Below are 52,980 nucleotides of genomic sequence, written 5' to 3'. Positions count from 1 at the left end.
GCGGAACTCCAGCACGATTCTTCATCTGATTCATCCGACGGTGTAGCTCAAGCGATCATGGAGGAGATAGAGTTGCAGAAACAATTGCTTGCTCAAATCTACACCCAATCGGCGCTGGAGCTGAGACGTGTTAAACATCCCCGGTCTTACGTCCACCGTGATCGTGAGGATGTCCATCTACGTCTCATGCAAGACTACTTCAACGATAATCCGACGTACGGTACGGACCTACATTTTTCCAACGTCGTTTTCAAATGCAGAAGGAGCTATTCTTGTGCATCGTCGAGGCTGTTAAAGGTGAAGATACTTACTTCCAAATGACCACTGATGCAATACGTCGGGACTCTATCTCCCCTTTGCAGAAATGCACGGCGATTATCCGCCAATTAGCCACCGACGTCAGTGCGGATACTTTTCGATGAGTATCTCAAAGTCATCGACTCGACCGAGCATGTATGCCTCAAGAAGTTCTGCAAGGCTGTCATACGGGCTTTCGGAGACCATTATCTGCGCCGTCCAACGCCAGAGGACATCACACGCCTTACTTAGATGCACGAGGTGCGACACGGATTTCCTGGGATGCTAGGGAGTCTTGATTGTATGCATTAGGGGTGGAAGAATTGCCCAAAGGCGTGGCACGACGCATATACACGCGGTGATCAAGGGGAGCCAACCTTGATCTTGGAAGCCGTTGCATCCCACGATCTGTGGATTTGGCATGCCTTCTTCGGTGTCGCTGGTTTGAACAATGACATCAACGTTCTCAACCAGTCGCTTCTCTTCACCGATGTGTTGGATGAAACGGCGGCGCCCGTGATCTTTGAGGTCAATCGGCACTACTACCAGATGAGCTACTACTTGTGCGACGACATATATTCGGAGTGGCGTTGCTTCATCAAGAGTCCACCGATGGCGACCAATCCGAAAGAGGCGAGGTTGAAGAAGACGCAAGAATCGACACGAAAGGATATCGAACGTGCCTTTGGAGTCCTTCAAGCTCGGTGGGGAATCATTCGAAGTCCGGCGCGTAATTGGTACGTGGAGCACCTTAAGGACATCATGTTGTGTTGCATCATTCTCCACAACATGATTGTGGAGCACGAAGGTGAAAGAGCTACCAATTGGAAAGATGACGACGCAGGACACGGGGCGTCTAGTAGTGACTCGACGGAGAGTGGTCGAGCAACCCTGGTTTTCTTCGAGGAATATGTGCAAAGAGATACTATTATCCGAGATAGGCAGATGCATGCTATTCTCCAACATGATTTGATGGAGCATGTTTGAGCACGTTTCGGACCTCTAGGGCCGGAATAGTTATTTTTAGGATTTGTTTTTATTTTATTAAGTTTTATGTGATTTTTAGGATTTCAAAATTAATGCAATTTAAATTTGAAGTAAATTGTGTTATTTATATTTATGCAATTAAATTTAAATGAAAAATAGAAAAATCAAAACTAAAAAAATCAAGTAGGCTATCAAGTAATTCCAATGTGACCTCCTTACTCATTGTGCAGATGCTCTTAAACAAAAGCTAAGCTGATGATAAGAAAAATGAAAATCTTCAATAAGTGCTCTTTACAAAAGAAGATGTGGAGAGTGCCTTGTTCTTATCTACTACTTTCTAGATATACATACATATATATATATATATATATATATAAAGATATAAAGTTACGAGGAAGTTATTATTTTTTTTTATCTATTTTCTTTTTCATATATCACATTTTATATTGTAAATACTTTACTATTTATTGTTAAAAAGGTATTTATTTTGAAGATTGATCTAGATATATTGATCAAAATAATAATATAATAATCTCTTATATTATTAAGATGGATTGAAATTTTACGATATCTTAAAATCTTTGATAATTTATATCATTTGAGTCAATTTTACTCTATTCATATTTCAATAAAAAGACAAAACCGAAACAATCATAAAAAATAAATGCCAGTTAAAGTTTTAGGATTGATAGGAGCTCAGCTTTCTAGCGAGTAACCAACGCAATTTCATTGACATGATATAATAACGTGAAATCTTTTTTTCAGTGTAATGTAATATTGTAAATATATTCTAAGTTTTAGCATTATGCAAAGATGCAGCATGATTTAAAAATGTTAGAAATACAGATTCATGCATGTGTATAGCTTAATTATAATGTATCATTCAACTTTGACAATACAACAAAGTTAATAAACTTTTACTTGAACTAATATTATTTATGTATATCTTATTGACTTGCATCTCATTTCTTTTTTCATACCATCAATTTTTATTATTTACTTTTTGTATCTTTTAGGAGTAACGCCTAAATGAGCTAGTCATTAAATAAACAGTTCATAATTGATTTTCGAGTGAACTTTACATTATGTTGTTACTAGAGTAACATTCATATGATGCACAAATAGAGACACTACATACATTCAAAGGATTGTGGTTCTAGCATGGTGATCTCGTCGACCAATTATATAACATTCATATATATATTTTTTAAATTGGGTTTAATATAAAAGAAAAAGAAAAAACTCCCTTGAAAACACAAAGACGCAGACTAAGGGCACGAAACTTGAAAGGAGATCGTAAAACTAGAAAAGACTAAACAAAAAATAACAAAATCAATAACGATAATCAAGATAGTCGTCCATTTCATCCGACCAACGTCCATGAACAATATTATTCATTGCACGCATACTTGGACTATTGCTAAGATCAACCTCAAAGTCTCTCGGCTTATAACCCATTTCACCCGCATTTCTGAGACGACTTTTAATGCTACCTTCCGGAGCTGCATACACAGGCTCCCTGCTCGTGCCATTTCCTGATCTCTTTGGACGACCATGTCCTCGTTTTGGCTCCGAGAGCATTTGCATCCCTTGATTAACTTGTTCCTCTAACCGACTAATACGACTATCAATATCCTCCGGAACAGGAGTGGGCTGCCTATCAAGACCAACCCCCTAGCGATCCACCGACTACTGAGTAATCGGTGAAATAACCTTCTGACTTGCTAAAGCCGTAGACTGCTGCTCCCTCCAAACACGGAGAATTTTCATGCTCGCTCCTGCCAGCCAACTTAGATTCCACAGATTGTCCTCCAACCTGCTGTCGTTCCACAGTCTGCTTCCCAGCCATATGTATCTCATCAACAACTCCTCCACCCTCTTCCGGAGCATCAACTTCCTCATCATTCGATTCATGAAAAACCTCTTCAACCTGTCCCTCCTCTAAAATAGCCGAGCCATCCTTATCAATTGGAACCGTATTGGCATCAAGCAAATCAGGCCCTCGAATGCCCTCGTCTTGTTTTTCTAGAACCGCATACCGATTTTGTTTCCCAACGTCAACCATCTCACGATGAGGCTTAGGCTTCCAATTATTGCGTGGTTTAACATTCTGAAATTCATCACGAGCTTTAGCATTCGTATGTTTTTCCATACCATTCACCATAACTACGGGAGACACCTCTAATTTCTGAGTTTTCTTACACTTGTCCACTGCATGCCTTGTGATCTTGCATTTGGAACAAAACAACAGAAGTTGCTCGAATCCAAACTCGACGTTAAAGGATTTGTCGGGACAATCAAAGAGAGCAAATTCCGGCAAAGGAAGGGCCAAATCAACCTCTATCAAAACCCGGGCATAATGCCTAAAGACTCTAGCAACCGTATCCCCATCCACCTTAATCGTCGTTCCAACAGCTTTCCCAATGATCGTGATAATCTCAGTCGTCCAGTACTCCATAGGCAAACAATAAATGTGCGTCCACACTTGGCAAAGAGAAGAGATTTCTTTGTATGGATCAAAATGTCGAACCCATTCTCAAATTCTCAAGACACCATACGACAAATCCCAAATCGCACGTTGTTTTACTTTATCTTTATCCTCAGCAGACGCAAAACAAAAAATATAGAAACCCTTGCTCATAGGAATTATTTTCCACTCAGAAGCAACGCTCCATAAAACTTGGAGCTCCAACCGAATCTCCTCAGTCAATTTAGGCTTATCGCCTTTGCGAAGATAAGCCCACCCTATGACGGCATACTCAAATTATTTAGCACGATGTTGATACATAGAAGCAGGAATAGAAATAGTAATAACCTCGCCATCAACTATCAGGTCAGGAGTATTGAGACGATGTACCAGAACATCAGGCCTTCGAGTTCGAGACCTCGAACGAGAGATGTCCGCATAAGAATGACCATCATTGCCTGCAATATGACCGGCATTAGCATCGGGCACCCCCTACGACGTCATGAAGACGGTAGTATGAGTCCTGTTCGAAGACACCCTAGGCAACAATTGATAGTCATGGTTGGGCGAGGACGGAGGCGAAGCATTGTGGCCATGGCTGGGCGGGGCTGGGCGAAATTAGAAGACACCGGTGGGGGTTTGAGGCCAGATTTGTCCTGAGTCGTCAGAATATCTTTGCGCTCAGCCGCGGATGGAGAGGCGCCGAACTTGTCCGAAGGCATCATGCCATTGCGCGTAGAAACCGCGCCGCCGCTGGGAAGAGGAGGAAAGTTCTCCATCGGACTAGAAGGAGAGATGCGACCGGCCATCGAGCGACCGGCGCCGTCGAGGTTGGCGGCGGCGCTAAGAAAAAAAGGTCGCTAGGGTAGAGCGCCGTATATATTCCCATATAACATTCATATATTATTATAACATTCATATATATTTTTATAAATTTATACTTCCTCCTTCTACAAAGAGTAGTCTATTTTTGTCATTTTGGGATGTCCACAAAAATTAGTCCATTTCTATTTTGAAAACTATTTATCACATGATGGGCCCTATTCTCCACCCACAATACAATTAATTATCATTATAAATAGAGTTGTAAACGAGCCAAGCCGAGTCGAATATTAGCAGGCTCGAGCTCGACTCGTTTAAATATTCGGGTGTTCGAGCTTTAATATTGTTGTTCGAGCTCGGCTCGTTACCCACTTACTGAGCTCGAGCTCGGTTCAAGTTCGGCTCGTGTGAACTCGATAATGTCAAATTCGAGCTTGAGCTTGAGCTCGACTCGTTAGATGTTCGTATATATGATGTTCGAGCTCGAAATAGTTTTAAAAAAAATTGAAAAAAACTTCTTAAGCCGTTGATAGCTAATCATCGGCCTGGCTTTAATCAATACCCAATTCATTTAATACGTTCGATGATCCTCGTACCTTGGGTGATTCTATTCGTAAGAAAAGTACTACTCTTCCAACCGCTTATGGATTCGGTACTTGGGCTCAAGCTCGAGCTCGTCTCGTTTAAGGCTCGTATACTAACTCGATTGAGGGCTCGATTACAGGTTCGTGAACAGACTCACAAACATGTTCGTGAACAATCGAATTTGAACATGTTCGCGAGCTTAGCGAGCCGAGTGCTGTCAGGCTCGAGCTCAACTCGAAAAAATTATCGAGCTCAAAATCAGGCTCGAGCTCGACTCGTTTACTAGTGAATCGAGCTCCGAACGAGCTTTTTTCGAGCCAAATTTCGAATAGCGTGCGAATAGCTATGTTCATTTACAGGCCTAATTATAAACACTTTTTTTAAAGTGAGATATTTTCTCCACTTACAATACAATAACTATTTTTATTAAAACTCGTGCCATCCACCTTTAGGACTATTTTTGGTGGACAAAGTGAGTATATATAGTGTAAATTTAATATATTTAAAAAAGAAAAAAAATCACCTTTCATCGTATTCGATCTCACTGGATGCATTTCATAATACAATTATGTATCAATCGTAAATTTTCGTGATCAAATGAATGAAAATGGTTATTCAGCCTTTCGATAATTAAGGATTTCATTTGAACCAGTTCATATATATAGATCCTTTTTTCTCTCTCTCTATATATAGATTGTTAATAATACATGGTATATATTGCAATTATGTCAAATAATATTTCAACTGATAATTTTACAAAGGGTAAATATCATATTAAACTTCGAACTATACCCGTTTTATAAAAAATATCATAAACTATAAGAAATATCATCTAAAACCCCAAACTATTAAGTTTGTATAAAAAATATCCCGCATCCATTTTTCGATCCCTGAAATTGTGGCGTGACTTGCCGAATGTCAACTTGTAATTTGTATATGAATATTTTTAAATGACATGACACAAAATAACGTCGTTTCGTACCGTGTCATTTAAAAGAATAAAATCCATGCCATAGTTATTAATCGCGCATCGCGCACGATCGCGCAAACCTGTCCTAGGGTGATCGCGCATCGCGAATCGCGCGCTATTTGAATATATCGCGCAGAAATAGATAAAAACATAATATATATCATAATCATAGTAAAACCATGCACAATATGTCTAGTTAATAAAAAATAAAGTCATAAGTTCAAATAAAAATAAGTATATAATTGTATTAAAGCCTCTAATCATCATCCTCATCCTCATCCTCCGAACCAATGAGCGAATTAGCTCCTTCATCATCTTTGTAGAGCTCAGCATCAACCTTTTCATGATCGCCACTCTCTTCATCATCTTCGTCCACTAAACTTGGAGTGAGTGCCTTGGACGTGGATGTAGGAGCAGTTCCCTTGTTTTTCACCACTTTCTTCCTAGAATATGTAGACTTAACTTCTCCACCTCGAGATCCACCTTGAGATTGAGAAGATTCACCTCGAGATCCCCTTAGTTGATATGGTTCTTCATTCACTCCCATGGCAGTTTCTACATCACCCCAATTGAGATCATCATCATCAAAAACAGGAACATCTTCTTCATTCTCCATTCTTCCTACCATCCACTCATTCTCATCATCAACTCCATTCTCCAAGATGATAGGGTCAATTGTGTCGCGCTTATCGTACCTACGATGAAGTGCCCTATTGTACTTGATAAAAACCAAATCATTCAAACGTTGTTGCTCTAGTCGGTTTCTTTTCTTCGAATGAAGCTATATGAATTAAGAAAAATACATTAGATATATATAATACTCGTAGAGTTAAAATAATGTACTATAATTTAAAATTTAAAAGTAACTTACGTGTTCAAACACACTCCAGTAGCGTTCACAACCCGATGAGCTACAAGTTAGACTTAGAATCTTGATGGCCAATTTTTGTAGGTTAGGTGTTGATGCCCCATACAACCCCCACCATTCAGCCGGCAAGATTGATTTCTTTGCCTTTTCGCAGCCAGTTTAGCAAATAATCCATCCACATTTTTGTAAACCACCAACTCCTTGATTATTTCATCTTCTAGGCCATCAGACTTGGTCAATTTTGTAATTGAATCATACAACCCATTCATGACTTCCTCATCTTGAGACATCTCATCAGGATTGTTGTAGAAAAACTCGGGATTCAAAAAATACCCGACTGCATGTAAAGGTCGATGAAGCTGAACATCACATCCCTTATCTATCATATCAAAGACATCTTTGTCTCTATCCTCAACATGGGAAAATGCAGCTGCTATTTGCTCATTTGCCCGATTCATCGCCTATAAATATATCCTATAGGAGGTTTTTTCTCACCATCCACCAGACGAAGGACATGCAAAAGTGGGGCGCCTACTTTCAGTGCATAACTTACAGTGTTCCAAAAGGAGGTCATGAAGATAACATTTGACACGAGTTTACCTTGCTTCTCATTTGCAAACTTGCTCTTATTCCATTTTTCAGAACTGAACATAGTCTTCAGGTTTTGCTTTTGCAATTGGAAGCTCTTCAATGTCAAAAACGCAGTCGCAAAGCGAGTTTTTGCAGGCCTAATCATGTCTCTTTTCTCAGTAAATTCCCTCATCATGTTCAACACTTGAGTGCGGTTGTAAATATAGCCATTAACCATGATAGCACGTTCAAGTGTTCTCTTCAAATCAGGCATTTTGAAGATGTCTTCAAACATTAAATCTAAGGAATGTGCAGCACAAGGAGACCAAAATATGTGCTTGTACTTCTCTTCCAACAATTTTCCTAATAAGTATAAAAAGAAAAATATATCAAAGTTAAATATATGAAAACTTATATGTTGTCCTCTTAAACTTCAACAGTATATATATATATATATATATATATATATATATATATATATATATAATGATCTAAGTTAATAAACTAAAATATATACTATTAATAATTTAAAAATACGTACCCGCATAAACATTATTAGAAGCACTATCCGTAACAACTTGCACCACATGATTTTCTCCCACCTCCTGAACGAATTTATCTAGCAGCTCAAACATCTTCATCCCAGTGTGAGAATATTCAGAAGCATCAACAGACTTCGCGAACATGCTTCTCTTAAGCGTATTCACTAAAAAGTTGATGAGTCCTTTTTTATCCCTCCATCCATCACTCATCAGTGTGCATCCATACTTCACCTTCTGTTCTTCATGCTCTTTCAAGATTAACTTTGTGTGTTCAATCTCCTTTTCAAGTACGGAACTCGCACTTCATGAAAACTTGGAGGTTTCATGCCGGGTCTGTATTGCCCTATGGCTTCAATCATCGGCTTGAAACTATCGTATTGAACTGCATTGAATGAGATACCTGCATCATACATCCACCTTGTAAACTTTTCAACGGCAGCCTCCCTTAACTTCTTTTGAGCTTCTTCAAATTATGATTGTGAAGTTTTGGAACTCTTCGCATTTGGTAGCTTTTGGTAGATCAAATCCAAACGACCAATATTCCGTGGTTTCTTCAAGGCCACAGAATTTGTAGATGCCTCGACTGATGGCCGTTTTCCATGAGCTTTTGCCTGTGAAACGTCTACTTCATCATCTACTGCTTTCTCCATGTTGTCTACCTCATCAAAGTGAGGAATCGAATCCATCAGTGTTGCTGCGTTCTTTTTTGCTTCAAAGTAATCTTTCATCTCTTGTCGGATTGTAGCAAAAACAGTCTTACACGTTGCTAGGTTTCTATAGCCTCTGGCTAAATGCTCTTTCAGCCTTGTGATCCCTCATTTAAAGACTTTAGAGCAATAATTGCATGGAACAATTCTTGTATTATTTGGTTCCACCATAGTTCCATGCAGCCATCCTATATCTTTTTTCTTTTTCAGTAGTTCAATTTGAACTTGCCATAGAATATGACAAAAGGAGATGAAGAACTATGAGAGGAAGAAGGTTGATGAACCGTGAGAGAGAGAGACGGAGACTGCCGTGAGAGAAATAAAAGAAATCTTCTGCGTTGGAAATTCTAAAGACTCTAAGTAATTAAGTATATAAAATAAAACTTAAAACCCTAATTAAATATTACTTATTGCCTTATTGGAGAGTCTCTTCATGAAGTTGGAGTGTTAGAGGCGTTAGTATAGTCTCTCCATGCCTCTTTGACGATCAAAATTCAGCACCCTAATAAGTAATAACCCTAATTAAGCCTAATTAAGAAAAGCCCATGCAATATTAGTCAAGCCCATGCATGCAATTGAGAGATTTCACGGCATCAGTTCAATCGCGTGCGCTACCGGCGCGATGCGCGACCTGCGAGACCTGCGCGATGCGCGAATAGCGCGCGCTATCATGAAACAACCATGTTATAGCGGTGCGGCGCGATGGAGTGCACGACGCAACGCGGCGCGCAATCGTGCGCGCTACCAGCGCTATTAATAACTATGATCCACGCTGCAATCCAAATCTCTCCTTTAAGTCGTGATTTGTCCTTAATTTTTTCTTTAAGAATAATATCGCAAACTCAAAAATATTGCTTCAATAATATCCTGCCTTTCCGCTTCTTGTCCGCCGGCGGAGCTGCCGGCCTTCGACTACCACCCAATATTGTACCAATGGCAGAAGATGATCGCTGGGATACTTTTGGCCGACAGAAGAGTTTTAGGAGTTCTCTTCAATTATGGTTCTTTAAGAATTAAAAGAATTTATTCTTAAAGAAAAAAATTAAGCAAAAATCATGGCTGATAGGAGAGTTTTGGATTCTAGCGTGGATTTTATTTTTTAAAATGACATGGTATGAAACGGCGTCGTTTTGTGTCATGCCATTTAAAAAAATATATACAAATTACACGTTGGCATCCACCGAGCCACATCATGATTCTGGGAATCGAAAAATTGATGCAAAATATTTTTTATACGAACTTAATAGTTTGGGATTTTAGATGATATATACTCCCTCCGTCCCATTACAAATGTCTCACTTTTCATAATGGGATATCCCATTACAAATGTCTCGTTCCTTTTTTTGGCAATGTTCTCTCTTTATACCTAATATTTAAATAATTTTCATTAACCCACTTTATCTAGCTACTAATTACACATTTCTTAATCTATGTGCCCAAAAGTAATGAGACATTTCCGAATGAAGTATTTCTTATAGATTAGGATATTTTTGATAAAACGAGTATAATTCGAGGTTTAATATAATATTTACCATTTTACAAAACAACTTAACACACTAAATGAAGCTTTTGGATTTCATTTGACTTTTACTAATATTGTCACATTAGATTCTTATCAAGATTGAATTACAATATAGTTTCATAATTCGGTTCCTGAGCTTCATCAGCTAATCGAGATCTTGATCTTCGTGTTATTACGTCAAACAGTAATACATATATAAATCGCTTAATCGTGCGGTTCATTATTTTGCATAGCATATTGTGCATTGACATTGTTCGTGGTCATGGTGTTAGACCATTAATAATTGTTGTAACTAATTTAAAATTAAACATTTAAATTAACGATAATTCAGAAATAATAGTAATACCTTTTCTCTCTCAAAAAAGAAAAAACACACACTAACCTATATTTTATCACGTGCAGTCGTGCATGCGGGTACGACTTAAATTGGAATTTTTCATTTTACCTAGATTTGAAGCCCATAAGATTAATACTCTGTCCGTCCCATATAAATACGTTGATTGGAATTTACACAAGTATTAAAAAAAATAATTGAAAATGAATATATATATATATATATATATATATGTGTGTGTGTATATATATATATATATAATCTTCCTAATATGTCTATATTTATTATTTAATGATGAATTAAAGTTGGAGTAAATTAAAGAATTAAATAGCGATATAATAGTAAATGAGTGCATAAACATTACTTTTTATGGACATAAGCTTATATAAATGAGACATCCGAAAAAGGAAAACAAGCCTATATATAGGACGAAGGGAGTATTATATATATATATATATATATATATATATATATATATATATATATATAGGGGTGGGCTACCGTGAGAGCACATCTTAAAATAAGAAATAAGAGCAATTTTTAATGTATGAATTTTATGTAAAACACGTATGAATTCGCTGTATAAAGGTATGAATTGTGAAAAATAATTTTTTGCTACCTTTGGGATTCGAACTCAGGATCATAAATCCATCCAACGGGATTACGAATCAACCGTAGATCTTGATGATCTAAGGGCTGAAAATGATTCTTATTTTATATCTTAAGAAATGCTCTTATTTTAGCCCTTCCCTATATATATATATATATATATCTTAATTATTCTTTTCATTAACTTCTTGTTGTATTTTAATTTTGAATGTTGTCCTAAAATGCACATCACATATACATATTTTGATGATCATGACTTTACTTGGTGTATATTGTGGTATCGCCTCATCGTCGATTCATTGTTCTCACGCGTCAGAGCCTAATTTTAATTCGAAGCTCAGCTACACGTGAAGCTTTTGAGTAGACCGTGCACATGTTAGCTCACTGATCGTTAGAGCTAGACGTACTTTTTAAATTCCTGCACAAACAAAACACCAAGAGGAAGAGTTAGACAACACAACATCTAAATCATGTGTCAGTGTGTGCATATGTTAAAAGGGGCTAAACAAATAGATAGAGGAAATAGAGCAGCAGGGTGGCTGCTTGAAGACGGCTCAGTGGCAGCTGCCCGGAGACAACACAACTGCTCGGAGGAAATAGAGCAGCTGGTGGCTGCTTGAAGACGGCTCAGTGGCAGCTGCCCGGAGACAACACAACTGCTCGGAGAAGACGTGGTAACAGCAACAATGTGAGAGCTCAGCTGCAGCTGCAGCTGCAGCTGTGGTGGCTCAGTGTCGACGAAATCGCACTCAGCTCAGATTTCATCGGTCTCTCTCAAACTCAAGTGTAGTCCTCATCCGGCAACACCACATTCTGGAAACTCCATTGTTAAGTTCACCATCAACCTCACTCTGGCTAACCCAAGCAGAGATAGCACAGTCACAGATAGGAATGATGAGACTCACAAGCACTAAGCTTGTACACACTTCGACCAAGACACAGAAAAGACAAAAAGTGAAGTGAAGGTGCAAGCTGGGCTTCTCTCTTTCACACAAGAACACAGAAAGAAGGGATAAGGGACAGGAAGAATGTGGCTGGAGTTCTGAAATCGTCTCAAGGAATGCAACAACTAGGGCTGCAATTTAACCCAAGATATGGGCGACCATTGATGGGCTGAAGGAGGATAATGGGCTGTCAGGGAATGGGCTTTGGTTTGGATCAATAATTTCAACAATCTCCACATTTGGCCCAACCGTGTGGTGGACGACGAGTATAAAGAGAAGAGACCGAAAGTATCATTATCGCCGATTTTTTCTGCACACACACAAGTAATATAGGTGCACAAACACAAACTTTGTACAAGTCACAACACTCTAACAGGGCAGCTAACCTAAGTCAAAGTTCAGAGCCTTTTAAAAAGCAAATGCTTTTCAGTAGACAAACACTTTGTGCCCATGTCTGCAGGGGTGTGATTAGTGTGGATTTTTTTCAAGTTTAACAATGCATGTATCCACAATGTCACGAATGAAGTGAAAGCGAATATCAGTATGCTTTGTCCTACCGTGGTTCACAGGATTTTTGCATATTTGGATAGCAGACTAACTATCAAAATAAACCACAATGTCTTTACCTATAACACGAAGTTTAGATAAAAGGCCTTTAAGTCAAATAGCTTCCTTTAAAGCTTATATAGCAGCAGCATATTTAGATTTAGTCGTGGATAAAGCAACAATGCTTTGAAGTTGAGATCCAACTAATGCAAGAATCACATATATTAAACACATAGGATGAGGTGGATTTCCTATTATCTCTATCATTTTCATAATTAGAATCAACATAATCAATAAGTTTCACTCCATCAGGACACTTAGAAAAACTTAAGCCTATATTTAGGGAGGATTTTAAAAAACAAAGAAGCCAGTTCAAAGCTTCCCAATGAGACATGCCAGGATTAGACATATAATGACTAAGCACACTCACAACATAAGTAATATTAGGCCTTGTACTAATCATTAAATACATCACAAATCCAATAGCTTTGATTATGACACATTTTTCATAGCATCTATTTCAGAAGCAGTCTTTAGAGACTGATCCTTACTTAACACGAAGTGAGAATCAAGATGCACATTCACAAGTTCGGAGTTAAAAATAGAAAATTTACTCAAAACATTTTCCATATAGGAGATCTGGTTTAACACAAGGGTTCATCGCTTTCTATCCCTAACAATGTTCATGCCTAGAATTTTACTAGCATCTTCTAGGTCTTTCATTTCAAAATTATCACTTAGAAATTTTTGAATATGCTTGATGGATTCAAGGCAATGACTAATAAGCAACATGTCATCCACGTAGATAAGCAAAAACATAGGCACAAATTTAAGATCTTTAAAGTACATGCAATGATCATGCACACTTGTTTCAAAATTTAAAGATTTCATGCATTTATCAAACCTAATGTTCCATTGTCCAGGTGACTATTTTAGTCCATATAATGCCTTCTTAAGCAAACATGCATGATTTGATTTTTCAAGGTCAACGAACCCCTCAGGCTGTTTCATATAAATAGGTTTGTCCAAATTACCATGTAAGAAAGCAGTAGTCACGTCCATTTACTTCATTTCCCAACCAAAATGAGCAACAAGAGCAAGCATAATACGCACAATGGTAAATTTCACAATAGGAGCAAAGAATTATGTATAATCAATCTTTTCTTTTTGAGTCAATCCCTAACAACTAACCTAACTTTGTACCTAATTGATTCAATCTCATTTTTAATCTTGAACAATCACTTGAAATCAATAACAGAGTAGTAGTCATCATAAGGCACAGGAATCCAAATATCATTTGCACGAAGAGATCTCATTTCACTTCTCATAGCATTTAACCACTGATTCTAATTTTTCGATTGCCTAGCTTCATGAAAATAAACAGGTATATGATTATTAGTGGTTTCAAACATATTGAAAGAAAATAAAGACATTTCAAAGTCATTAAACTTTTTTGGTGGTCTAATCGTCCTTCTAGGTATATCCTAGTAAATTGATAATCATGCACATCTTCAATATTCACCTTTTCATGAGCATTTTTAGCATGTAAGTCAGACAAATCATTTTCAACTTGATCATTCATAATAGGTTCATTGGTGCATTTAACATGCACATCATCAAAAGGACGCAATACACGTAATTGATCCACCTCACTTGGAGCTGTGTCGGGATTTGAAGTTGAAGCAAGTACATGAGCAATTAAACATGAAAATTCATATTCATAAAAAATCACATCACGACTCACAATTGCCTTCAAGCCAGATTCACTTCTATCCCACAACCTATAACATTTAACCCCTTTAGGGTAGCATAAGAAAACTCATTTTTTAGACCCATACTCAAGCTTATCACTTTTTTTATGCGCAAACGCAACACAACTAAACACTTTAAAATTTGACAGATCAATAGGTTTACCAGAAAACAGTTTCAAGGCACCGACCCTACAAAGGTACTGATAACACTCATGTTTTCATGGTTTTTAATGTTCTTATGATGTTAATTTTATAGGGAATTGAGTGTTTGATGATTGTTTTGTGCTTAAATTGTTTTATCTTGTGAAATATGATACTTGCTCGTACTTTAATAAATTTTACAGAAATATGTAGTCTGACTTTGAACGAATGGTCCGAATAAAAATTGTAGTTCATCGCGATACGAGTTCGTAGGCGCAAACGATTTGCAAATCAGAGTTCGGACGAGAAAGATATGGCCAGAACAAGAAAGTCGCGCGCAACAGTGAATAGTGCACGAAGGGAATTTCCGAATTTTCGGGATTTTGCGGGATTTTCGAATTTTCTCAGTATTTTCGAGTTCTACACTGTATTTATCTCATGTGCCTTATTCATTGTCCTCAGTGTTACACGAAAAATAGGGGGTCTCACTGGAGTGCGCCCCTATATATATATATATATATATATTTATACTTCATGGTCAAAACTAAAATCAAGCTATGTTATACACCCTCCGTCCACGAAAAAGAGTCCCATTTGGGACTTAGCACGAGTTTTAAGAAAGTTGTTAAAGTCGGTGTAAGTGGAGAGAGAAGTAAATTTATAGAGGTAGTGTTAATAACAATTTTAAATGCTTAATCCTTTATTAACTTCTAAACTTAATTAATTGCTTTATGTTCCTGAAATTGAAGATTTAATTAATGTGCACTAAAATTTCAGATTCAAACAAACTCAAATTTAAGAAACAAAATTGAATACACTTAAAATGAAAATTCAGTCTTGCACTGTAAAACAATGCATCGAATTCAAATTTAAGAAAAACAAAAGGCTAATCAAGTGCAATTTTCATTTCCCATTCAAATTTCAGATTTTATCCCCAAAGATTATAGGCAAATTTAAATAGAAATTCAGCAGCCAATCACCACCAAACAGAAATTAGAGCATTAAGAAATTGAGCAAATTTCAAATTCCAAATTCTTGAAGGTGCTAGTGCGGCGAGGTTTCCAATCCATGAGAACGGGCCGACGCCGTCGCTTACCCACGAAGGCCACCCCTCGCCGCCGGTGGAGACACCCTTTTCAGTCGGAACTCCAAGAGGACCGCTGTCGCCGCAGCTAGAACCTCCACGATCTCCTTCTCACTCCCTCTCTCCGACCTACCGTTCGTAGTCGGCCTGGTGGCAGCGGTTCCCCTGAATCCAAATCAAAATCCCAACAACCGCACAGAGGGAAGTGACGAGAGCGAGGGACTTGAGCTCCCAGCGGCGTCGTCGTCCTCGTCGGCGGAGGAGGCATTGCCCCTAGGCTTGGAGCGCTTGATTTTGTGGAGGACGCATAGCAGGACGACTATTGCTCAAGAATGAGAGAGAGTTAGGGTTTAATGAAGTCCACGAAATTGGCAGATTTAATGGTTAGGATTAGTGCTTCAAATTAAAACAAGAAATAGAATTAGTAGTTAATTAAAGAATTAAATGGGTTATTTTAATTATTGAGGTGGATGTGTGAATGGCAAAATAAAGTAAATATTGAAGTCCATGGAGGGTATAATTGTATAAAAAGTGAAACAAGACTCTTTTTTGTGAACAAAAAAAAGAGGGGAATCATGGCTCTTTTTCGTGAACGGGGGGAGTACATGAGGCCATAGACATACATGTGAACACGTCTTAAATACCGTGTATTTCTTACTAATCATAAATAGCTTTGGATCTATATGTATTATAAAAAAAATAAAAATTGTATACCTCGCTCATTATATAGATTTTGATATTATGTTTTACTAAATATAAATTTTTCTATAGGATGGTGATTGACCAAAGCATAGGTGATATTGCTTTCAGAAATTTTGATACCTCCGGCTCTCCGCGCAACAATATTTTGAATTTTCTCAATTTATCTGCATGATATTATTTTGAAGCAATTGATTCGTATCCTTACCTTGGAGGACAAACTGTCATCATATAGATAATCCAACAATTTGGACAAGGTTAATTTCATATTTTTTGGTTTTGTTTTTCATTTTATGAAAATTTGAGCCGTTATCTTTGGTGTGCTATGAAATTTTTGTCCAATAATTTCCTGGCACAAAATAGGTAAATCATACTTGAAAAATAAGTTATGGAAATACCCACTTCATAACTAAGAGCACTCACAACGGCTACACGATAGCCCTTACACGATAGTCATCTCAAATGATAAAATTATTAAAGATATAATCCAACCGCGTCAAGTCGAATACCATTATATTCAAGCTTAATTTGTTTTTTTATTGAGCGGAGCTAGGGATGGCAACGGGCCGGATCTGGACCGGGTCTGGCCAATACCAGATCCAGATCCGTTTTCATATACTAGATCCAGATCCAGATCCAGATCCGTGGATCTGAAAATTTTGGATCCAGATCCAGATCCGTCAGATCCGCGGGTCCACGAGTCCAGATCCATGGATCTACTATTTTCAAATTAAATTAAAAAAATTTCACAAAATCAACAACATCTAATTTCCATCATGAAAGATATAACACAAAATACTTTTATCTAATTACTTTTAGTTTTTATTCTTTTGAATATAATTTATTTATTATTTTTAATTTAGTTAATATTATTAGTAAACTAAATATAAAATATAAAAAATATATATAAAATAAAATGGATCCACGGGTCGGATCTGGGCCGGATCCGGATCTAAAATTTCAAGATCCAGATCCAGATCCGTTTTCAAAACTGAGATCCAGATCCAGATCCAGATCCGTCGGGTCCAAAAAATTGAGACCCAGATCCGTAAAAACGGATCTGGATCCACGGATCTGGACCGGGTCCAAGATCCACTGCCATCCCTAAGCGGAGCCTCAAGCTTTGTGTAGTTAATACCCATGAGCTTAATAAAGCGTAAATGAATTTTTAAATTTATATTATGTTCAAAATATTAATTATGTTTCTATTGAAAACAATTTGTTTCATTCATACTAACATGACATATTAATTATTTTTTTGCAACTAACAAATAGAGTTAATACGATATTACTAATTATGGTATATAAATATAAATTGTATCTAGTAATAATTTTATATTTTTAAGCTAAATCATTTATCGAGTTGAATAATATCAAATTCAAACGTAGTTAACTTCACTAAACAAACATTTACCAAGTCAAACTCCGAATAGCTTAATTAAGTGCTACGAGTTATTAAGGTGTCCCAACCTAGATTGAATTATTATCACACCTAATTTGTGATGAAAGTAAACAAAACTCAAATGATTAGATGCATCAGGATTTTGCTAACATATGGATATGGGTGGTTTGTAATTGTCAAAAAATGTTAAGCTTAGTCTTGATGGAGCATTTATTAGCTTCACATGGCATTCCTCACAATTGTCAACCACTAAATTGGGATCCTACACATGATTAGTACACCCTATGTTAACTGCCCTCTAACAATTTCTACCTTCCTACTTTGATAAACATAAATGACACACATTAATTCCTTACAAAATAATGTCTTTTGGTATATGAATTATTGCGGATGAGATCATTTTGTCCTATACTATTACTATGTTTCATCGTATTACTTTTACCATTTTTATAGCTAAAAATTAAAATTGAGAAAAATAATTAAAAACTAAAAAAAATGGAAGTGATACAGAAAATAGTTAAAGTGGTACAAAAATAATTTTTTGTATTTTCTCGTCAATTTTTAATTACTTTTATTAATTGAGATTCGATGATAATTTAGTTAAGTACATGTTTTCATATCTATAGGTTTCAATTTTTGTAGGGACTTGGACCTGATTACAGCTGGAGCTAGAAAAAATCGGTTCGGGCTGCCTAGATTTAAAGTTGGGCTGGGCTTAAAAAAAGGGGTAAAAAAAAAAATTAGGCCTAAAAGTTCAGGTTTTCGAGCCTAAAAAACCTCTAATTTTTTTTAATATTATTATTAGTTTTGGTTTCCAGAGGCATAATGGATTCAAGAAACCAAAAATCAATTTCAAATTACTTTTAAAATTAATTGTTAATTTTATAGTTATAATAAAATTGAATGTTTATAAATTATATTTTTTTTCTTTATCTTCTTATTTCTTTTTTATTTTATTTCTTTCTAAAATTTTAAAATTCGAGTAATTATAAAATATTTAATGTGCATATCAGATTAAAGATCACGATAAGAGCTTTAATTTGATATATTTTATATACATATTTAATTTAACGTGTAAAATTTATATTTATTTAAATATTAAAATTATTTAAAATTCTCTCATCTCTCATCTTTTTTTGAATAAATCTATTTTTATTTATTTTTTATTTTTTAACTTATTATTTTTGCCTTTTTATAATATCTATTTTTAATGTTGTGATTTTTTTTTAATTTTTTATTTTTTCAATATTCAACATAAATATATTCAGTTAAAATTATTATTTTTATTATATTCAGTGGCGGAGCCACATTGGTGCAAGGGGGTACAACTGTACCCCCAAATTTCTTTTTAATATATATATATATATATATATAAAAGAACAAATATAATATATTCTATATTCATGTTAATTATTTAATATTTTATAGTGATTTGTTATATTAGTTTCTTAAATTTTTGTTATTTTTGACTCATTTTATTTCTTAGTTAAATTTTAGTGTTGAATTTGAGTCAATGATCGAGTCAAAGTTAAATTATGAATTATTAATAATGAATTAGTTTATACTTTTAGAAGATGAAATAATTTTTCAAGAAAAAAAATGTAGAAGTAGGTCTTTATATGCTTTCAATGTACTTGTCGACTTGTCGTTGAATGAATAGAACTGCGAACAATTATTTATTATATTAAGTGATTGATTCTAATTCTATGTTCAGTAAGATTTACATGAATATAAAAATAAATTGAATGGAATGTTTAAAAAAATTAGTTCAGGTGCTCCCGCCCTCGAACCCCATGTAAATATTTTCAGACATCATATAGATTTAGTACCCCCAAATTACAAATCCTGAATCCGCCACTGATTATATTCATACACATGATAGTTGAGTCGGTATTGATTTTATATTAATATAAAAATATAAAAATATTTTTCGTGCATTACATGAAATGCAAATGCTAATATATACTTGGCAATGGAGTTTGAGATTCATGAAAGATGTAATTATTTATTTTCAACCATTTCATTGCATGCCCTTGAAAACTGCCTCTACAATGCAGCTAGCACTTGGAAAAGAAACGTTCTGCCTCTCCGCTGAGTATGAAATCTTGGGTAATTACATCTGCAGATGATTAATTAATTAATCTATATTCCTAATCCACGAAGAATGACAACAAATTATGAAATGCATCTAATTCTTAGCAAATTAAAAACATATGCCATGAGCAATGGGAAAAAGAATAAATTCTGCCACCTCTAGTCCTAACTCCTAATGGCAAAGGCATTATCTAATTCAGTATTGATACTATCTGTGTGATAAAATGATTAATATTTATGTGTTTACTTTGAGGTATAAGAAATGATCTTTTTTTTTTGACTTGGAGAGTTGGGGAGGGAAAGTCGTAGGGTTTGGACCCAGGATTTCACTGTTCACACACAGGAGGTCGCATCGCTTGGTGTCCCCATGGGGACTATAAGGAACGATCTTTATTTATTATTTTATCTCTCATTTGTTTTGATGTAATAAAACATTCAAGTATGTATGTGGTATAAAATTTCTAGCAACATATTTTTTCTTGAGCAAAATATTTTATATCTAAAGGTCAACGAGAGTGTTATAATTTTATTATCATATCATCTATCAAACCTTGTCAAGGATAGTGATCTTCCGCCGATTGGATTGGAAAACCGTTACGGCGTGTTTCATAAAGATGATGAGAAGGTGGCCGAAACAGATAGTGACAGGGTGGACGAAAACTTTGTTGTTGAGTCTCCCGATATGTCTCTAAACGAAATTGGGGAGGTTAGTGCGGAGCGTCTGAATGCGGATGGGGCTGATGATTTTCAGGAGGATCATTGCATCACTAAGCGACATGATTTGTCGGCTGGTAAGGGAGCTACGACTTTCATAGGAGATGAAGACTCCGGGAGCAGCAAAGGTCAGCATGGGGAAGAGGTTGTTACTTCTCCAAATATGCAGTCGGAGGATATTGATGAGGTTCAGAAAGCAGCTGCCATGAATACACAACGGGAGAAGGACCCTACTCCTGATTTGAAGGATAGGGCGGAGTCTCAGGGGATCATTCCGGATCAAGAGGATATTGCTAATCGTATTAGCAGGCTCGAGGCGCAGGTTAGTCAAGGGATGGAATTGCTCGTTGAGCAAGTTCCACCTAAGCGTGGACCGGGTCATCCTAAAAAGGGTATGGAACGTTCGCGCGTGCCACTGAATCCGAATCCGGTAGATTACATAAAAGGTCGTCTAAGAAATGCGGAGGAACAGGGATATAAGCCGACGGACTTTGTGGTTGATCATAGCAACAATAGTGCTATGCGTGCTATGAACAATATCGCGCACGGCCGTTGGTCGGATGAAATGGAGTTGGACGACTTTCATTTCAACAAGGATTTTCCTTATTGATTTTGTTCCAAGTGTTGTCTTTTGACTTAAGATGTCCTATGCGTTGATGTTTTTGTTTTACGAGCTCTTTTCGAGTCTCGGGCCCTAAGTTTGCTTTCTTGTGCCTTCAAGGGTTTTTTCTTTTTTCCTTTTTATATAAAACTCTATTAAATTAAAAAAAATAATTTTATATCATCTTATAAAAAAGAATAAATATATTATTATTTAAAACAAATAACATAGTATAAAAAAATGTGTTCTTGAGATAAAAGTGATACTTATATTTATACTTTATTATAGTATTTCTTTATTTACAGGAATAAAAAACAAACACACCCTAATAATGAGGATCGACGTGTCCTAGTCTTAAAATTTCTATTTTTCTAATTAAAACAAAGGAAGAAGACGCGATTAAAAGCGTTAGTCGCTAAAGTGTAAAAGCGTGTGAGTCCCGTAAAAGGTATTCTCAATCTCCAATTTCTTACAAAGAACAGAGTTTTGCTATCAAATATACTTTCTTCATTTCGTCTCATTTAACTGATTCGATATGGAACTCCGAAGAGATCGTAAATCCGTAATCAATCAAGCCGCCATGGATCGAGCTGCCATGGACCGAGTTCTGAAAGCTGCGCGTTCTTCCGGTTCGCTCAACCTTTCAAACCGCTCTCTCAAGTCAGCCCTCGATTTCCGAATTTCCAACTTTCATTTTCGATCTTACTGCATTTTGTTACTGAATGTAATCGATTCCCCCCCACACATTTTGCGTGTTACGGTTGCTGATTGCAGAGAAGTACCGGATGAGGTTTACAAAATTTTGGATGCGGTCGGTGGAGATGAGAAGTGGTGGGAGGTAATCGCTCGTGGATTTTCACATTTTCCCATGTCGTCTTTGTAGAGACGATAGTCTTGACATTGGTCGCGGCGCGATTTATTTGTCTTATGGCGTACTTGCAGACTGTGGAGCTGCAGAAGCTTATTCTAGCTCATAATGATATTGAATTGCTGAAGGAAGATTTGAGAAATTTGACTTCGTTAGTAGTGCTGAATCTAAGTCATAATAAGCTTACGCACCTCCCTGCTGCTATTGGAGAGTATGATTTTATTGCCCTTTTTTAACTATGCAACTATTTGGGATCAACTATGCTTCAGCTGAGAACAGAATTTGATCTTGATTTGCAGGCTTCAGATGCTTAAGTCATTAGACGTGACATCTAATTCGATAATGGAAATACCAGAAGAAATTGGATCGGCTGCTTCTCTGGTGAAGTATGTGCGTTTTTCCTCGTATCCTTGAACTTTTGTAAGAAAGCTGATTTTTTAGTGTTTTCCCGCCAATATAACAACCATAATTATTTTCTCTTTCATTATTCCCTCCTTTCTTCTTTGTCATATATGTGATGGCCATCAGAATACGAAACTGTTCACACATGAACGTGGTCATGTTTGTGCTTGTGATTTCTACAGCACCATGCTTGATGCATACTTTACTATGCAGGTTTGACTGTTCGAATAACCGGCTTAGCTCTCTTCCTAGTTCCCTAGGGCATTGCACAAATTTGTCAGAACTGAAGGTGCTTTTTATGCGTATTATTTTTGTACACGTACTCCATATTATGATGTTTCTTCTTTTGGACATTGGATGGGGAATGTTTTTTAGTTTGTTATTAATTAACATGCAAGCTTTTATGAAGGAAAATCAAGCTCTAAATTCTGTTCGATATCCGAACTAACAATGCTCGTGAGCCAATCTGGAATATTTTCATTCCATTTGGCACTGCCACTGTTCTTTAATGAGTTGATCACCAATTAGCATTTTACTAGCACTGACGTCGAATGATTGTGGCTAGACAGAAATAAATTGGTCTTTTGTATCTTTAACTCTTTATTTATCCAACAGAGTTCCTTGCTAATTGCACAGCATATTAAGCACACAAGGTGCATTTTGCTGTTGCCACTGAAGCCCTTAATATTCAAATAACTCCAATTTGGTATGGGATTTTGCAATTGCTTTGATATGTTACCATATGCACCTACTGCTAGTTACATTTTAGGATGGCCAACTTGATTAGAGTTCCATCGAGGTCTTATGAGGTCTTGAACTTGAAATCTGGCCTTATATATGCTTTGCTTTATTATCGGTCTGACATATCGAACTAGCTATTATATTTTACAATTTCAGCCTTTTATTAATGTATATAATGCCTGAGCTACGTTTAGTTAAGGAGGACCTTCCCATTTCAGCACCTTCACTAGCTTCTCTTTGTCAAATATCCCTATTAACCTCAAGATTTATTTTTTTTATACAAATCTTGGTCCATTTCCTTACATCATTTGCTTTTCTATTTTTGTTTATTGTCTCAAAGGCATCAAACAATATAATTTCCAGCTTGCCGGAAGAGCTGGCAAATTGTTCAAAATTAACGAAGTTGGATGTAGAGGTACTGAGAACAATACCCAGATTATGTCATGGATCTACTATGTGCTCCCCTTCTCCTCATGTGTCAATTAAGATTAATAACTCTGGATGTCATCTTAATCATCTGTTTGGCAGGGAAATAAGCTAGTTGAGCTGTCACATAAATTGATTGCATCGTGCCCTATGCTTATGGAACTCAACGCATGTACTATCTTGTGCTCAGTCTCAAACTTCTCTGTTATCTGGTTTCTTGCCATTCGTTAAAGTACTCAAGTTTTTCTACTTTTTACTTCTTGAAGCTAAAAATCTACTCACCAGCCTCCCGGAGAGTATTGGATGCCTTGCACGTGTAATTAGGTTGGACCTTCACCAAAACAGTGAGCAATTTCATTTTCATATTGTCTATTGCGTTTTTCTTTGCTTTCTTTTTATCATCTGAATTCTAGTTGCCATGTTAATGCGTAATTATGCTTCTATATTCTGCAGGAATTTCCTCGATTCCGTCATCAATAAAGGGCTGCTCTTCCCTTATAGAGTTATATTTAGGGTTGGCTCAATTGCTTGCCACATATGATTCAATTGGGATTCAAGGCTATCCCTAGGCTGCAATTTGTATCTAAGTATAACTTATCATCTTTTTTCTTGGCTTTGTATCTTTTTATAGGAACAATGCATTGTCTTCGTTGCCTGTGGAAATTGGATCACTGACTCAGCTGGGGACATTTGATCTGCAGTCAAACCAGGTTGTTGCCCCAAATTACAATTAAAGTTTCTGAACCATAAGTTTCTATGAAATCTCAGATGTGACCCTCCCCTGTATCACTGCTTGATTGGGTTTAGTCAGATTATAAATTCTTTGATCATGAAAATGCCAAGTATTAACTTTATTAACTGTTCCAGTTTCTGTCAATTGTCTCTTTCTGGATGCAGTTGAAAGAATATCCTGTGGAGGCTTGCAGTTTGCACCTCTCAGTTCTTGACCTGTCAAATAATTCACTGTCTGGTTTGCCTTCTGAGATTGGTAAGGTTTTGTTGATATTTTGCACCCTTTCTTGTTGTGCCTTGCAAATGTTGGTAGCATCTTTATCTTGTCCGTGGATCTGTCTGAGTAGGACATCTGCTACTGCTTGTTACTATGATATATCTTCATGAGATACCTATTTCATTGGGAGAGTTAGAAAACTACAGAGTCCAGCTCAAACCCTGATGACTGATTTAATCTTTTCCAGCTAGTCTAGAATTATATTATGCTGTGTTGTTTATCCCTCCACTTTCATGTTGGATGCTGTCTTTCAAGGTGGGTTGTGAAAGCCCTTTTATTCAATTTTGGAAGAAAAGTGAGGAAGTTTCGATGATGAAGGGGCACTCAATGTTGTGAGGATGCATATGCTGCTAATAGTAATTCCTGACACTTAAAACATTCTGAAATTAAGTTGAGTTATTAGTGATTTAACAGAATGTTTGATGTGATTTCTTATTTTATCCTGCATCTGCCCCCAGCTTAGCTGAAACTCATACTGTACTTTTGATTCAAAAGTAGTTTTACAAGTTTTGTTGGGAATTGTGTAAATATCTTTCATAGTTTCAGATCCATTTATACACGCGTACATGCATATGATGAGCTAACATGATCTATGGTGTCAAATCTAGGCTTGATGATAACACTGCGGAAACTTTTACTCGCTGGTAATCCATTGAGAACACTTCGGAGGTCAGAATTGCTTCTGTTCTGATTTAGTCCTATTGGTTTAGGTTTTGACTAAAGAACTTATTCTCATTCAGCTCACTGGTAAATGGACCTACAACTGCTCTGTTGAAGTATCTTCGAAGTAGACTCCCAAAAGATGAAGGTGAAGTTGGTTCATGGTTGTTGTTGAGGCCAAATGTTATTTGCATGAGTAGAACTATACAAACGGACACCCACAAAAATAGTAACTTTTTCCGTGTACATAATAGATTTTCTAGCTGAATACAGAGATACAGATCCACAAATTTCGAATGATTTCCAACTTGAAATGCTGCATTATGCCTATTGTATTTCCTATTAACCTGCTGCAACCTGGCCTATTTATGTCTAAATATTTATATCATTTTTGTATGTAGAGTCTGCAGCACCCTCAGCTGTGAAACAGGACCCTTTTGCACTGGCTGCTCAGTCATCTCTGACTTCAAAGGTAATCTCCATACTCCATAGTATAGGTAATGATATCCCAAGTTGATATTTAGTGCTGTCATACACAAGCATCAGGACATAGTTAATGTGCTGCTGGCCCTTCTAAAATTGTGATTCTGGTAATTGAAATCAAAGATTTGCAACATTATTACTTTTCAGGAACTCTCATTAGCTGGGTTAAGTTTGAGTGCTGTGCCATCAGAAATTTTGAAGTCAAGTGATATTACGAAAGTCAATCTTACAGGAAATTCAATAGAAGAGTTACCCTTTGAGCTTGGATCTTGTGTCTCCATTGAGGTAAAAGTTAGATAGATTGCATTGTTTTGCAAACATAGACCCGAGTGGAGGTCCTGGCGGAAAAGGAAAAAGACTGCATCTTCTCTAAGTTGTGGCACCCCATTTGTATATTATTCTTAAGTCTTATTTTGTGTCTCTATTGGTTCAGAGATGTAATGACTGGACATGTAGTAAGTGCTAAGATTGGAATATCATTGACCAAACACATTTTACTTGCAGGTTCTGATTCTGACCAAGAACAAGATAAAAGAGTGGCCTACTACGGTTTTAGCTTCTCTTCCTAGACTTTTGTGCTTGAAACTGGATGGTAATCCACTCCAAAAGGTGAACAGATTTTATACAGAGTCTTTACAGTTCCATAATTCTGTTTTGGTTAATTGGTTTTTTCTCATTATGCTTCAACTCATCTTGTTTTATGTCAAAGACAGTGTTTTTTATATGCACACTATATTTGGTTAATCTTGTCATGTTAAATATGCTTTAGCCTATAAAATATTCATACTTCAACATTTTTAAGCTAAATCACCAATGGCCTACTTCAGTCAGTAAATACCATCCATGGTTCTTCATCTTTGGTATTGTTTGTCAATCCATCTGATGAATTTGTTAATTAGGAAGAATCTAGGACTAAAGATGAAATAAAGAATATCTTGAAGGTAGCCTCCTCGGTGTGGCAGGTTATGATTTTCTACTTACTAAACTAGTTGTTTTCAGAGAAGCTTAGTAGCTTGTATTAGGTCTGTCATTTTCCCTAGTGTTCTTTGTAGTTTCCTGAAATGTAAAAGAAGCTGAGACAGGAGCAACTATTTCTTGTCAGGATTTTCTTGTGTAACCTTTTATGTTGTTATGTAACTGCTTACCTCATTAGATTCACTTATCACTTATGACCCTTTATTTATTGTTGAACAGATCCCCTCAGACGGCTTTCGAGCAGTATCCAAGCTCCGGATTCTGGATCTAAGTGGTGCTGCTGGTGCACTTCCAGAAAACCCAGCATTTTCGAGCTTACCGGATCTGGAGGAACTTTACCTGAGGTTTGTTTTAGAGATAGGTTCCATTAGTTCCTTCTTGTGAACGTAAAAATTGTTGGCACTTACCACATGACGGGGCAGGCGGATGCAGATACCAGTTTTTCCTTTGGAAATAATGTGTTTACAGCAGTTACATATACTGGACTTGAGCCAGAACTCCATGCAATCAATTCCAGAGGTACTCTCACTCTCTCTCTCTCCCTCAACCACACGCACACATACACATTTATAAGTTTGAAACTTATAGATATTGTTGCAAATTAGTTCTCCATTTCCGCTTGAATTCTATTTTTGATGCATTTGATCTCTCCCTTATCAACTGAATGATGATGGGTTTTTTGGCATCGAATTATTCTTGAAAGCTTGTGGGCCTGTTGTATGCATGCAATGATTGTGCGTCTAAAGTGCAAATTGAGCTAGTAGGTCAATTAATGATAAAATGAGAATCTTTCAAAGAGTAATGAAGTGATTATTTTTGGGGATAATCTTGATAGTTTATTGATGAGCTAAATGAAAACAAAATACAAATAAGAAGAAAATAACATGACATTGGGATCCCTACCTTGCCCCCAGGATTTCCCGTCAGACCTGACAGCCTGACCATCATGAACCCCAATTGCTCAATAAATTCGCTCCATCAACCAAACCTCTATGATTTACTCTACTTACTTATAATAACATAAGAACAAAATCTATTCCTAAAATAAGCTAATCAAATCATAACTAGTACAATTTTTTTTGAAATACACCACTATAAATTAATAAATGAATCAAATGATTTAATTAATCTTATTTCCCTTTGGTAATTCCTCGAATGAAAGATTTTGTTGCTATTTTTAAATATTCTTATTCTATCAATTAATATGGGACATTGGTTGGTTTCGCATCATTCAATGTAAACGGGAACGATTATAAAAAACTCAATTGTTAAGGGATAATTACATCTAATACATGACTTTTACATGTTCTTGGTCTAACATGATTGAAAAATCTTTGCACCAAAAGCACAACCTTTATAATTTTTGTAGTTACAACAGTAACTTGAAATTGGGCGGTGATAAAACTGAAGTGGTTGTCGGAAAAATACACTTGAACCTCTACCCACTTAAAATGACTCCTCATTACATGTAAACGGAACTATTATGAAAACTCAATTTTAATTATTTGTTAAGCACTTTTACCTCCAACTCAAAAGAAGTAAAAACTCTTATTACCTCCAATTATAAAAGAAAAGGAAGCAGAAGAAGCTCTTTTTACCTAGTCATCTGTAATGACAGAAATCGTTAAAAATAGAACTTTAGTTCTCTGCCAATAAAATAAATTAAAAAGAATCTGCAGAGAAGGGATCAATCTGATTTACAAATTACAGCTACATCCTGGCACCTGTATGCAGTTGAGAAATTAAAGCAATAAAGTACCAAATGCTAAAAGTTATTTTGATGGATTGTAACATGATCTGCCTCCAATCAAGTACTGCATATCAAAGGCTAATGAGTAATAATACTTTCTTATGCTTTTGAGTAATAATACTTTCTTATGGTTAACACTTTTAGGTTCATTCCACTCCACCTATTTTTAACAGAATATAGCCTAGGGATTTAATGTTTCATTATACTTTTATTGAGTCCATTTAGTCATACTGACTGCAATGTTTATTTTCTTGCAGAGCATCAAGGATCTTTCTTCTCTTATAGAGCTTAACCTATCAGACAACAATATTTCTTCTCTTCCACCAAATCTGGTTGGTTCAGAAATTTCTTCCGTCTTTTTTTAGTGCTCCCATCAGTTGATGAATAGCTATCTCCATGTTCGTAGTTCTATTCCAACATAAGTTGGTGTTGTCGTCTATATGCTCATTAGTTAAAGTTATTGGTTTCCTCGTGTTACGACTTTCATCTTTTGAAAAACAGGGAGGGAATTTAAAAACCCTGCTACATGATTAAATATGTTTAGTGTTGTTGCCCACTTTACCTCTTCCATGCAAAAAGTTTTTTTTTCCCCTTATGTGTTTTTACGTGTGCTCGCGCTAATTGTTTGCTTGAAATTTGATAATGCAGGGTTTGCTAGAACCCAGTCTGCAGGTTTTAAAAGTTGATGGAAACCCATTGAGAAGGTACACATCTTTTCTTGAACTTATGGAATTTAATGTTCTTACTAAGAGGGTGTTTGGCTAAGTTTATTTTAAAGAGCTTATTAGCTCTTGGAGCTTATAAGATGGAGTAGTAATTTTTAAGAGTTTATAAGTTGTCAAAGTGTTTGAATAATTGAGCTTATAAGCTAGAGAGATTTTTTTTGCTAGAAAGAGAAAATCGAAGAAAAATGAACTTGAATGATATATGATGAAAATAATAAATTATAGTTGAAAAATATTTGTAAAAAGATTGTGGCATATGAAGAACATAGTAAGCCTAAGCAATTATGGTGCTGCCAGATTTATTTTCTGAGAGAGGAAAACTACAAATGTATGTAAGATCTATATATACTAATAGAAAAATAGCCTAAGGCATCCTAAGACACAACTTGTGGATTGCCTATTTTACCCCTATTAAATATTTTATTTTAAAGTTATTTTACATATTATATACTCCCTCCGTCCCTGAAATGGCTTCCTCTTTGGGGACGGCACGGGTTTTAATAAAAAGTTGTAAAGTGTATTTATAGTGGAGAAAAAATGATATAATTATTATTGGAAGTTGTGAAAAGTGTTATAATTAGTATTGGGAGTGGTGAAAAGTGAAAAGTAAGAATAAATAAAGTATTATTAGTGGTGGGGTATGTTTCCAAAAATGGAAAAAAAGAAAGAGGAAGATATTTGGGGGACGTCCCAAAATGGAAAAAGAGGAAGTTATTTTAGGGACGGAGGGAGTATTTATAAGAATATATTAATTCATAGATATTACACTTAATTTATGTGATATATATCTATAGCTATTGATAAGGCTTATAGATAAATATATCCATTCAATAAATTATCTAATAAAAGTAATGAATTAATAGATTTTCTAAAATAATAGATTATCAAATAAAATAATATTAATTACACGTACAACATACGTTCTTTTTGCTAGTATAAATAAAAGGGTAAATATCACTTTATATTCCAATGTATTAGCGTTTTAACGAATATGTTCCATCGTTCGGATAAGTGCGAACAAGTACCCAACGTATGATTTTTTTTTGTCCCGTAAAAATTTTCCGTTAAGGGAACAATGACGTGGATAGATGGAACAGTGACATGGCTTTTATGGCCCAAAAAACTAAAAAAAAGAAAGAAATAAAATTACACATCATTAACTTTAAGTCAAATGACTATTTAACAAATTAAAAAAACTTTAAGTTTTCGGGCAGCGAGAAGAATACAACCCTCTAATTTTCCCAAATTTGAAGTTCGAACTCTTTCCGCCATTTGTCTTCGAAAATTCCAGCGCAACAACACACCACCGCCGCCGTTGCAAATTCGCCGCCGGCTATGACCAGCGACGGCGCCATCCCTTTCTCCTTTCACTTCGTCCAATGGCATACTGCTCCCCCTCAAAGGCTCAAAGCCAGCTCTCCCGGCGCCATTCCTCCCCAGTCACCCGTCGGCAACATCCACAAACTCCAGCCCCTCTCTTGACTCATCAAATCCCCTCAGCTTAGATAAAATTTGAAGTTAGAGGAACTTTGTGTGTTCTTCTATCTCTTCCCGTCAACTTTTTTTTCTTCTTCTAATTAGTCATTTGAGTTAAAGTTAATGATGTGTAATTTTTTTTTTTTTTTTTTTTTTTTTGGGGCCATAAAAGCCATGTCACTGTTCCGTCGACGGAAATTTTTACGGGACAAAAATGATAAAATTTGCATACGTTGGGTACTTTTTTGCACTTATTCAAACGATAGGACATATTCGTTAATACGTTGGGATATAAAGTGATATTTACCCTAAATAAAATGGGGGACAACTGCTAAAATAACAGAAAAACTTACACGAACCTAGCTTGATAACCTTGTGGTATGTTATGTAACGTGACACTTTCACAGTGCCTCTATAAATTGTACCCCATATTTAGAAAACATCTCTAACAAGCTTGAAGATATTAGACAGCATAGACTGCTCATTTGAATAATGTCTATTCTCAACTCCTTATGCAGTATTCGAAGGCCAATTTTGGACCGTGGAACAAAAGCGATCCTGAGCTATTTAAAGGATAGAATTGTCCAGCAGTAACAGGTTCGTATTTCCTCCATGACGACAGTGGCGAACTTGCGGTTCCCGTTGACGAGCTGAGTAGCATAAACTCTTAATATCACTCATGTTCCCGTTGGTGTGTTATGTATAAATTAGTATTGTCTATTGTATCAAAGCATTTCATCAAGCTGGAATTGTATCCCAGTTAAGTTTTTAACTCATTGCTTCGCCTTGCGGTTTCCATCGCCTAAATGTGTTGTTGTCATGTATTCAAGTATTATATTCACATTCCTACTAGATACTCTTTTATCTATGAGTCAAGTATGATTCGTGCTGTGGAAAATATACATCAGAGCTGATTTGGTTGTTGTTTTGATATCCGTATAAAGCTTGCAGATTTCCACGACATTAGAGAGTTACTATTAGCTGTTCTTGTCGGTAAATTCTACCCTTCACCAAGGTCTCCAGCACTCCCACCTCGGATGCGCGACACGTGGCAAAGCTAACTTTATGAATTGTTATTTTTCTTTTGCAACTAATAGTTAACACCGTCAAATTCTCCCGTCTATCACTCATTACGTTCTTGGGAATAGATAAGTCTCGGCATCAGAATTCGGCAATTTTTGTGGCCGAGTGTTTCGGCAACACTGACACATTTGTACTTCTGGGCGCGATTTTTCGAATTCCTTTTTTGGTGGAGATCAAATAGAGACTTTTGGGTTTTCTTTGTCCATTTTCTTCCCCACGAATTCTGAGCTTGTTTTGAAGCTCTTCATTGATCTTAAATGAAAAATTAAATTGTAGCTTTAATCTTTCATTGTGTAGTATCATTATTTGACTACATAGAAACTCCATTCAAAGGTTACGTATTATTCTATTTTTATCCGATTATTTTTGAATTGTGTTGATTCTATTTTGTTTTATTGTATATGAGCTTATTTTGAAGCTCTTATTTTTTCTTAAATGAAAAATTAAATTGTAGCTTCATTTTTCCACTGTGAAGTACTCCCATTATTCGACTAATTAGAAGCTTCATTCTAAGAATACGAATTTTTATGAGTTTTATGCGATTATTTTCGAATTTTGTTGATTTGATTTTGTATTATGTTTTCTTTATCATGATAATATCGTATTTTTCGTATGTGTTTGTCATGTTTTTATCATTTTTTTATATTATGTAATTGATATGGCAAAATAATTTCGTGTTTCATGTTTCCTGGCAATTTTTTTATAAATTTACATATTAGTAGATTTTTCAGCAGTTTTTAATTTTCGGCAACTATATATATGTCCATATTTTTATTCAATAGCAACCTGCCAATATATGTATTTTCCTATTCTTGCAAGTACATATTTCGGCATGTACTTGTCGGAAGTGGCAAATCACAGATGTCTTAAGATTTTTTATTATGTAGTTCGGCAACTGCCTTTTTTGTAATTGTACAATGTAATGTTTTAGTATGCTGAATTACTAAAAAATATAAGAAAATATATAAACCATTTTATTCTATTTATCATTCCATAATTTAATTTTAAAGAATTTATAATATAGTATTAATTTTAATACTAAATTATAAATCTTATGTAAGAAAGTATTATACAAAAAATAATAAATAAACTCATTAAAATTCGTTTTTTGTTTTTTGAAAACAATAAGCATTTGATATTATACCATTAAAACAAACCTCTGTATTTGTTTTGGAATTAAACTACAACCAAAAAATATAATCATTGTGAGCCGAAAACATTAAATAAGTAGCTACCCACTAAAATAATTTAAGTGGAGGCCCAAATCAAAATAAATGAATATGGCCCAATATCATTTTGTCATCAAAATTATCCAATTATTATTTATTTTATTATTTTGCATACTCTCTTATTTTTTGGTCAAATTTTGTGCTGAAATACTATATGAAATCCTACGTACCATATTTGTCGATTACTAATACAATGTTACTTTGGGCATATTAAAACAATGTCATTTACGTTTAAAATTAGCATCTAACTAAATAAATTAAGAATCGAAGTATTCAATTGAGAGAAAGTGAGATGAATGAAGCTGATGAGAGAAAATGACAAGAAGTAATACAAGAAATCAAAGCAATAGATAGAACTCTTTTTGCTACAACAAATTTGATTAGATATACAGATTAGGAGAAAACGAAAATAGAAATGAAAATAATTTTAGAGTTTTTAATTGTCTAACAGCCTGAAACGACGTTGTTTCCATCCAACTGACGTTATATCTATTTTACCACATGGTCATATTTATGTCAAGTTGGGATTATATGAAAAATAAAATTCCAAAAATGATTTTTTTTTTTTAAGATTGTGAATGAAGGTATTTAATTACTATATAATAATAATGTGTGATGTCAATTGCAAATTATAAGATAATTTAAATAGTTTACAAATAATTATAAATATACGTTTATATGCCATGTTCAAAATTATAATCAATAAAATTTTATGAACTTTGAAATTATACCTTTTTAGCAAAAAAATTAATTTTAGAAATGTATTTAAATAAGTACTCCCTCCGTCCATGAAAGAACTTCCTAGGAGGGTGTGACACGGGTTTTAAGAAAAAATATTGTTGAGTGTATTGAGAGTGGATAAAAGGTAGGTGAGTGTATTGGGAGTGGTGAAAAGGTGTTATAATTAATATTGAGAGTTGTGAAAAGTGAAAAGTAATATGATTATAAGTGGTGGGGCATAGTCCAAAAATAAGTAGGAAGTTCTTTTGTGGACGTCCCAAAAAGGAAAGATAGGAAGTTCTTTCGTGGACGGAGGGAGTATGTTTGAAGGAGAAAGCTAAAGCAAAATGATATATTTCATTTTTATTGGGATTTGTTTTTTGGCATCAAATAATTATTCAATTTTTTTATTAGTATTCTAAAAAATTCTAATAAGATGACATAGGTAATGAGCTAATTTATTTTCCTATTGATCAATTGAATCTTTTCTAATAATATGACATAGGTAATGAGCTAACTTATAAAAGATAATTTTATGCATGATTAGCTCATGTTGTGATGTGAATACTTTTTTTATTATTATTTATTCATTTCTTTTAATTTGAATGATGTGTTTATTCTATAATTTTAGGGAAGAAAACAAAGTTTTTCATCAAATAGGTGGAAAATTAAAAATGATACTTTTGAAAATTATAAAATAAAATTAAGGATCTTTACTTAGTAATTGATGTAGATTATTTTATTTTTTAAGAAAAAATAATTTACATTTACTTATATTCTAACTATATTTAATATTTATTTTTTATTTATTTGATACATCATTTATTTAATTTTTTGATAAATTAACATGATTAAATAAAGAAATTTAAAGGTCGCGCCACAGGAGGCTCGAACGCAAGACCTTCGATTTTAGACATTAACCCCTAACACTTAGTCGATACACACACTACATCGTTTAATTTTGATGCAAAGCTATGTTCGTCGTGCATCGCACAGGCGAGTGTACTAGTATTTATAAAAGAGAGCATTTTTCACATATAACTTAAGAAATAAGACATTTTAAATTTTCACTCTAAAACAAACCTCTTTGTTCAATTACACTCCATGCGACATGCAATAGTCAAACTAAAACTATCATTGGACAAAGCTCACGATCGGAGCTTTCTAATGGTACCATATTTTTACCCCTCCCTCCCCACTTTTGGTTTTATGGGGTTTAGACTATTTGATTGTAATTCTCCTTAAATTCAATAGACCAAATTTAAACGTATGTGAAAGTAATATTAATTTTATAGAATAATGAAGCCTAATTTAATTGATAAGACGTCTTCCTTCCATCACTAGGTCGGGACAATCACTAGATTGAGAGATGAATTTCAATCGCTATTGACAGAAAATGAGAATCACTATTGATGCCCTTTTAAAAAAAATCTTAGAAAGAAAAAACATCAAACATTACGTACGGTTACCTAATAATTAAAGTACAAGTGGATGCAAGCTATATTCCTGAGGTAGGCTATTTTGGCATGGGAGTGCTAGTTCGAGATCATACCAGGCGAATCAAGTTGGTGATGGCAAAAAAACGGCACCGAGATCTGGCTCGCTTATGGCAGAAATCAATCAAATCATGGTGGTGGTCTGTGGCATAACAGTGTGTATGAAATATCATTTGTCTCCGTTTGAGGTGTTCAAAGATTCATGCCTCGTTGCGCGCCTCTTAATTGATCCGGATGAGGACGAGGATCTTATCCCGGATGATATCTGGGTGTTTTTTGAGGTTGTGAGATCACACCTTCTTATTGGGGTTTTCCACTCTTATAGAGACGCCAACTTGACTGCTCATAGTTTGGCTCGTTTTGGTAATAGTTGTGCGCAGCCTCACCTTTGGGTGGAGGACTTTCCGCAATGGTTACTTGATATTGTAAGTGAAGACATTGCTTAGCCTTTAATATTATTTCCCTTTAAAAAAAAAGTACAAGTGGATGCAGCTCACCTATTTTACTATTTTTATACTACAATTATGCAAAGTACAATTATGAATTTAATGACATATATTAATGCATACATCAGAGTATTGATTAATAGAAACCTAGATCAACAAATAATTGTGAATCTAATGATATTATCAATTAATCCACCAATAGCCTACTTAAATCACTATAATATTAGTATTAGATCAATAACTATCCAGCTTCCATACCGATCGCACATAATATTTATAGATGATGCACGTTGACGTAGACTAGATTTAGAATATATATGTCTGTATCTAATGTGCACTTTTAAAACTATCCACTTGCGTACAATTATTACTCCCTTCATCCACAAATTAATGCCCTACTTGGGTCCTGGCACGGAGACTAAGAAAGCTGAAAAATGTGATGTGGATGAAATATAAGAGTAGTTGACTAAAGTGATAAAGTGATAAAGTGTAGTAAATATAGAATATAAAAGTGAAAAAGGTGTTTGAAGGTGGGTCTATTAGTGGCAAATGATAGTAAATATAGAAAAAATAGGAGAGTAAAAGGGTACAAAAAGTAAAACAGGGCATTAATTTGTGGACAGTTTTTTAAAGCCAAACAGGGCATTAAATTGTGGACGGAGGGAGTATGATTTATGATTGCAGCTGAATCTTGAAATTCTAAGACTGCGTTGTATACAAAACCAAGTTTACTACTAGCTGGGCCATGGCCTCTGCCTACTCTTCACTAAAAATCAAAACAAGAAAGGGAAAGTGTAAAAAGGGTCAAAAAGTGTAATTATTTTGGATGACTAATGATTGCAATACAACATTAAAAATACGAAAACCAAGATTTGGAGACGAAAATCGTGTAGCACGCCTCAACAATACAACATCAAAAAACCTCAACTTCATTTAAATATATCATTCAAAACATTTACTATTGAAAAAAAAAATAAAAAAAAAATAAGGCAGTAGAGCCGCATATTCACAATAAGCTCTTCAGTTTACTGATCTTTTATGACTCAAAAAAGAAAAGAAAAAAAAAAAAAAGAGATGAGATTCAGATGAGAGATTCCAAATGTTCCCTGAAAACATCAAGCATATTAGCAAAGGTGACAATCCCAACCACGCTGCAGTCATCTTCCATTACCCACACATAGTTCACGCGGCGCGTGATGGCCTGGATCATCACCGCCACCAGCGAGCTCCCCCGGTGGCACACCACAGCCTCAGCCCTTCTCGCCATCCGCCCAGAATGGCTGCTCGTCCGTCTGTACAACGTCGTCGTCGGGGAGGACAGCTCCTCGTCGGACGACGAGGAATTCGAGACATCTTGCGAGCTGGTGGTACCGGCCATGATCTCCTTGAGCATTCCTTTGAGTTTCTTCTCCTTCAATTTCTCCTCCACGACCCTCAGCATGTCCTCCGTGGGGCCGCCACAGTCGATGTAGGCCATGAGATCCCCCGCGGAGAGGGTTAAGATGGCCGCGGCGGCCGTCTCGTCGCAGCAGGCGAGCGTCAGGGGGGAAATTTCTCCGATCAAGCTCCCCTCGTCGTCCACCACCGCCACCGACGTCTGGTCCGCTAGAGAGCGAGAGATCGCCGCGATTGCGGAGGAAGCGGGGCTATTGTACTCGACGGAGAGGAATTCGGTGTTGATGATGCCTAGGGTTTCGATGGGGAGCGGCGCGATGGGGGAGAAGAGGCCGATCGAGCTGAGGAGAAACCTCAGCACGTCTTCCTGCGTTAGCCAGCAGAATTCCTGGCCGTTGTGGATGGTGGTTGATGATCTCTGGAGCTGCTTTCTCCTCGAAATGCTGCTCCTTATCGGGACCACCAGATTCTGCGCTCCTTGGATCATGAGATCAATAGCTTCTAGTAAGCTGCAATCACAAAATTACCAAATTAAGTATCAATTTTGTTGTAATCAAGCTCAATAACCTAAAATTAGCTCAGATAGCTTCAATGCCCATCCAAAGAGAGAGAGAGAGAGAGAGAGAGAGATTGTACCTGGCGGAGGGATCGACGTGTCTGACTCCGTCATTGACATCAGAGAGTAGAACAGAGAGAGGTTTATTGAGAGCCAACGCCGGAGACGACGTATTCTCTTTTTTGCAGAGGTAGCAAATGATGTCGACCATGCAAACTTTGCCGACGCAAACGCAGTCGCAGTCGAGATTCCTCTTGTGGTCACAGCTCCACACGCTGATGAAGGTGTCGTCGGCGGATTTGAGAGCAGCGAGGGCGGCGGCGACGGTGCAGGAGGAGGAGAGGGAGCGGAGAGGCGGCTTGCCGAGGCAGAGATCAGCCACCTGGTAGGCTGACAAACTGATAGCCATGCAAAATCAGGGGAAGGGCGGCGGCGGAGGAATCGAAATCTGAGAGAGGATAAGGAAGGAAGGAGAGAGCGAGTGAAATGGTGGAAGGAGCTGCGTGTGTATTTATGGCGGCCACCGTGTGTACACCCACCGTACACACATGGTGCTGTCCAGCCTGTCGCCGCAGGACTTTGTGGACCCCGCTTCATGTTTAGTTACTAAATTTATTTATTGACAACATCTTTTATGCTTTTATATAAGTATTAATCCCGACATAAGCTATCGTAACAACGACAGGAAATTCAAGGCCAACAACCAAGTTTCCAATACTATATAATTTGTGATCGTGTTTTCAACTGTGTATTCCACACTTTTTTTCAATTTGTAAATATTATTTGAGGCAGGGTGGGTTAAGTGATACTCCCTCCGTCCCGCTAAAGTTGGCAACATTCGTTTCGGCACGGAGATTAAGAAATTGAGTGTTATATATTTTAATAGAGTGTTGCCTACAATTGTTGACCAAATTAGTGAGTAATTGTTGACTTAATTAAAGTAATTTTGGCATTTTTAGAAAGTGGCCTACAATTGTTGACCAAATTAGTGAGTAATTGTTGACTTAATTAAAGTAAACTTTTGTCATTTTTAGAAAGTGGCCAACTTTAATGGGACACCCAAAATAGAAATGTTGTCAACTTTAATGGGACGGAGGGAGTAGTATTTTTCAACATTTAACATATGTAATTAAATTATGGTTACATTTTACGCGTATACTAATCCTTCAAATTTGTCTAATTTTGACTCCCTCCACTTGTCTTGTCCGACTCCTTTGTAATTTAGGGCAGTGAAGTGAAGTCATGAATGTGAATTCAATTATATGAAAAAGAAAGGAATTATTGTTAACTTTTTTACGGAAGTATGTATTTGTATTAAAGAAGTCGAAGTTAGATTTTGGAGTTTTGAAAAAATTTAGAATTTCTTTCGATAAATTGAAACTAATTCACTTGCCGTTACTGAGCCATTCATGTTTCGGGATCACACATGAATTAAGGTCTGCATTTATCTGACTCATCCTACTCATTCATATGAATTAGTTTTGATTTTTGCCTTTTATTTATTTAATTTTAATAATACAAATTTAAATAATAAAATTACTTGAACTAAAATTATGTTAATTTAAATTACATTAATTTAATTTAAATGACACCAATTTAAATAACATATTTTCTTAAATTAATTACATTAATTTAAATTATTAAAGTTAAAGTAATTAAAAAATGAAATTTAAAATAATTACAAAATTAAATGGATCCTTTTTAAAAATTAAAAGCCCAAACTATTTTTTTAAGAAGTCCAAAAACTAAAATTAAAACAACAAAAATCCTAAAATCAACAAGCCTCTCTCTTCCTCTCCACCATCTTCTCTTTCCTTTTCTGCGTGTAGTTGCTTAAGTATTTTTTTTTCTATTTTAGCGTGTATATGCATGCAATTTGACATAAGATCAGATGAGCCCGACTCATATGAATGAGTTGAGATTCGAGTCGGGGGTTTGTATCGATCAACTCATCGTCAAAATTTGCTTAAGTATTTTTTTTTTTTCTATTTTAGCGTGTATATGCATGCAATTTGACATAAGATCAGATGAGCCCGACTCATATGAATGAGTTGAGATTCGAGTCGGGGGTTTGTATCGATCAACTCATCGTCAAAATTTATTTGAACCAAGCAATGAGCCGGCTCGATGTGGATGCTATATATTGTCAAGAGAAAAATATAAGAAATGTCGCACTTATTATACCTTAATTAGCAGCATATTTGTCCATAATTGAGTTGCTATAAAAGATGAGACAATATCCGATTGAGTAGCGTCCAACAATTAATCGAGCTGGGAGCCACCACTGTATTTGATTTTGTTCATAAATCATACTCCTATACAACTTGCTTTTTTTTTTTTTTTTACAGAGAGAGAGATGTACTAATGTTTATCTCGTTTGGAATTGGAATAAGTCCATTTGACATTCTCATCTATTCATACATGCAATAAACTCTTGACGGCCACACTAGATAAAGCAAAATAGATAAATAATCATGATTTATCTAAATATTTGATAGTAATATTGATTAACAAAAAAGTCCGCATTAAGGGAGAAGCTCGCTTGACGGCCACACTAGATAAAGCAAAATAGATAAATAATCATGATTTATCTAAATATTTGATAGTAATATTGATTAACAAAAAAGTCCGCATTAAGGGAGAAGCTCGCTCTTATATCACTGTTCCACTGAGAAATTTAATATCTTTTTTTTTTTGATCGGCCAAAGTCATGTTAGATGTTAGTAATTAGTTCCCCATCCACTCCAAGAACCACCTTATCTCTCCATTCACCAAAACCCACCTTATATCTCCAATCTCCAATTCGCTCCCAAGAGGGATCGAACCCGGGTCACTTCACTTAAGTGAGGACCCGGTGGCCAGTGGGCTAAGCCCCCTGGTTGAGAAATTTAATATCTTCTCCCCCTAGTATTATTTATCTAAGTTTTATTTATCACCCTTTATCTCAATTTTATATCAAATGCACCCTAATAGAATTGTGCTCTTTAATTTTCCGGATAAAAAAATAAAATATTTTTAAAAAATTAATTTATCTTTAATTTTTGGTTTAAATTTAAAAATAGTTTATTTAATTTTATTATTTTTCCATATTTTAGTTTTTTATACTTTTTTAAATTGTCATTATTTTTTTTAGAATTTTGTTCTTCAAAAAAATACATAATTATTAAAAATATTAAAAATTACAAAAAAAAACTAAAATGTGGTGAAAACAATAAAATTAGCTTCTTCTTTTTTTAACCAAACATTTTAAATTAATCGATTTTTAAAGTATATAATCCCTTTTTGTTCAAACATATTTTGGTCCAACTAGCATTAATATTCTTAATATTCATATAAATGCATTTAAATAAAGTTTTCACCAATCCCAAAGACAAAATAATTTGCGATTCTTTCTTCGGTTAATCACATGAAAACAAAGTGCGAGTAGTTAGGTGGTAGATTGACTCCTATTGCTTGAGCAACAACCGAGTTAGGAACAAGATTTGCTCAAACTCTTCATAATTTAGAAAAGAGGAGGTATGGTGGTCATAATAGTTTTAAACTTAATATATTTAAATATTTTATTTAAAATAAAAACAGAATGTTGATAATTTTATTATTTTGTATATACTGTAATTTTTTTATTTCTTTGCAATTTTATTTTCTTAAAAAAAATATAGCTACAATATGTTTTTTTTTTTTTAAAAAAAAACTAACTAAATCTTATTTTTATACTAAGCATAAAAAATTAAATACATGAGTTTAATAATTTTTTACCATATTATGGCTAGCCATAATATGGCCAAACATCTTTTCCCTTTAAGAAAATATAGTAGTATGTCTTAGGTCCTACTACAATCCAAATCTTTTTAATTTGGCCCAGAGATTCTTATGTATGGTAAATTGGGAGTATTTGTTGTAGAAATAGGAAAAGCACATGCTACATGCAAAACTCAAAATATTGATAAGGGTGATACTACTTGGATCAATTTGATTCAGACTAAATGAATTCTTATATACGGTTTTACATTCCATAATTTTAATATATATATATATATAGAGATATATTGGGAACAAAAAAATCATTAAATATTTATATTTTCTAGAAGAATTTTGACTGGTTTTTTATATATATATATATATATATATATATATATATATATATATATGTGTGTGTGTGTGTGTGTGTGTGCGCGCGCGCGCGTGTTTGTAATTGAACAACAATTCCCATTATTTTTTCTTTAAAAATCATCATTAGGTGGATATTTTTTTTTTAAATGGTAATTTATTTTAATTAAAATATATCTTTCATTCCATTTTCAGCAATATGTTAAACTATTTAAATAAAATTAGTAATATATATAATTCAAATTTTAAACTTAATTTAATATATATTAAAAATTGGTAAACTTTTACTAGGGGTATTTAAGATAAAACACATTCTTATTTTTAATGTTATGACTATTAATTTGTCCTCATTAATTTGGATCAGTTTGATCCAAATAAATTTAATGTATAAGCTAGCTAGCATAAAACTAACAAAAATATCCTAATCAAAGCCAACGCGGCTCACATCCATCCACTTGCCTTTTGGTGTGGACCGAACTACACCATTTCGTTCTTAAATTAATAAAATAAAACTAATTACATTTTGAACTATCACTAAACTAACATACATGAGTCGAGAATCAATTTCCAGCCTTGGGAATTCCAATCTCCATTTGGCATTTCGTGGATTGGAACAAAACAATACAGTTATATTTTCACTTCATTTTTCTTTTAATAAATTAACAATATTAAATTAAAAAATTTAAAGATAGGCCCACAATGAACTCGAGCCCACAATTTTTGGCCTTAAGTATTAATCACTCTACGACTTGATCAACACACGTACACATTTCCATTTCATTTTTAATATAGATGTCCGGTGGGTCTCATCAATTTTTGGACGCCAAAAATTGATCTTCATGACATTTATTCTTAATTTTGTATTATTTTGTACATTCAATTCGAATAGTCAATAATGAAAAAGAAAATATTTTTAGCAAAATATTAATAATATAAAATTATTATTTTTAATAATTGACTTGTTCGAAATGAAACTAGTATTAATTACCATGTGCAAAAACAGCTCCATTCACGCAGTCTGTAAATTAGTTTGGGTGACAAACACTGTGAACGCGGATTAAATAACAACTAGTGCTTATTTGTGTTCTTGTCAAAAACATGCCTATTTTATTTTACTGTTTTTTAAATTATACAAACATATATTTATATGGATCTACGCCATTTATGAATCATGATTCATGACACAAAAATAAAAAGTCTAGGGAAGTTTAATAGTAATACGTTGCATGTGATACACATGCAAGTTAAAGTTATGAAATGTCAAATGAATATTCATTCCTTGCTAAACAAAGTCTTACCCCCCATAATTTATTTATTAATAAAGACGGATTTGGTAAGTAGGTTGGGAAATGAAATGGTTTGAATGGTAAGTAGTGTATCTGCCTGTAAAAAATTAAAAATTAAAATGACAGTTTTTTTTTTTTTGTGTGAGTCAATGATTTCCTACTATTAAAGCCGTAGACACGTAATGAATAAATTAATAATTAAATAAGTAAATTTTTAAATATTGCATCATGATGAACTCGAACCTAATACTTTTGACTCTAAATATTAATCATTCTATCGCTAGGCCAACACACGCACACTAAATTACCTGATGTTGCTTACCAAAGTAATATGCCTAATACAAATATATAGGTAAGTTATAGTAAATTATTTTTAAGAAATTTTTTACTCGTTCCCGATATATTTAAGAGAAAAAAGAAAATAAAATAATTTTTGATGCGAATAAAGGTCCAACGTCAAATAAATATACTTATTTTAATTATAGGCTTAATAGCAAATAAATTTATCGAAGTTATGAAGAAATTCGTTCGTTTAGACTACCTCTTATAACCGTGCTTATTTTGCCATCATTCGAGCATTTGATAAATAAAATGATTTGATAACTTAAATGATGTAAAGGGGTTTCCTTTGTTTGATACATATGAAATATAAGTAAAATAGAGAGCTGTATGTCTAATTAATTATTGTAATTTATCTCGTTATCAATATCAATGAAATTATTTAATTATGACTGACTGAGTAGCGAATTATCCAAAATTACAACTAATTGTTTATATATAAGAAAAAGAGCAGTGTTAAATGGACTATTTAATCTGAATAATTAAACTTTACCTCTTACTGAGGCAATTCAATTAATACTTTTACCCTATAATGTCAATGAAGCATAGTTCAAGTTACAAAGTTGAGGTACCTTAAGACTTTTCTTTGTGCGAGGCCTTGGGTTCAATAGTTTTTCCATCTTTATGTGGTGTAGAGGTTCTGCCTGCGTGCGGATGACTTATTTGATTATATAATAAATACTTTTGTAATTAAAAAAAAATACTTTTAGCCTATAACATACATATACACTTAGAACAACCCACATTTAACACTACAAGAAAACATGTAATTAAATATCTAAATTAAACAACGGAATACAATCAGTAGTTAATTTTTCGGCTTTATCTACGGTTTATCGATCAAACTATATTAATTTTATTTTATTTATTAATTTTAAATATTCCATCGTTAATATTAAATATTCGGCAAATCTATATATTATAGTATAAAAGATCAGTACTACTGTAATTTTTTCTCGGAATAATTTAAAAATTTTACCGCAAAATTCAAATTTACTTTTAATGTTGTAGTCTACTTTTCGTAAAAAAAAGTTTAAATCTAATTTGACTGTTGTTCAATGACAGTTGCATAATTTGCTTTTAAACATGACAGTTTTTGTATTTTTTCTAAAAACGCGTGCATTCCCACTAAGCCACAAAATCACGTTTATTTGTAATATAATTTTTAATTAAAGTTTTTAATTAAATTCATGTACAGATTAAAAAATATATATACTTATAATTTTTCGTAATTGCTCCACAAAGCCACGTTTTCAGCAATTACATACACCTACGTGAAAAATTCATCATTTATCTATATCTATATAATATATAAAAGAGAAGTTTTTTTTTCCCTCTATTTCTTTTCTCTCTTTTTTTTCTCTCTTTCTCCACCAATTTTTTTCACTGTTTTTTTGTTATTTTTTTATATTTTAATTATTTTCTTAACACCAAAAATGAATTTAAAATGAATAAGTTATGAAAAAATTATATAGTATAAAAACCATAATTGAAGTTGAGTATAAAAATTTAAAATATAAGCTCTTGGAGCTTATAAGATGTTTCAAAAGCTTATAAGATTTAGTTTCTTAAGATCTTATAAGTTAACAAAATGTTTGGATAATGAGCTTATATGCTAGATAGATAATTTTTTTGCTAGAGAGAGAAAATTGAAAAAAAATGAAGTTGAATGATATATGATGAAAATAATAAATTATAATTGAAAAATATTTGTAAAATGATTATTGCAGATAAAATTATAAAAAAAATAAGTTGGAATATAGGAACTTATTTTTTGGGAGCTTATAAACTCTTAGAGCTTAAAAGCTACTTTATAACTTATTTTGCCAAACACTTTGAAGGAGCTTATAAACTCCTAAACAACTTATAAGCTGTTTTGAAGAGCTTATAAGCTCAGTCAAACACCCTCTTAGTGAAACAAAAGGAGTACTAATGAACTTGTCATACATCCCAAATTCACCTCACAGTAACCTTCCCGTTGCAAAACAAAAACTTATTAACAAGACGTCCATTTCCATAACATTTTCTTGTTCAAATTTGCTATCAACGTGCCTTAACAAAAATTACTATCAATACATTACCTCAAAATAAAATTCTCCAAATTTTAGAACCAAATCTACTATGGATTTCTCCCATCTTTGAAACTCAAAGATCCATATTCTCTCTCTCTCTCTCTGTCTCTCTCTCTCATAATTGAGTCGTGTTTGCATATGGCAGAGTGAGAAAGAAGAAGATTCCCAGCATCAAAGTGAAAAAGTTGCAATCCATCAGCATCACCATCGCATTCATTTTGGTTAATAAATACTAAATACGTACAGCTCAGAGTGGACCATTCGTACTTTTCATGGGACAAGATAAGCGAGCTAACTCCAATAATAAGTCATATGAGACGTGCTCTACTTTGCCTGATAACTTCATTCCTCTTATCCATCACCTCTCACATAAGATAAGAGTATTTCATTTTATCCAACACCAAACATCTCACATGCCATATATCTTATTAAATGTTCCCAGAAATTAGAATCTTCCATATTTACCAAATACCACATGCTTGCCACCACACATTACTATGAAATGGTGGCCACAGTTGATATAAAATTGTTTACTTGCGATGCTTAAATACAAAACTTAAGATTAAAACACACACAATCATGGACTTTAGACCTAACAATCTATGTATGTGTATTGCAAGAGACTAATAAGCAACTAAGCTCATGGAATTCACAGTGACCACAAGATTTCTGAATCCAGTACAAATCTGAACACCTAAATAATTTTACCATATGCAAAAAAAAAAAAAAAAACAATCACCCTTCCTCCTCTCAAGGCGTTGCATGGAGTCAACTAAATCTGCAGTAAAAGAGATCTTACCGTAGTTAGGTCGTCACTCTTTTTACATATCAGCGAACTCATCACTTTGAGGGGATTTTCCAACTCATGCATCTTCTTCCTGGTCTTGGCTTTAACTAACCTTCTTTGCTTATTTCCCAGCCTTCTGCCTTTCTCCATAGAGCGAATATACAGTGGCACGATTCTTATAAATAGGTGCAAATATTAAGCTTATTGTGATAAACATCAATGTAAACTGGTTAAATTGATAGAGAATAATCTTGATATGAAGAATTATACTATAGAAAAAACATAAAACACGAAAAAATTCATTAAAAAATTTATGATCTATGTCAAACAATCAATTTTTTAACTTTCAGCAGCGCAAGGAAAGGGAAAATCATCTTAAATTTGAAACTGTAAGGCAAAAACCATGATAAAATAACAGAAGAACTAACATTGTTTGTCTATTGACACATAGAATGGACTCTCATGTCCACGGTCTAATTTTTGTGTTGTACCAGAATTGCTGCATGATACTTCTGAATAATGAAGATGCCCACATAAATTCTCCTTAAAAAAATAACTAATAACCTAAGATACCAAGCACCCAGAGACGATAGAAAGATGCCTATTCTCAGCTAGCCTCTTTAGAAACATCATAATGTTGGTATCCGTAGTAGACAATCTTTGCCCCCTTTCAACTCTCTATCACCACCGCTCCCCTCACTCTGATCCACACAAAGAAAGTGACCCTATTCACATCCATAGTGTGCTAAACTTATAGTTGGTATACAGATAATTTAGTGAGCATCCAGTTTATGCAAAAACTCCACAATACATTCTAATCCTGAAACATACCTAGAATTATTAACCAAAATCATATCGTAATTGAACATCATAAGAGTCATCAATTATGAGCTATAACAGTTGGGTGCTTCATTGCTTTAAGCTTAACATTTTGATGTTATAACATATAAGAACCCAATAATTTATTTAAACGACACCAAGAACCTGGTCATTCTGGAACCATATGTAGTCACCGGTAATTGAGAAGAGAAATACATGGTCATGGTATAATTTAGATTTCCTGTGATCCTTTGGTGTGCCAAAAATATAAATAATGGAAAGAAAGAAGCATATAATTTGAAACCATAAATCAATATATAATGACGGTAAGAAACTCATGACAACCAATCAACACATAGAATAGCAAGATTTGCAATATGACATTACGGGGAATGAGGAAAATTGTGGTACTACAAAGAGTGTTAAAACATACATATTTCATATATGAGAATGAGAGGGTAAACTGGTTTGTTGAAAGAACAAAAGGTCAAAGTGGAGATACACAAGATTGATTCAGATACAATACATATAAACCGAATATGATACCCTTCCATTTCTTGCCATTTTTTTTTCCTATTCGTTTCTGAATTCTTCTAGACATGACTTTAACCTTCATGTGATAACTCCTTTGATTCATCCTAAAGGATAGCACGTGCACTAGACTCAACAAAGTGTTATCACATTTTCAGCTAGAGCCAATTGTGCTATTTCCCATTCCACACACTGTACAAAGGAACTATTTTCTAGCATTTTACTATTCTGATACAATCTGAAAATATCAATAAAGGTAGCTTTGGGCATACATTAAAACAAGCTTTCAAGCCATTTTTCTTGTTCCTTGTCCAATTCTACATTCACATGCATACAGGCAGCCATACCTGAGAAATCAACTCCTTTCAAAGCTTCCAATGAGGGTTTTTCATCACAGTTAAACGAAAAGGTCACAAGAGGATGCTAACCCTTCAGATGATTTTCAATAAGCTTCAATTCCTGTGTTGTGTAAACTTCAAATATAATTAGGTCACCTTGAAATCCGAATATCTAGAGAGCACGGATAAGCATTGCAGCTAAATTACGGCTTACATTTCTATCAACACTAGTTCAAAAGAAGTTGAGAAACTTGGACTAACACAAAAAACAAACAAACAAGAGGAGCAGCTCCTGAGCTTGACAAGCTCATTCAGCGCCGTGCCTTTGCTCTCCTTCGACTCAACCTTGTTATCTTTCTTACAATGTGGAAACAAACCAACCAAAGTTCAACATCAAATGCCGATACCTAGAAAGTTAGAAACCCCCCACATTCAACAAATTCAACATAAAAGTAAACACCTAGAAACATAAGCCATATTGGACAACTGAATTTGCTGAACTAACATCAAATTTAGAAAACCTAGCCATCAAATACTCAAAATAATAGTTATAATATACCTGAAACTAATGTGACGGGAGCAAGTAAGTAACCAAGACTTTCTCTTTATTCCGAAAACGATGAGTATCAATTCTTCCTTTTATCTTTAGAAATGGCTTTGAATCCTTAAAGCGTTCTCTTAGGCCGCTCCGGCGCGGTTTCTTCCTTCTCCCCATTCTTCGCCGCCTCCGTTTTCTCTGTGCTTACGCTTCTTCCCGATTTGATTAAACGAGAATAAGCACAATTTTTTTAAATTTGAAACGTCAAAACAACTAACACAACTTTGGGCCGCATGAGTAAGGACTTCATGATTTTCTATGGGCTCCAAAACTATACCAAAACTCCACAGTTCAGCTATTGCATAAAAATGCAGTTAATTAGGAAATTTGCTTGACCATAAAAATTAAGGGTTAGTTGTGTTTTATGTCTCGAACTTTCAGCGTCTTTTATAAAATATTTTGAATTATCATTTTTTCAGAAAAAAAATTCAAAATTTCAACTTTTTTCATAAAATATTTCGTTATACAAAATTTGGTGATGAAAATATGACAAAAAATCTCGACCTTTCAGCATTTTTCAATAATGGTGGTTTCTAAACTAATTTTTCATATATAATACTCCCTCCGTCCACCAATTAAAGGCCTATATGAAAAAATACGGGTTTTAAGAAAAAAGTGTATTTTTATTAGTTGAGTGGAGAAAGGGTCCCACTTTTTAAGAAAAAATGTATTTTTATTAGTTGAGTGGAGAAAGGGTCCAACTTTTTTGTAAAGAATCTTTGACTTTTTTGATTAAATAATGAATAAAGACTTACCAAAAATAGGTAGGCCTTGTTTTTGTGGACGGACGAAAAAGGCAAGTAGGTCTTGAATTGGTGGACGGAGGGAGTAGTTCCCAAAATATTTCATTCGGCGAGATAAGTCATGTTTTCATTATTGAATTTCGTATAGCAGAACATTTTATGAAAAAAGGTTAAAATTCGAGATTTTTTTAATAAAAAATGAAAGTTTGAGACATTTTATAGAAAACGCTGAAAGTTCGAGATATAAACATTATTAACCAATTAATAGAAGATGAAAAATAATTTGGAAGCTCGTTTTGTTTGGATGAAAACAATTTTATTTAATTTCTTCATAAAGTCAGTCTAAAATCCTTATTTATACTCCTCCAATCCCACGAATCTTAACATGTTTTCTTTTTTGGGCCGTCCCACGAATCTTGACACATTTCCAAATAAGGTAATACTCCCTCCGTCCACCAATTCAAGGCCTACTTGCCTTTTTGGGACGTCCACAAAAACAAGGCCTACCTATTTTTGGTAAGTTTTTATTCATTATTTAATCAAAAAAGTCAAAGATTCTTTACAAAAAAGTGGGACCCTTTCTCCACTCAACTAATAAAAATACACTTTTTCTTAAAAAGTGGGACCCTTTCTCCACTCAACTAATAAAAATACACTTTTTCTTAAAACCCGTGTTTTTTCCCCTAGGTCTTTAATTGGTGGACGGAGGGAGTAATTATTATCTTCTCTCTCCTACTTTATCACTTTTATACTCTATTAAACACTAATCTACAACTCCTTAATTCTCGTGCCGAAACCTAATGTGTCAAGATTCGTGGGACGGAGAGAGTACCATATATGTTACTCCCACGTCCTACAAAAAATGATACTCCCTCCGTCCACGAAATGAGTACCCATTTGGGGGTGGCACGGGTTTTAAGAAATTGATTAAGTGTGTGTAAGTGGAATAAGGGATCCACTTTTATTGTGAGTGGGATGTGTGGGGTACACTTACCAAAAAAGGAAATGAGTACTCATTTGGTGGACGGACCAAAAAGGAAATATGGGTACTCATTTTGTGGACGGAGGGAGTATATTTTATTTTGGATTGTCCTGTTACAAATTATAAGTGACTTGTTTTCATAAATAATAAATGTAATTCTTAAAAAAGTACAAGTTTTACCACTTTTAACCAATTTACACATGCCACTTAATTTGCATGTCCAAAAATTTTTGTGCCACTTGACAACGGTGCGCAATTTAGTTGGTAAGACGTTTCCCCTCCAATCAATAGGTCGGAGGTTTGAGTCATCAAAGGGGGAAATGAGGAACCATTATTGATCATCTTTTAAAAAAAGGGAAAAATATCAAATAAGCCCCTATCATAGTGGCCCTTATCACGTTTAGATCCCTATAGTCGAAGTTGGGCCAACTAAACCCTCAAAGTGCCTAATTTTTAACAATCGGGTCCTCCGCTCTAACGGCGGTTTAACACCGTTAATATATATATTTTTTAATTTCACCAGCTATGCTCGCAACCCATTCGACGAAATGCCGATGAAGTTCCTCACCGGAGATCTCCTGATCGCGATGCTAGCTGCCGCCGCGGCTACGACACGGCGCTGGCCTCCTACTACATGTGTTAGGAATCGACGCTGACCTAGTGTTGCTCTTCATAAACCTCCTGCAGTCCAACGGGCTCGATAACCTTCAGATGGTGTCAGCCATGGCCTTGGAGAATCTATCCCAAGAATCCAAGAACTTGACACAGCTACTCGAGTTCCCTGCACCGGGGCTGTGCGCCTCGTTCTTCCCTTGCCTGAGCAAGCAGCCGGTCATAACCGTGTTGTGCCCTATTCATCGCGGGATTTGCTCGTTAAAAGAGACGTTCTGCCTCTTGGAAGGGCAAGCTGGTGGCTCTCTTGGACCACACCAACGACAAGGTGGTGGAGGCGTCGCTTGTTGCACTGGCCACGTTGCTGGACGACGGTGTTGACATAGAACAGAGCGTTCAGGTGTTACTGGACCTGCTGCTCGAGAAACGAACAGAGACGCTGAGAAGCCGAGCGGTTTGGACAGTGGAGAGGTTGCTGAGATGTGAGGAAATAGCCTATGAAGTTGCAGGTGATCCTAATATAAGCACAACTTTGGTTGAAACCTTCCAGCATGGAGAATACAGAACAAGGCAGATTGCTGAGCGCGCCTTGAAACATTGCTGAGCGGCGGAGAGGATTGCGATCAGGAGAATTCCGGTGAGGAACTTCATCGGCATTTCGTCGAATGAGTTGCGAGCATAGCTGGCGAAATTTAAAAAATATATATTAACGGTGTTAAACCGCTGTTATGGCGGAGGGCCCGATTGTTAAAAATTAGGTACTTTGAGGGTTTAGTTGGCCCAACTTTGACTATAGGGATCTAAACGTGATAAGGGCCACTATGATAGGGGCTTATTTGATACTTTTCCCTTAAAAAAAATTGTGTCGCTTATAATGAGACAGAGGGAGTATAATTTAATGATATTCTATTGTTTTTTCACAAAAATATGCAATTGTTATCTTTAAGATTGTCAATCGGGCCGACCCACTCAATTTTGGGCCAACCCATTCGATTTCAGATTATTTTCGGTTCTGGCTAATGATTTTATTTATTTATTTATTTATTTTTTCCTTTTGGGGGGTGAAAATATTTTGATGCTAACTCTAACCCACTCGGTTTCGGGCTAGCTCCTCAGGCCCATAAATGTACGATTTTTTGTACATGTAATGATTTTTTTAATCAAGATACTTCTCTTCATTTTAGATACAAAAATTAGTGTTTTTTTCAACGTAAATTTACACAATAACTAATATTAACTTATTTATCGAAATTATTAAGAAAAATTTGATTGATCGGGTCAACTCATTCGATTTTCGTGCCAGCCCTATCGAGCTCTGGCTATTTTCTCTTTGGATCATTCAGATTAAATTTTTTTGGACTAAAACTTTTTAGCACTAATCCTCTCTTTTTATCGGTCTATTCGAATTTGCCCGTCGATTTTTTATCATTATTAACATCCCTAGTTACCTTTGATGTAAATTGGACGATCAACAATTCCATCCACCAACCTACCATTTTATATAAGATTGATACATATGTATATAAATCTCAAACTCCTCGTCTCCTAATTAAATAAAAAACACAAATAAATTCTTTATTTGTCCCATGAGACATTAAAATACAACCAAAATCTATACTATATTAAAAAGCTAAAATTTCAATTTGAAATCAATTTTCAATTGATTTTAAAATTGAGTGATAATTTTATAATTATAATAAAATTGAAGAATTATTTGTAAACTATATTTTTTATTTGAATTTCCTTTTTCTTTATCTTCTTATTTTATTATTTGATTTCTTTTTTAAATTATGAAATTCGACTAATTATAAAATATTTAATATGCATATCAAATTAAAGATGGAAGCTTTAATTTGATATATTTTTATGTAAATATTTGATTTAAAATATAAATATAATACTTATTTAAAGATTAAATTCTTTAAAAAAAATCTCTCATCTTTTTTTGTCACACCCCAATTCTTGAAGGAATAAATACAATCGAGGTGCAACCAATTCATAAAGATAACACAAAGGAAAAACCTTGTTGAAACCCGAATAGTAAGATAAAAGTTGGGCTAGGCCCCTTTG

General features: G+C 34.8%; 2 protein-coding genes and 1 long non-coding RNA gene across 5 annotated transcripts; 1 reads left to right on the top strand and 2 right to left on the bottom strand.

The window, feature by feature from the left end:
• Window positions 1-21,686: 21,686 nt before the first annotated feature.
• Window positions 21,687-31,639, top strand: LOC131013293 (plant intracellular Ras-group-related LRR protein 6-like). 2 transcript variants are annotated; one of them, XM_057941362.1, is made up of 21 exons: window positions 21,687-21,916; window positions 22,031-22,094; window positions 22,199-22,335; window positions 22,424-22,510; window positions 22,740-22,815; window positions 23,608-23,682; window positions 23,796-23,865; window positions 23,960-24,037; window positions 24,147-24,207; window positions 24,325-24,403; window positions 24,591-24,681; window positions 25,311-25,371; window positions 25,443-25,510; window positions 25,764-25,834; window positions 25,993-26,130; window positions 26,350-26,454; window positions 27,040-27,164; window positions 27,243-27,339; window positions 28,828-28,902; window positions 29,219-29,274; window positions 31,290-31,639. In XM_057941362.1, the coding sequence occupies exons 1-21, from the start codon at window positions 21,792-21,794 to the stop codon at window positions 31,363-31,365; spliced, it is 1,815 nt and encodes a 604-aa protein (XP_057797345.1). In that variant the 5' UTR covers window positions 21,687-21,791; the 3' UTR covers window positions 31,366-31,639. The 2 variants fall into 2 exon arrangements, 1 of the variants encoding a protein (XP_057797345.1); XR_009097626.1 differs by lacking the exons at window positions 29,219-29,274; window positions 31,290-31,639 and having other exon boundaries at window positions 21,746-21,916; window positions 27,253-27,339; window positions 28,828-28,906.
• Window positions 31,640-36,658: 5,019 nt separating this feature from the next.
• LOC131013292 (CBS domain-containing protein CBSX5-like) lies at window positions 36,659-38,247 on the bottom strand. The gene is made up of 2 exons (XM_057941360.1): window positions 37,777-38,247; window positions 36,659-37,649 (listed from the first exon to the last, which is right to left on the bottom strand). The coding sequence occupies exons 1-2, from the start codon at window positions 38,103-38,105 to the stop codon at window positions 36,827-36,829; spliced, it is 1,152 nt and encodes a 383-aa protein (XP_057797343.1). The 5' UTR covers window positions 38,106-38,247; the 3' UTR covers window positions 36,659-36,826.
• Window positions 38,248-46,085: 7,838 nt separating this feature from the next.
• On the bottom strand, window positions 46,086-48,848 carry LOC131013291 (uncharacterized). 2 transcript variants are annotated; one of them, XR_009097624.1, is made up of 2 exons: window positions 48,535-48,848; window positions 46,086-48,096 (listed from the first exon to the last, which is right to left on the bottom strand). It is a non-coding gene; the product is annotated as an uncharacterized LOC131013291 (long non-coding RNA). The 2 variants fall into 2 exon arrangements; XR_009097625.1 differs by having other exon boundaries at window positions 46,086-48,382; window positions 48,535-48,842.
• Window positions 48,849-52,980: the final 4,132 nt, after the last annotated feature.

The sequence above is a fragment of the Salvia miltiorrhiza genome, chromosome 2 (genome assembly GCF_028751815.1).
Source record: "Salvia miltiorrhiza cultivar Shanhuang (shh) chromosome 2, IMPLAD_Smil_shh, whole genome shotgun sequence".
Taxonomy (NCBI): Eukaryota; Viridiplantae; Streptophyta; class Magnoliopsida; order Lamiales; family Lamiaceae; genus Salvia; species Salvia miltiorrhiza.
The sequence above is the reverse complement of the archived record's forward strand: the minus strand, read 5'-3'. Positions and strand labels throughout refer to the sequence as shown.

Coding starts and splice junctions, on each gene's coding strand:
- LOC131013293 (XM_057941362.1), top strand. CDS start 21,792: ATGGAACTCCGAAGAGATCGTAAATCCGTAATCAATCAAGCCGCCATG. Junction 22,511..22,739: donor TCGGCTGCTTCTCTGGTGAA/GTATGTGCGTTT, acceptor TTTACTATGCAG/GTTTGACTGTTCGAATAACC. Junction 23,683..23,795: donor TAACGAAGTTGGATGTAGAG/GTACTGAGAACA, acceptor TCTGTTTGGCAG/GGAAATAAGCTAGTTGAGCT.
- LOC131013292 (XM_057941360.1), bottom strand. CDS start 38,105: ATGGCTATCAGTTTGTCAGCCTACCAGGTGGCTGATCTCTGCCTCGGC. Junction 37,650..37,776: donor CACGTCGATCCCTCCGCCAG/GTACAATCTCTC, acceptor TTGTGATTGCAG/CTTACTAGAAGCTATTGATC.